The following is a 72,089-nucleotide window of genomic DNA, read 5'->3' as shown; positions in this document are numbered from 1 at the left end:
TTTGCGAGAGCAAAGATTGAGAAGTTGCGTTCCCAATACTTGAAGGAGAAGGATGTACAGTGGACCTCATCAGCTGATGGCAGAGATACTGGTCAGATTACTCTGTTCATTAGTAAGCTCTGTGATCACATGGGTGCTCGTTTTCCAGAGGATGAATTAAAGGAGTGGTCTGCATTTGACATTGAAGCATTGAGCTCAGGTATCAGTTTTGACTATGGATCAGCAGACATTGCCACACTGGCAAAGAAGTATGAGGCCATTCTCCAACACCCACAGTCTATGGAGGCCATTACAACTGAGTCACATGTGTAACAGTGTAACCAGTCAACAGCCACCACAATATCAACTCTAACAAAACACTGCACATCTGAACAAAAAGTCATTGATGCAAACACAACCTTTAACACATGATTCAAATTCCAAAACACACAAAGCCAAACACTCACTCAAACACTCTCAACGCAGCACTGAATCAACACACACACACTGGAGTACAACACGACAATCACTGATACATGAAAGTAAAACACCAGCTTCAAACTTTTTAACATTTTGTAAAAAGAAAACAGTTACAAAATGAACAATTTATTTATTTTGAAGAAAGACATTCTTATCAAAATTTTTTTATTTATTTATTTTCTTAACAGAATCTACGATTAAATAAAAATTAGCAGTTTGTGAAAATTAGCAGAGTAGTAGTATAGTTAAAAAAAATAGAACAAAAAAAAAAGTGGAAAAAAAAAAAGGTATCCTTCGTCTAACACTGAGGGTCTCAAATAATTCCTAGCATCATCCTCTAGCATCAGGCCAACATTTGTCATCAACATCACATCCCATGTTGAGCCACCTGGTCCTTCTGGAGGGAGTCCCCATCCCCGCCTGCAGTCCCTTCGACCTTGTCACATCATCCGGCACGCATGGCTTCCTCTCACGACATTTGGTTACATGGTCTATAAGTAACACCTTATTTCATCTAATTACATTCTCTATAAGTTAAGTGGAGCCCTTATTATCTTCCCTGCCCTCCCCTTCCCTCCGCATTCGCCCTCCCCCCTCACTGCCACCTTCTTTGTTCCATTTGAAAAATGAGTCTTTCACTTATACTTATATATATATATATATATATATATATATATATATATATGTGTGTTCACTCAATATATAAAAAAACAAGACCTGTTTAGCCTTCAGCTGAAATTGCAATCATCATAGCTGAAAGGCACCAGGCTGAACCTATTCCGCTTTTGAATGTACTTTATGTGTTTTTTGATTTTGTTAGCAGTGTGTTAGTATTTGAACAAAGTGCTGTAGATGTCAGTGTTGTGTAGGTTGTGCAGGTTAAGTTAAAGTCAAGTTTTGTTAGTTGTGGAAACTGAAAGCAAAACAAAAAAGAGTTCCAGATGGTCCACTGCTGTGTGGACTGCTGTTTAAGAGTTTGCACATGTGACTCCAGTTGTGCCCGCTGTCGTTTAGCAATCGAAAAAAACTGTAACAGTCAATATGCTGAATTCAAGTACATAATGAAGCAAAAACCTAAACAGGGGTCAATCACCACATTCTCAGATATGGTTTCTGCAGCACTTAGATGTGAGGAGCTAAAGGAGATCTCACAGCTTGTGGATATTTGTGCTACATTTCAAGCTTCCAGGGCCAAATCGCTTATATTAAAAGTACACTAATGAAAATTGCTGCTGTAATTTGATTCTTTTAATAAGCCATGTAACTTGCTATGATCCAAGGTTTTGAACAGGTGTGATACTGGTGTGTGGCCACAGCGTGCACATCTGATGTTGCTCACAGTGGTCCTCAGTGTGCTCAGACACATGAACAATTAGAGGGAACATTGGCGTGGCCTCTTTTAACCGCATTCGCCACCAAAAGATTCGGCGTGTTCACTCTCTGGAGCCCAGTTTTCTTTAGTCCACTTTTATGCTAAGGCACAAATCTCTGCATGGAAAATGAGCCTGAACATAATAATATAAATGATGAATGTAATAGCTTTAATGCTGCGCTACATTACTTCGAATTAAACTAATCTGTGCATGAACTCAAAATATGATGTTTGTGTGCAGCCAGTTGTGTTTTAACCACTTAAGCCCCATTGCACCACCTGTGGTGCAATTTTGATATTGTGTTCTAAACTGTCTATAATATTATAATAAACATGAGCAAATATATTGATGTTGTACATCAAATTAAAGAAGACAACTGGGGCTACAAGTATCAGTGAGCCATTTAAACACAACTCAAACACCAACTGAAATAAAAATACAAATATCATAATCATAATTTTGTCAGGTGTCGGCCCACTCAGAACGTTTCCGTAGCTAGCGACATGTAGCTTTGTGCAATCATAAAAGAAGAGATGTTCGAAAGCAAGAGGACTTCACACAGATTCTAAATATCTTTACAGAATCCTTCTGCACCAAAGTATCACGGAGATATAAGCCAAAGAACACAGAAATATTAATCGCTTCATAGCTTTACATTCATCAAATTCAACATACTTTTGTTCTTGAGAAGAAGAAAAAACGTTTCTCTCCCCTGCATTCAAGCTGGCATGGCTTTAGTGTGTGTGTATGTCCCTTTAAAAACCAGGCGGACTTTTGGGGGAGCGTCATAGTCAGCTGTCAGGAAGTTCAATTTCAGCTAATCGGATTTCACATTTCAAATATGGCGACGCCTTTCTGTCTCCTATTGGCTCACAGTGCTGTCAATCTTGTCTTTCTTGGTACCAATCGATTCTATTGGCTCTAAGTATTCCAATGACGTGTCGTTCTTTAAAATCCGCCCTTCCCCGGCGGAGATATCTGCGCGCGCAACAGCTGCGCTGTGACAGATCCAAAAACCGGCTTTACGCACAGCACGCACGCGCACAGCACCACTTTGTTTGATCGTTTTTTTATCTTTGATTTACTGTTTTAAAGCCACATAATGATGTATTTGCATGTATTGATCACCACAAGTAAAAGTGAAAGTGAAATAAATGGTTTGGTACATGAGAAAGTCAAATGGCACAGATGGTGCTTCAATGTGCCCAAATGCAAATTTTAGAGACCTCGCCTAAATTCTCTTTACTAAAAAGTCTCCAACTATTGTTCTGCTTTATTTTTTCTGAGTCAAACTTTGCAGAGAGTCTGTTCACGAGTTGTATTATTATCTGGGTGATTTTAGGCCTTTGCTGTGCATCCATCCAGGATATATTCATCCTGAAAGTGCTTTTTTTTCTAATCGAACCTGAAACTTCTATGAAAATAGAAGATTCATCTTTATTTACTCTTAACCAGTAACATATATGCTAATATTTACACATCTGAACAAAAGCTCACATGTGTTCCCTTTATTATAACACCAACATTATTCAAATAGCTTGTGTGGTTGCAGAGCTACACCCTTTTTAGTTTGGGTATGTCATTTCGAGCAGAAACCTAAAAAAACAGGTGGGGGTTGTGTTTTGATATGGATATTTATTTCTATCTGAGTTGGTACCAAAGACGTTGAAGTGGACATAGTTGTTGTGAGACGCTGTATTTGGCTCTGGTGGCGACCTGTCAATCACAGTCAGCCCCGCCCCAAAGCATACCTGCTTTATGGTCTATTTTTCTCTAAATACCATATTTTACTAAATTAACATCACGTTGTGTTGATGAAGACTTGAAACTAGAGATTGAGACATAAACTCATGTTTATAATGTTAACTGAGAGAATAAATCAAGTGGTAAAAAAGGGTAATTTCCCCATAGACTTCTATGCAACCAACAGAATCGCACCCTGATGGCCATTAGATAGAATGCAGGTTCAAAAAACTTCCGGAATGGCTTCACTTCCCTGGTTGATACTGATGTAAGTATCACACATTGGATTTAATTAGGTGTCGTAGCCGCCTAAATAAGTCAAATTTAATAACCTAAAGAGAGGAAAATCCTCATAAATATCCTGTTTCATAGGCGACTACAGATGACCCGCCAAAGATAGTTGACCGATCCATTAACGGCAGATTCCACAGGAGGAAGTAAGGTGTGACCGTTAATCTCACGCCCTGTCATCTCATTTACGTTGCAGATAAAATCCGTTTATCTTGTGCTTACGAGTTTATTTAATTTGTTTACTCTCTCCAGTTAATTATGTCGAAATGAATTGCCCGATTATCTCCCGTTTTCATACGCGCTGTCATATTACAGTAAGAGACTTCATCTGTACTCAGCAGAGGTCACGTGGGGACAGACTCGTTCATGGGTGAAGATGGGGCCCTGAGCTCCAGAGCTACTCAGAAGAAGATGATGGCTGTTTGTCCTTTATTACCTTCGCTTTGAAAATGCGGAAGGTTATGTTTTGATCGCCGTGTATTTATTTATATATTTGTATGCGTGTTCCTCGCATAACAAAAAAAGTTTTAAACCGAATCGCATGAAATTTGGTGGGATGATTGGTTATTATCCAGGGACCATTTGATTAGATGTTGGGATCAATCGGGTCAAAGGTCAAGGACAAGGTCATGAAAAGGTCAACATCTTCTTGAATCGCATGAAATTTAGTGGGATGATTGGTTATTATCCAGGGACCATTTGATTAGATGTTGGGATCAATCGGGTCAAAGGTCAAGGTCATGGAACGGTCAACATCTTCTTTTTACCATAACACGGTCAATTTTTATCCAATTGGCATGCAACTAATGCCAACATGTTCATCATTCAATGCCCAATCTTGTGATATGCGAAGGTATGCGCTCTACCGAGTGCCCATTCTAGTTTATTGATTTGTTTTTATGTACTTTCCTTACTGAGATTGCCAATTTGTCACGCATGGCTGGTTAAAAAGATATCGTCCGTCCGTCCCCCTGGGTGTCTGGGCCGCACCAGGTGAGGTTTACATCTGTGGGATGTTGAACTAATGAGGAGCAAATGAAACCTGAAGTCTGCTAGCTGTGAACATGTGGGCGCCGAGCAGCATGAGGACCGCCATGAGCTACTCATGGGAGAGCAGGAATAAAATAATAAAGCAAATGTTTGGTCACTGCAGGCTTTCAAGCATTTCCATGTCCAGTGTGCCCAAAGTGTGTTTCTGTGTGTGTGTTTATGTCTGTGTGTGTGTGTGTAGATGTATGTGTCTGTGTGTGTGTGTTTTTGTCTGTGTGTGTGTGTAGGTGTGTGTGTATGTGTGTATGTCTGTGTGTGTGTGTGGCTGTGTGTTTGTGTGTGTGTGTGTATGCGTCTGTGTGTGTGTGTGTTTGTATGTGTGTGTGTGTCTGTGTGGGTTTGTCTGTGTGTGTGTCTGTGCGTGTGTTTGTATGTGTGTGCGTGTATGTAGGTGTGTGTGTATGTGTTTGTATGTGTGTGTGTGTGTCTGTGTGTGTTTGTGTGTGTATGTGTGATGTGTGTGTATGTGTCTGTGTGTGTGGATGTGTGTGTGTCTGTGTGTGTATGTGTCTGTGTGTGTGTTTGTATGTGTGTGTACATGTGTGTGGATGTGTGTGTGTCTGTGTGTGTTTGTGTGTCTGTGTGTGTGTGTTTGTATGTGTGTGTGTATGTGTCTATGTGTGTGTATGTGTTTGTCTGTGTGTGTGTGTATGTGTGTGTCTGTGTGTGTCTGTGTGTATGTGTGATGTGTGTGTCTGTGTGTGTGTGTGTGTGTGTGTGTGTGTGTGTCTGTGTGTGTGTGTGCGTGTGTGTCTGTGTGTGTGTGTGTGTGTGTGTGTATGTATGTGTGTGTGACCTCCTAACCCCCACCACAGGGTGCAGAGTCAACATCCTCCGGGGTCAGCCGTTGGTACTTCCAGCTGGCTGACATTTCCTGACGGGCTCTATTGAGCCCACAGGTGTTTTGGGGAAGAGGTTGACATTTTCACGGAAGATGAGAGGTGTCTGCTTCGGGGTCCATTATCTCCTCAGGCGGCTCATCACAGCCATCAAACACATTGAGTCACTTCCCTCTAGTGGCAGAGGAGACGCAACATGGACATTAGTGCTGGTATTTTGTTTTACTTTTTTTAGAGAGAGAAACGGCAGCTGTGTTTCCTCTTACAGTTGTTATGCTAAGCTACGAAAAACGTACCCTTTCTAAGCCCCGCCCTCTTTTGTTTTCTGATCCAATATCAGTTGAGTGAGTTTGGAATCTCCACTTTCCAATTTTCCTGTTATACTTCGATGGAAACATTACTGTGTAATTTTTTTAATATATATATATATTATATATATAAGTCACATATATATATATATATTTATATAAATATATATATATATTTATATAAATATGTATATATATATATATATTATGGATTGGTAGCTGTGCCAATCCTCAAGGGTGGCGTGATATCACTGTCACGTCTTATCACTGTAAAGATGCCTCACTTACCTTTAAAAAAAATAAAAACCTTTATCTCTTTTGTTGCCTGGCAACAAGCTGCCACCCAGGGGCTCCCGTGAGCTGATCTGTTAAAAAATAACTGTCCTCGCTCCTCCTCCACCACCTCCACCTCCCTCCCAATGCCCAAATCTCTCCTTTTTTTAATAGATTGCAATCAATTCCCAGCCACCGATCCTCCCTTCCCGAGCATTGCCGTCTTTTAATGAGCTTAATGATTCGCTCATAATTCACTCCAGAATAACAATAACGTGTTATTGACTGGAAGAACAGACGGTGTGTGTGTGTGTGGGGGGGGGGGGGGGAATAAAGGTGTGATGGGGTTTCAAACACACACAAAACAAGTTTCCTCGATGATCCTCCGCTTCTTCTCAAGGCCTTTTCTTTTGGTTATTTCTCTTTTATCTCCTCGCCGCCCGTCATCGACTCGTCGGCCTTCTCTTTCTTCTCTTCCTCTTCCTTTACCCTTCACGTGTCGCCGTTCACCTTCTCACGTTGCATTCAGGCGCAAACTGGCACCGACGTGGAAGCGAGAGGGAGTAACTCCGGCTAACGGAATGAATCACGTCTGAACCAAGGTCCCCGAGCCGCCTCCCAGGTGCTCGGCAGCCGGCGGCCGCTCGAGAGAGAGAGACTTTTCTCTTCTTCTTTTTTTGCACATTTAGAAGCGGCACGAGTCGTTAACGATGCCGATAGAACCGCACTTTAATTAAGACTGCTGCATTTTTAGACTTTTTTTCGATGTCACATCTGAAGATTAATAAGCAATATCAGGGGCGTGGTGGTTATGCTAACGGAACAGACGGGCCTCCGAGCTAAACTGGTGCACTTCACGTATCACCGAAACTGAGTCAAATTAGCATGCTGGAACCCAGCCTGGATCTACTTGTGGGCTAAATATCACCAGCCAGCTGCTCGCCAGATAACAAATAAGAACTGGAGCTCTGGAGGGGTCGGAACATACGCACAGAGAGCTAGTTGGCCTGAAAAGGAAAGGTCACAAGGTATAGTGTAAGGTCACCGTGGCTCTGACCCTCACTCCTCTGTCGGTTGTTGAGTTTATGGTCAGGAAAGTGGGGGGCTGGTATCAGGGTTCATACGGTCATGGAAAAACTGGAAAAGTCATGGACATTTTTTTTAATGGTTATTTCCAGGCCTGGAAAAGTCCATGAGAAAAAAATCCCAAAAGTTTTGGAAAAGTCATGGAAATGTTGTTATGTTCCTTTACACAGTTTGATTAAAATAATTGTCTCTCAATCATTTGCGTCATTTAAGGTTAAATCATAAATACGCCGAGATTTTACAAAATGTTTCGGCATGGAATTCAAACATGTGTATGAGCCCTGTGGTGTATGAACCCTGTGGTGTATGAACCCTGTGGTGTAAGAGCCCTGTGGTGTATGAACCCTGTGGTGTATGAGCCCTGTGGTGTATGAACCCTGTGGTGTATGAGCCCTGTGGTGTATGAACCCTGTGGTGTATGAGCCCTGTGGTGTATGAACCCTGTGGTGTATGAACCCTGTGGTGTATGAACCCTGTGGTGTATTCACTGCGAGTCGCTCTGGGACAACTGGTTGAGCTCAATGTCTCCAAGGAACCCAACGAACGCTTTTCCGTGCTCACGGAACTCTTGCAAAATGTCTTAGGTCGTAAACCGGCGTCCTCCGTGACAGTTTCATCAGGATGATTGGACGGCGCTCACCTGTCACTAAACCTTCACGGGTTAAAAGAAATTCACAATACAGAAAGTAATAACTGACTTGTTTGCAGTCTGAGACGTCCAGTCAGAAGTTTCCCAGAGGCCTCTTTTTAAAGTGGTTTTCTTTGGGGGACTTGAGGTGTATAACGGGGCCGTGTTCCTCCTGCTGATGGTTTAGTGGTGCATGAAGAGAAGAAGAAGTTCAACCTTCCGACAATAAAATGACTCGGATCATTGGACTCGTAGAACAAGTTCCCTTCAACCCCAAGACGAGGATCAGGCCTTTTTCAGAGATTCAATTCAATTCAATTCAGTTTATTTGTATAGCCCAATTTCACAAATTACAAATTTGTCTCGGAGTGCTTTACAATCTGTACACATAGACATCCCTGCCCCAAAACCTCACATCGGACCAGGAAAAACTCCCAAATAACCCTTCAGGGGGAAAAAAAGGGAAGAAACCTGCAGGAGAGCAACAGAGGAGGATTCAATTCAGTTTATTTGTATAGCCCAATTTCACAAATTACAAATTTGTCTCGGAGTGCTTTACAATCTGTACACATAGACATCCCTGCCCCAAAACCTCACATCGGACCAGGAAAAACTCCCAAATAACCCTTCAGGGGAAAAAGGAAGAAACCTGGAGGAGAGCAACAGAGGAGGATCCCTCTCCTAGGATGGACAGATGCAATAGATGTAATGTGTACAGAAGGACAGATTTAGAGTTAAAATACATTCAATGAATATGACAGAGTGTATGAATAGTTCATAGTAGGCATATTCCACGATGGAGACCTCCACGATCCATCAGGCAGATGGCGGTGGGGAGGAGGAGGCGGAGTCTCAACAGGACAGTGGCGTAGTCATGAGCAGGAATTCCACGACCCAGACGATCCATCAGGCAGATAGGATCTATGCCGTCATAGGGTCCGATGACCCCATGAGACGTAAAGTCAAAAGGACTTCCGGGGAGAAAGCAGAGTTAGTAACGTGTGATTGAGAGATGAAAATTCATCCTTAAGGAGAGAAAAAAGAGGAGATAGGTACTCAGTGCATCCTAAAACGTCCCCCGGCAGCTATAGGCCTATAGCAGCAGGGCATCTCCAGGATGGACAGATGCAATAGATGTAATGTGTACAGAAGGACAGATTTAGAGTTAAAATACATTCAATGAATATGACAGAGTGTATGAATAGTTCATAGCAGACATATTCCACGATGGAGACCTCCACGATCCATCAGGCAGATGGCGGTGGGGAGGAGTGGGCGGAGTCTCAACAGTGGGCGGAGTCTCAACAGGACAGTGGCGTAGTCATGAGCAGGAATTCCACGACCCAGACGATCCATCAGGCAGATAGGATCTATGCCGTCTCATAGGGTCCGATGACCCCATGAGACGTGAAGTCAAAAGGACTCCGGGGAGAAAGCAGAGTTAGTAAGGTGTGATTGAGAGATGAAAATTCATCCTTAAGGAGAGAAAAAAGAGGAGATAGGTACTCAGTGCATCCTAAAACGTCCCCCGGCAGCTATAGGCCTATAGCAGCATATCAAGGGGCTGGACCAGGTGAACCTGATTCAGCCCTAACTATAAGCTCTGTCAAAGAGGAAGGTCTTAAGTCTACTCTTAAACGAGGTGACTGTGTCTGCCTCCCGGACTGAAATTGGAAGCTGGTTCCATAAAAGAGGAGCTTGATAACTAAAGGCTCTGGCTCCCATTCTACTTTTTAAGACTCTAGGAACTACAAGTAGTCCCGCATTTAGTGAGCGTAGCTCTCTAGTGGGCAATATGGTACTACAAGCTCCTTAAGATATGATGGAGCATCACCAATCAAGGCTTTGTAGGTCAAGAGAAGAATTTTAAAAGTGATTCTTGATTTTACTGGGAGCCAGTGCAGAGCAGCTAGTGCAGGAGTGATGTGATCTCTTTTCTTAGTTTTAGTGAGAACACGAGCTGCAGCATTCTGGATCAACTGGAGGGACCTAAGAGATTTATTAGAGCAGCCTGATAATAAGGAGTTGCAGTAATCCAGTCTCAAGTAACGAATGCGTGAACCAATTTTTCTGCATCTTTTTGAGACAAGATGTGCCTGATTTTTGAAATATTACGTAGATGAAAGAATGCAGTCCTTGAGATTTGCTTTACGTGGGAGTTAAAGGACAAGTCCCGATCAAAGATAACGCCAAGATTCTTTACAGTGGTGTTGGATGCCAGGGCAATGCCGTCTACAGAATCCACATCACCAGATAATTGATCTCTGAGGTGCTCAGGGCCGATTAAAATTACTTCGGTTTTGTCTGAGTTTAACATCAAGAAGTTGCAGGTCATCCATGTTTTTATGTTATCTTACCGGAACTCATTAACATTTCCCTGTGCTAATTGTATGGGTTAAAGTATTCTTGGCCCAATGGCATCACAGGATGGAAATTACAACTTTACTTTCAAATTAGCTAAATTAGCGATTTTAAAAAATGTCTCTACCTTTATGGAGGATAAATACGTTTATTGTCTCGGTACTGCCACCAACTGGCAATCAGTGGAAGAGCATGAACTTGAATGCATAATATATAATGTGTAGTGTAATGTCCTCATGCATGTGCTGGTATAGAACACGGACATGTTAGACGTGAACAAAAGAAGAATGATCAAGTTGTCGGGGGGGGGGGGGGGGGGGGCTAAGATGTCCAAAATGCATTATTAATTATGTTTATTACGCATTTGATATGCCTATCGCACTTTATAACATACTACCAAGCATTTTTTAATGACTTATAAGTTCAAGAATCATAAGTCTTAATACATTGCTGGTCACTCACTAACATGTTTTAATGATGTACACCTCAAGTCCCCCAACGAACATGGAAATAATAATAAAATAAAATGTGACCCATTCACACGGTAACTTTTAAAGGACTTCATTTTGATATATTTAGAATTTCAGTTGGCTTGAAATCATTTATTTGAACCAGCGGAATATTGTAAAAGAAAAACACTGACTTCATATCTTCTCCGTTCACTTCCAATGAAAGAACATCGACAATAATATTGAATTATCGCCCAATCCTCGTGGACTTTATGCTCGATTGCCTTTTATAACTGCTGATGTCACGTGGACTCATGCAGCAGCTCCGACCAGAGTTTCTCGTGTAAATAACACAAACTAAATTATTAGGAAACAACGGTAAAGTCACCTCGGCGGAGGCTTCGGATGTCTCGTAATGCTCCGTGGCCACGTTAATGCAAAGCTGATTGGGCGTGAAGAAAAACAAGCTAACGGTGTTTGAGTAAAGGTTCCCGTTGGGAGCCAACCCGCCGTAATGAAGTCGTTAATCTGGCTAGACGCGGCACGTTTCTCCCATAATGCACCAGTTAGGTGTCATTTGTGCCGCCGGCTGTTTCGGTGCTCCCTGATTCAGATGATTTATGTTTGTGTTTGTGAAGAGAGAGAGATTATCGTGAAGTCACTTTAAACTGTCGCTCGTCGGCTTCGGAGACGTGAGATTGATGCTCACGCTCGGCTTTTGTTTGTTTTTTCCTCTTTCTTGGCTTCTGCAGTCGAGCCGGAGCGACTTCCCCCGCCTGCAGGAAGAGGAGCAACTCTAATTTATTCATATTAAGAAATATCTACGACAACGATAAAAACTCAAATTGTGCTTTTCTGGTCAACATTTCGCCGCAGAGTTTCACGTGGCATTTAATTCAAAGTGTGTATACTGAGATTCTCACGGTGACCTACATATTTAGTTTTATTAGCAGACTTTGGAGATGAATGACGTAACATCTCATTTTAAGATTAAGATAATAAAAATTAGCACAGAATCTCTAATGCGGAATAAACGTACGTGTCTATGTATATATTGTTTTGTTAATTAATAAACTGTTTTTATTTCCTTAATTATTTACTATTTAATCTTTTTAAAGTATTTATTATTTTATTTATTTATTTTTCATTTTTTCATTTCAATAATTATTTTCATTTTATAATTTATTTTATTTGTATTTGTTTTATGTATTCATTCGTTAATTTATTTAGATTCGGGCCCGCCTGGACCCCGAGCTCAGTCAGTTGAAGCCGACTTGAAGCCGACGCACGAGTGAGAAGTTGGAGTGACTCCACTGCCCGGCGGGCTTGAGTAACACATTCGTCAGCGACCTCCGCGCGCCGACCGATGAGCGACTTCCTGTCGCCGTTTTTCCACGCGGTCCACCTGAAGAGACGCCGCGGCTGACAGGATGAAACGCAGAGGAACGTCGCTCCGCAGGGGTCCGAGATTACATGCCTCCAACCCCCACCCACACACATCCCTTCAAGGGTTCAGCTCTCGTGATATTGACCCACCGCGGGGTGTCTAGAGGAAACAGAGGAAGTGGTGTTAGAACCCACAGGATGGATGCTACTGAGCATCTCTCAGTCTTCTTTTCTTTTCAGGCTCTTTTCTTTCTTTCTTGCTCTCCTGATATAGATTCATGGCGATCTCTCCGGGGTGTCGGAGGAGGAGACCGGGCCTGTGAGGATAGATAAATTCATAAAGTGTAGTTACAATGGCTCCTCGTGGAGGCGCGATACTGCAGCTCCGCTGTGAGCCTTGAATAATTGATAGAAAAGGGAAAGAAGGGAAAGAGCGACAAAGAGATTGTTCTTTTTTCAAATCCAATTCCCCAGGAAGTCTCTATGGCCCAAACGATCCGGCCGAGGCATCGCCTCCTGTACGGGAAGACGAGGGAGAGATGAAGTGAGACATTACCGCGAGGTTGAGACACTGCCAGGCTTTTAACCGGACGACATCAATATGAAGCACGCAGGGCTTTTCTTTTTTTAAGATGAGTTATGATTTTGATAACGGCCGGAAGAGACTCTCGAGCTGCCTCAAAGGTGGGCTTTCCTTTTCCCCACTCGTGTTGAGTCGCAGACGTCAAATGAAATTCACAATACAGAAAGTAATAACTGACTTGTTTGCAGTCCGAGGCGTCCAGTCAGAAGTTTCCCAGAGGCCTCTTTTTAATGTGGTTTTCTTTGGGGGACTTGAGGTGTATAACGGGGCCGTGTTCCTCCTGCTGATGGTTTAGTGGTGCATGAAGAGAAGAAGAAGTTCAACCTTCCGACAATAAAATGACTCGGATCATTGGACTCGTAGAACAAGTTCCCTTCAACCCCAAGACGAGGATCAGGCCTTTTTCAGAGATCTTACCGGAACTCATTAACATTTCCCTGTGCTAATTGTATGGGTTAAAGTATTCTTGGCCCAATGGCATCACAGGATGGAAATTACAACTTTACTATCAAATTAGCTAAATTAGCGATTTAAAAAAAATTCTCTACCTTTATGGAGGATAAATACGCTTATTGTCTCGGTACTGCCACCTACTGGCAATCAGTGGAAGAGCATGAACTTGAATGCATAATATATAATGTGTAGTATAATGTCCTCATGCATGTGCTGGTATAGAACACGGACATGTTAGACGTGAACAAAAGAAGAATGATCAAGTTGTCGGGGGGGGGGGGGGCTAAGATGTCCAAAATGCATTATTAATTATGTTTATTACGCATTTGATATTCCTATCGCACTTTATAACATACTACCAAGCATTTTTTTATGACTTATAAGTTCAAGAATCATAAGTCTTAATACATTGCTGGTCACTCACTAACATGTTTAATGATGTACACCTCAAGTCCCCCAACGAACATGGAAATAATAATAAAATAAAATGTGACCCATTCACACGGTAACTTTTAAAGGACTTCATTTTGATATAATTAGAATTTCAGTTGGCTTGAAATCATTTATTTGAACCAGCGGAATATTGTAAAAGAAAAACACTGACTTCATATCTTCTCCGTTCACTTCCAATGAAAGAACATCGACAATAATATTGAATTATCGCCCAATCCTCGTGGACTTTATGCTCGATTGCCTTTTATAACTGCTGATGTCACGTGGACTCATGCAGCAGCTCTGACCAGAGTTTCTCGTGTAAATAACACAAACTAAATTATTAGGAAACAACGGTAAAGTCACCTCGGCGGAGGCTTCGGATGTCTCGTAATGCTCCGTGGCCGCGTTAATGCAAAGCTGATTGGGCGTGAAGAAAAACAAGCTAACGGTGTTTGAGTAAAGGTTCCCGTTGGGAGCCAACCCGCCGTAATGAAGTCGTTAATCTGGCTAGACGCGGCACGTTTCTCCCATAATGCACCAGTTAGGTGTCATTTGTGCCGCCGGCTGTTTCGGTGCTCCCTGATTCAGATGATTTATGTTTGTGTTTGTGAAGAGAGAGAGATTATCGTGAAGTCACTTTAAACTGTCGCTCGTCGGCTTCGGAGACGTGAGATTGATGCTCACGCTCGGCTTTTGTTTGTTTTTTCCTCTTTCTTGGCTTCTGCAGTCGAGCCGGAGCGACTTCCCCCGCCTGCAGGAAGAGGAGCAACTCTAATTTATTCATATTAAGAAATATCTACGACAACGATAAAAACTCAAATTGTGCTTTTCTCTGGTCAACATTTCGCTTTTCGCAGAGTTTCACGTGGCATTTAATTCAAAGTGTGTATACTGAGATTCTCACGGTGACCTACATATTTAGTTTTATTAGCAGACTTTGGAGATGAATGACGTAACATCTCATTTTAAGATTAAGATAATAAAAATTAGCACAGAATCTCTAATGCGGAATAAACGTACGTGTCTATGTATATATTGTTTTGTTAATTAATAAACTGTTTTTATTTCCTTAATTATTTACTATTTAATCTTTTTTTAAAGTATTTATTATTTTATTAATTTATTTTTTCATTTTTTTCATTTCAATAATTATTTTCATTTTATAATTTATTTTATTTGTATTTGTTTTATGTATTCATTCGTTAATTTATTTAGATTCGGGCCCCGCCGGGACCCCCGAGCTCAGTCAGTTGAAGCCGACTTGAAGCCGACGCACGAGTGAGAAGTTGGAGTGACTCCACTGCCCCGGCGGGGCTTGAGTAACACATTCGTCAGCGACCTCCGCGCGCCGACCGATAAGCGACTTCCTGTCGCCGTTTTTCCACGCGGTCCACCTGAAGAGACGCCGCGGCTGACAGGATGAAACGCAGAGGAACGTCGCTCCGCAGGGGTCCGAGATTACATGCCTCCATCCCCCCCCCCCCCCCCACCCACACACATCCCTTCAAGGGTTCAGCTCTCGTGATATTGACCCACCGCGGGGTGTCTAGAGGAAACAGAGGAAGTGGTGTTAGAACCCACAGGATGGATGCTACTGAGCATCTCTCAGTCTTCTTTTCTTTTCAGGCTCTTTTCTTTCTTTCTTGCTCTCCTTGATATAGATTCATGGCGATCTCTCCGGGGTGTCGGAGGAGGAGACCGGGCCTGTGAGGATAGATAAATTCATAAAGTGTAGTTACAATGGCTCCTCGTGGAGGCGCGATACTGCAGCTCCGCTGTGAGCCTTGAATAATTGATAGAAAAGGGAAAGAAGGGAAAGAGCGACAAAGAGATTGTTCTTTTTTCAAATCCAATTCCCCAGGAAGTCTCTATGGCCCAAACGATCCGGCCGAGGCATCGCTCCTGTACGGGAAGACGAGGGAGAGATGAAGTGAGACATTACCGCGAGGTTGAGACACTGCCAGGCTTTTAACCGGACGACATCAATATGAAGCACGCAGGGCTTTTCTTTTTTTAAGATGAGTTATGATTTTGATAACGGCCGGAAGAGACTCTCGAGCTGCCTCAAAGGTGGGCTTTCCCTTTTCCCCACTCGTGTTGAGTCGCAGACGGTCACCGTGTTAATCAATGTTTCACTAAAGTACTGATTATTATTACCATTTCAATAATTATTTTCATTATATCATTTATTGGATTTTTTACATTTCTGTATTAATTAATTAATTTGTTCTCTTTTTTCTTCATTTCAATAATTATTTTCATTATATCATTTATTGGATTTTTTACATTTCTGTATTAATTAATTAATTTGTTCTCTTTTTTCTTCATTTCAATAATTATTTTCATTTTATCATTAATGTCATTAATTCTTTTATTAGATTTTTTTTTCTTCTTCTTTTTTTTCCATTTCAATGATTATTTTCATTATATCATTTATTGAATTTTATTTCAATTTATGTATGTTTTAGTAATTTGGTTTTCTTTTCTTTTTTAACATTCTGAAGTCATCGATACCCACGACCATCCGTCTCTTCTCAGGATCACACGCCTCGCTTTCAAGAGAGGAAACTCCAAATCCGTCCACACACTCCCCTCGTTGTCATAGCAACAGCAGCTTTGAAACCAACTTGTGCAGCTAGAGGACAAGAAGAAGAAAAAACTACACCGGCAACCGAGTTCCCTGTTGAACACACACACACACAGACAGACACTCTCTCTCTCTCTCTACCTCTCTCTCTCTCCCTCTCTCTCTCGCTCTCTCTCTCCCTCTCTCTCTCGCCCACCACCTGCTGAGTCTGAAATGGAAACCCTCCCCAGATAGCAGTCAGTTCTGGGCCGACTCTGGCTGTCTTCCGCCAGTGTCGGCTGACTCACGTACAGATTATCAGTGTATATGCCAGACTCGGTCCAGAAGTGGACGTAGCATTGCAATATGTTGGTAGTAAAGCTATTACTGGGCCAAAGGTTGTTACATAGGTCATGGCCCAATACTATGCCGTTAGTTTTTGGCCCACAACACCGACTGCATGCAACCGTCTGTGAAGTATACATGCCGTTGCTGGGCCAGAACCGATAACACTAACGTCAACCAGCATTTCTTTATGCCAGGTGCAACAGGGAAGGTTACATTGTTTTTAACTACAGCCTGTCCCGAACTGACGCACTCGTGTCTACATTTCACAAAATGCAATTGTCTTGTCCAACCAACTGCCAGTTAAATACACATTATAAAATAGCACATCTACCTAGTTTGTATTCCATTAGTTTTTATTTAGTCAATCACAGTCGTAAAAGAAAGTAAAGCTGATCGTGTGAAATCCCGGGGGAACACCAGCGGGAGACCCTGATGAATATACCAAGCGCTCCTCAAAACCTCGACGTGGTTGGGAAACAACGGTCTGCCTCAGTGTTGCCAGGTCCGCGGTTTTCCCGCGGAATTGGGCTACTTTTGAAGTGTTGCCGCGGGTTGAATTTCTTGTCCGCTGGTTCGGGTAGACCTATTTTGCATGCAAATTACATGAATATCTTTAAATAAAAATCCATATTTTAAATGAAATAATTTATTTGTACCCAAATCCTACCAAACTGACTCCAGATCAGCACGTACACACATGGACATGGGACATGCCCACATACACACACGCACCTAAAGCTCTCGCCGCTCTCAGTCTCCCGCGACCCGCTCGATCCCAACTCTGGTCTGGTAGTTAGTGTAGCTAGCTACACTGGAGAAACATGCCACCCGGTAAGTGGGCTAAATACGGGAAGAAATATACGAAAGAATGGGAAAGTGAAAACGGAATTAAAGAATGGATAGAACGTGTGGCTGGGGATGATACCAAAGCTTTTTGTCGGTACTGCAAAACCGAGATTCGTGCGCACCAGTGATCTCCAAAACCACAGCAAAACGGGGAAACACATTCGAAATGCTGCTCCGTTCTCCAGTTGTCGAGTGCGTACATTGTTTGAACTATAAGTATCTGATAAAAATATAGTGAAGCAACATAAGGTGTTTCAGTTGAAATAAGGTATTGCATTAACTACAGTAAATGCATATGAAGTAAAAACAGTACATTCATGTTGTCCAGGCAGGGAGGAAGAGAGAAAAGGGAAGAGAAAGCCTCAAGACAAAGCAACAGGTTAGTTTGTCCGTCAGTGAATTGGTCTACACCTTCACAGAGCTATATTTTATTTATGATAATATACTGTATCTAATTACACAAGGCCATTTTAGGACCTAGGTGAAATAACTGTTTAGGGAAAACTGCTTTTAATGCTGGCATACTAACCATTTGTTGTTACTTTGTAGATATTACAATACATTTGGAAATGATAGCAATGTTGTTGGACTTTAAAAGCAGTGTATATGGTTTGGCACAGGCATATTTTGAGTTCTGATATTGGGCTTGTTTTTTGGGCTTGTTTTATTGGCCATTGGGCTGGTTTGGGCTGGTTTTGATTGGCCATTGGGCTGGTTTTGTCACATAGACCTGGCAACCCTGGTCTGCCTTCAAGTGCGCAGTGAATTTCATCGGCGTCAGTCCACTATCGGTAAGTACAAACATATTTGTTAAAAATATATATTTGAGTCCCCACAATCAAAAGGTTGTCTGTTAGTAGTGCGCACTGTGTTTAACAGTTTCGATACCTATTCTTTCTCAGCTGAATTTGTATTAGCGGCAGCTATACTCTTGCTAGCTAACGTTAGCTAGCAAGAGTTTCAGAGTTTTTCTCATTGAAATATAAATATAAAGGGGGGGCTGTACGTTTTTCAGAGAGGAAAGCTCTCATTTTAAAAGCTGATATTCATATCTTTTTAAAGTCAAACTCCCTCCCTCATTAAAACCTGCCGTGTCATGCCAAAATGTGATTGTCTAACAGGAACTGACTCGTTTGAGACACCGGATAGCTCACGATTATTTAGTTTTCCATCGATAAAATTCAATACTTTTGTATCAGAAATGGAGGTTAAGGTGTAAGTAAGCGGAGGGCTACTTGGATTTGGCATGACTTATATTTTCAAATGCAAACTTTACATGACAATCGCTTTATTTTCTTTGTTGAGGACATTGACAAAATCTGGCGGGAAACGTGTGTAATCCTGCAGTTAGGATGCGGCCCACATCGATATACCGACAACGGCCCAGTAGTCGGTAACACGGTGTGGGCCGACTGTTGAGAAAAGGTGGCGAGAGAGGGAAATACGTTTTGCCAGTGATTGTTTGTTATGTTGGGAATAAGATTAGTTAATTATATTTTAACAGTGACAGAAAATAAAATGCACGTAGTTTAAATATGAATGTAATATGATAATTTTCCAGATAGTCAGCATTTCATTGAAAGCTGTACATGTATAGTTAGTTAAATGTGTAAAAGTGTCTAGTCATGCAACTCAGCAAGCAGGCTACACAAATGATCACAGGACTTTCTCATATAAGTGCACATATGCAATTTTGGTCATACAATTTTAACTAATTTGCATATGTATTGTCTTTACAGATTCCTTTGTCCTTTACACCGACCCGCACCACAGTCTTCAAGGTACTATCACGTTAAGCAATTTAGTGAGTGTTAAGTATTTAGTGAGAGAAAAATGGATAGAAGACAAGTGAGAAAGCGAGCAGTAAAAAGAATCCGAGCCATGATGGCATCTTTTCAGAGTGAAGGAGATGTTGAGGCTGCAGAGGTTATGACTCAGGTTTATCAATCTGAAGCAGAATCAGACTCGGATGGCCAGACAGGTGACGTGAATATCAATGCTTGTGAGGGTTTACAGGTCTATCAGTCTGATGATGGAGAATCAGATGCAGATGGCCAATCATATGTCTTGGATGAGAATACTTCTGATAATTCCTTAAATAGTTCTTTGTGTGACTGGGCTGTGAACTTTAATGTCTCTTTGGTTGCTCTGACTGCACTCCTGACTATCTTGAGGATGTATCATCCTTTTCTCCCCAAGGATGCTAGAACGCTTCTCACAACCAAAACTGTCTATAAGGTTCAAAGTTTAGGTGGTGGCAAATACTTTTACTTTGGAATACTAGAATCACTTAGTAAAACCTTTGAAAGAGTTTGGTCTAAGGTTCCAGATGGACACGTGTTTAGACTGCAGTTAAACATAGATGGATTACCACTTTTCAAAAGTTCGAAAATCCAGTTCTGGCCTATTTTGGGTTTACTTCAGGGTCATACAAAAGAACCAGTTATTATTGCCCTCTTTTGTGGGACCTCAAAGCCATCCTCACGAAGTGACTACTTCAGAGATCTGGTTAATGAAATTAAAATACTTGGCCAGGGCTTTATCATAAAGGGTAAGCATTTTCTTCTTAGGGTGAGCTCTGTTATTTGTGATGCTCCGGCTCGGGCTTTTGTTAAGGGAATTAAGTCACACACTGGATATCTAGGATGCGATAAATGCATTCAAACAGGGGTTTGGATCAATCATAGGATGACCTTTCCAGAGGTCAATAGTCCTTGCAGAACTGATACATCCTTTATCAGTATGTCTGACGAGGGACACCACACTGCAGTTTCCCCCTTGACAGGTTTAAATATTGGGATGGTAACATGCTTTCCACACGATTATATGCATCTAGTTTGTCTTGGTGTTATGAGAAAACTGTTAGATCTGTGGCACATGTCAGGACCTGTTCGTTGTCGAATCTCTGCTCGTCAGAGTGAACTGATTTCAAATGCACTAATGTGCTTGAAAGATTCAATTCCAGTTGACTTTGCTCGAAAGCCAAGACATTTATCAGAGCGACAAAGGTGGAAGGCAACAGAGCTAAGGCAGTTTTTATTGTACACTGGTCCTGTGGTCCTCCGTGATGTGCTTGCAGTTCCATTATATCAAAATTGTATGCTGCTATCTGTGTCCATTTTTATCTTGTCAAGTTCAACATTGTGTCTGGCCTTAAATGATTTTGCCCATAGTCTTCTTGTGTCATTTGTGCAACATTATAGTCAGTTGTATGGTCCAGAGCATGTTGTTTATAATATTCACGGACTAACGCATCTTTGTGAGGGTGTACGGTTACATGGAAACCTGAACTTAATATCTGGTTTTCCATTTGAGAACTACTTAGGGCAGATCAAGAAAATGATAAGAACTCCACACCATCCATTGTCTCAGGTCATTCGAAGACTCTCAGAAATTAACAGTTCCGTCAGAATTGACAAAATGCAGGGAAAGGGGACTTTACGTAAAGAGCACAAAGATGGCCCTGTACCAACCGGTTTCAAAAATGTGTCACAATTTCAAGAGGTAGTCATAGGGCCTTCAACAATCAACATCTGTCGTGGGGCAGAAAACTGTGTTAAAATAGGCAACAGCGTTGCTTTAGTGATGAATATTGTTTTGTCGGATGACAGCACGTATATAGTTTACAAAGAATATGAGCAACAGGATCCTTTTTTTGATTACCCCATAATCTCTACTGATCTTGGGATCTTTGTTGTCAGTAATTTGTCAAATGATGTTCAAACAAAAAAACTTGATGACAATATAGTAAAGTATGCCAAGTTACCATACAAGGGGAAATTCATAGCTATTCCTCTCTTGCACACAAGTAGATAAACGGTTGATAATTGGGTCAATAGTGGAGTTGGCGTGGAATATTATATATAGGATCTACTACAAAACAAGGCATCTACAGCCTTTTTAAATGACCACATACAGTAGTTCAATTTGTAAATGCTTAAACTTTATTGCTATTTGAGATTTTTCAATCCCCTTTTGTGATTTGCTTTACAAAACTTGATACACTGAATATTTATTTTATCTCTGGCAGAAAATTATGTTTAAGATAGTCGAGTTTTTGGAGACCAGGGAGGTAGAGTTCGTGCCAGGTGCTTGGGTAAAGGACAATGAATGCCTGTGGCCAGCGCTCAAAGGAAAGGCCTTGGAGACGGCAATAAAACTAAAGGTCAATCCTGAACCAAGCTGCATGCCATGGACTGTTCGACAGATGTTTACAACTGGTATGTATACTGTGTATATTTTTGTTGTCCAAAATGATGGGGAGTAGTATACAATAAGTAGGCTATTGGTGCCGATAAGTGTTATCGGGGATTACACTTTTTTTTTTAACAGATAATTATCAGGAAGGCAGACGGAAGTTGCGGGAAGCTGAAGAGCGATCAGACCTTCAGTCGGATGCTGAAGACTGCAGTGGAAGGGGGGCAAGGCGAAAAATGTAGGTGAAGTACTGTGAACAGTTTATATCTGAACTTAATACTTTCATTGTTGCTGTATTGGTGCTTACAGTTGAAATGACTAACAGCTGGTTCTGTAGGGAAGTCTATCAAACAAATACTGTGTATTTAAGTATAAATATGTAAAAACTCTTTAATACACACCTTTAAGTGGTTTTATTCAGTCATATTTCATCACCATATTGATTTAAGTCTAGAAAACATTCACTTGGAGTTAATATTCAGTCAATCTGTAAAATAAAATAGGACCCAAATTCCAAAACAGTTGGGATGCTGTTTTAAAATGTGAATTAAAACAGAATGCAAATTGTTTTCAAATCACTTAAATTAATATTTAATTGCAGATAGACTGACTGTTGAAACTGAGAAATTGTATTGTTTTATCATTACCATTTTTAATTTGATGCCAGCAACAAGTCTTTAAAAAAAAGTTGGGACAGGGTTATGTTTACCTCTGTTTTGCATCACCTCTTCTATTTACAACACTTTAGCTGCACTTTATGCAGCTAAACATAATTTCAATATAATATCTTTATAGACCAAGTAGGCGGCTTCAACAAACTGCCGACAGCTATCTGGCGGATAGTGAGGATGAGTCAGGACTACAGCAGCGAAATAATGGTTTACCTGATGCTCCACCAATGAGCCCACCAAAAACACTGACAACGCTCCACTGTAAGACCTCTCATCAAACCCATGCTGGCCTAAACCAAAACGAACTGGAAGATGAGATGTGCCAGTCTGCCTGCTCTCCTTACTGGCATGCAGAAGACCAGAGAAACAGCTTGCAGGCTTCACATCATAATCAGTGGCTTCAACAGTTTGAATGTAAGTGTTTATACAAACTGTGTCAATGTTGTAATTGACAAAAATATGGTTATTCTTAATTTTCCTAATGACATTATTTGATGTTTGATAAAATCCTCAATATGTTTGTCATGTGAACTAAAGCTTTTCAGGAGCCTCAAAAGCTTGAAACTCAAAGGACCCTGCAAAGGCCACAAGACAGTGCAGCAGTTGTGAGTCACAAGGATTCACTTGCAGGTGCCTGCAAATTGACTAATATATTTAAACACAATTCAAATTCTGCCTGTAATTTTACAAAATGATGTGCTCCAAACATGTAGGATTTGTTGTGAATGATAATTCTTGTTAAAACAGCTTAAGCTTTTGGAGTTAAGTTGTAGCCTACTCATAGCAGATAGAGGACTCACTCAAGTTGCAGTGGTCATGAAAATAAAACAATAGTTTAAAGTTACATCTTTCCATTTAAGCTGTCCAGGTTCCTCAGAAAACATCCAGTTCATGGACCCTGCGAAGGCCACAAAACAATGGGAGCTGCCACGAGACACCCACATCAAGAGTTGGTGAGAGTAAGAGAATTAGTTCATATCTCAAATTGTTACTGAAATGTTAACGAAAACACATATAAGAGACGTGGATAATTATCCCAATACTGCACTTGAATTTTAGTTTTTGTTACATCTTGTGAGAAATGAGTGTTAATGTAATTGTCATGAATATAATGATCAATACACTGCAAATATGCAAACTGGAAAGTTACCGACAGTATATTTGGACATGCAGAAAGCCTTCTGCATGTCCAAATATACTGTCGGTAATGGAGACCCTCTGTTGTAGTCGGTCTCAGTCCAGTTAAGTTTGCACCTGAGTTTGATTGATTGCACACAGATCAGCCCTAACACACTTTACTAAATGGGGTGTACACAAAATGGTAGACACGTGTAATTTAATGTCTAAAACCAAATGTATTATTCTATGGTGGGGATGATGAGCTGTGGCTGGCGTTGTGGCCTGCTAGGTGATGTGTTGGCAGGCAGATGGACAGGGAGGCTGCTGCATTTTAAATTCAAGTTCTATTCAATTCAGTGGGAGTTACATTTTCTCTGTTTCAATGTGATTTTAATGGATTTTTTCTTCTAATGAACACTTTTTGGTCATTAAGTGGTGATATTGAAGTAGAAGTGGTAAACATAAGTTAACTATCATTACTATGATCTCAAAGTAAAAAGCCAAAATCTAATGCTTATTTACTTTCTTGCTGAGAGTCAGATGTTTTGATTGACTCCACTCATGTCTGCACTGTAAATATGGAGATGAGAGCCAGCAGATGCTCAAATTTGCTGAGCTCAATACATTCTTCATACACACAAACCGCCATGAAACCACAACTTTTTTTGGCCAAAAGGCAATTATGGGAATTTGCCAACATTTCCTATATATTCCCACCAAAATATATTTTGCAAACGCAACACAATCATTCATTAAACGATGGTGTCTAAATGTTTGAAGTATTTATGTTTGGCTTAAAGTTTTCTTCTTCTTTTTCTACCCAAATCTAAGATTCTGATCATCCAGGGCCTCAGCCAGTGCCTGTGCCATCCTGGAGTCCTCAGGCCCCATTTGAAACTACAACCTGTAAGTGGTAGATCATTTATGTATTATTTTAGTGTTTCTCCTAAATGTATTTAGTAGTGGTGGTACGTCGCTGTTTAAAAAAACAACAACATTTGTTTGGCAGGAGAAAAGATGGCTCTGTCTCATCTTTGTGCAAAATAATATGTTAGTTTTTTTTAAAGGATGCTTCCTATTCAGGTCAATTCACACACATATACAAACATTGTCAAATATATATACTTTTGAATGGACATAAACAGATTAGGTGTGAATAGAACTTAAATCCCTAAAACCCAGGCTTCATCAAACGTTGCAATCACCTTCATGTCAAAGGGCTTCATTGTTTTATTAATGGTAGCAAAATCCTGTAATTAAGCACCTAAAAACCCCAAAGTCATGTTTATGTCATATTTTACATATTTCTTTTTCAGCATTAATGCGGGAAATGCTTACGAAGCAGGAGATGATTCTCGAGCAACAAACACGCATCCTACAGATTCTACATGCAAGAAAACAAGATGCGTCTCAATTTGAAATAGATGAGGGTCTCCTGCCAGTAAGGGACCAGCAAGGCCTCCAACGTCTTGAAAGCCAACTTCAGGAATCTGACTTTCGATCAAAACTGGTGAGTAAGTGAGTGAAAGTGTATTCTTTCTGGCAAGAGGCACACGTATACATAATTTTTTCATACTTTAGATAAACCATCTCAGCCTGATTGGCGGAAGTGATGTCAAGGATACGGTTTGGCGTCTCATGAAGCACACAATCTCAAACACCCTGGCAAAGGAAACCAATTGGAGAGGAGTAAATGGGAAAACATCCATGGCTTCCCTGCAACTGAAGACAGCTGTAATCGGTAAATGCTCCTCATAGTTCAGATAGAACTTCAACTCATTTTGTTTCTGTACCAACAGAAACTTTAATGTCTTTGAAAACTTTTTCCCACATCAGCTGCCGTACGGAAGAACCCACTGACATCGAGGGCTTCTGAACGTGAGGTGGAGATGTTCATGAAGAGGTGGAGATGTTCATGAAGAGGTGGCTACAGCTGGCAGCGGACAGAGAAGGGGGCAGAAGAAGGCGAGCCCAAATCCCTTCAGCTCCCTGAACTTGTTGATTATTGTTATATTGATTGTTAAGCTCTTCAATACATTGTTTTATAAATAATTTTAGCTCCATGAACTTGTTGGTTATTGTTATATATTATATTGATTGTTAAGCTCTTCAATACATCGTTTTATAAATAATTTTAGCTCCATGAACTTGTTGGTTATTGTTATATGTTCTATTGATTGTTAAGCTCTTCAATACATTGTTTTATAAATAATTTTAGCTCCATGAACTTGTTGGTTATTGTTATATATTATATTGATTGTTAAGCTCTTCAATACATTGTTTTATAAATAATTTTAGCTCCATGAACTTGTTGGTTATTGTTATATGTTATATTGATTGTTAAGCTCTTCAATACATCGTTTTATAAATAATTTTAGCTCCATGAACTTGTTTGTTATTGTTATATTGAAACTTGTTATTTTGATTGTTGCTCTATTCAATACATTGATTTGATTGAGTTAAACTTATATTTGTTTTTGACTTCTAACAGAAATACACATACATGTATATCAACATATTTGTCCACTATCAGGGTAATTTGTGTTCCTCAATGTGTTTTTTCTTTTTCTTTGGTCTGTCTTTGTGAAAAGCTGAAATATGATACTGGGTATTTTTATATTTTCTTTATATTTTAAACACATGGCAACATTTTAGCATTTAAAAACTGCAGCTCTGTAAAATTATATTAATATTATTAATTTACAGAAAAAACAAGTATCACTTTCAGCTTTTAAGAAGCATGATGAAAGAAATGCAAAAATAATCTGTGGAACAGAGGTGGGTTGGGATTTTAGGTCTCCATGGCAACAAGACAACCCATCATGCAGCACATAGGCCAGGTCTGGGCCAGCAGCACAATCGTAATCTGATATCAGTATTTGCGCCAGAGCTGGGCCAACGCTGGAGTTAATTATAAAAAGTTTGAATGTTGTAGTGTGTGGGCCAGAACTGGGCCACAGCATTTTACAATATGTTTAAACGCATCGGTCCAGGTCCGGCCCACTTATGTTTCATCTGACAGTCATGCTGTATATTGGCCAGTTTCGGGCCGAGGACCCGGGCGTATACTGGGCCAGAAGAAACTCAATCATGTGGCCCAACAATGGGCCGGATGGATTTTGCTATCTGGGTCTTAAGAGCCGGTCCGTTCAACACACTCCCCGTCTGTGAGCCTTTCGGCCCTCCTGTCCCCAGCATGCGCTGACTCCCAGAATGCAATGCTCCCCCCCCCCCCTCTCTCTCTCTCACTCCCTCCTGCACTTTACAGTAATCATAAAAGAGTCCTAAAATCAGGATTATTTCAGAGCCATTTGGTTTGAAGCAATTAACTCGTGTTCAGGATAATCCAGAGTTCTGTTTCTAATGCACCCATGGGCCCCAAGAGGCAGAAGAAGAAGAAGAAGTAGAAGAAGAAGAAGAAGGAAGAGGAAGAGGAAGAGGAGAAGGAAGATAAGAATAATGAGAAGGAGAAGAGAAGAGGAAGAAGAAGGAAAGGAGGAAGACGGAAGAAGAAGCTGGAAAAGAAGGAAAGGAAGAAGAATATGAAGAAGGAAGAGAAGTATGAAAGGAAGAAGAATAAAAAGCAAGAGAGGAAGAGAAGAAGAACAAAGAAGAAGGGAAGGAAAAATAAGAAGGAAAGGAAGAAGGAAGAGAATAAGAAGACGACTTAAACTCTTTGATGAAGAAGGGAATCATACATCTTTAGAGTAATGAGGTTTATTCTCCTTCAGTTAATCCTCTGCATTCATTTGGGACCATTAACATATGAACTTGACTTATTTCATGTAAATTCAGAAAATTTGCTCAAATTTATTAACTGTTAGTTTCTTTTCTTTTGTTGCAGCTCTTCCTCGAGAGGGAGTCGCGTTACGTTTTAATAAACCCGATCCGCCACGCCGTGATTCATTTAGCCTCCGTTCAGAGAGGAAGTTCCTTTAGTTTGGTGTTCAACACTTTAATGGATGCTTTAAGCTCTCGAGAAGCTTCGGAACATTTATTGTGTCATCGCCGTGAGAGACATCGAGAAACTAGCATCTGAATTACACGTGTCAATGTCACGGTGTAGTGGCGGCACGCAGCCACCAGGGGGAGCTGTGGGACTGGAGATGAACACAGGACCAGCAGCCAGATGTCCGGTGTTCATCGGAGTGTTTCTGGGTGTAAATTCAACGTTGCAGTATTAACACTTAGCAGTTAGCAACATTCCACCAGAGAAATGTATCTGTTTGAAGGATTTTTGGAGAAAATATTCAATTCACAAGAAAATGCAGAAAGCTTCTTTTATCTTCTCCTTGGTCCACTGTGGACCCGTCTGGTCTCCTGAAGCTCAGACAGGAACCAATCACAAGGCACGCTGTGTCCATGCAGCACATTTAACTCATAATGTGCTTATAGATCACATGAAGATATATAGATATATAGATGTATAGATCACATGAAGATATATAGATAATATGAAGAAAATCATCCATAGAGATTAAAAAGGAATGTTCACACTGCTCAGCTCCAAACGACATAATCAATACTGTGTGTGTGTGTGTGTGTGTGTGTGTGTCTATCTGTATATGTATGTATGTGTGTATGCATGTGTTTCTCTATGCATTTGTGTGTGTGTGTGTGTGTGTGTGTGTAAGTGTGTATATATGTGTATATGTGTGTGTGTGTGTGTGTGTGTGTGTGTATATATGTATATCTGTGTGTGCGTGCGGGTGCTGCAGCTGTTTATGAGTTGACCTTTGGGTACAGCAGGTATATATATATATATTCATATATATATATATGTATATATTCATATACATATATATATATATATATACATATATATATTCATATACCCTCAGTTACACATTAATAATGTATGATGATGATGATGATGAATCATTACCATCAGAGGAAGAGAGAGAACAACGTGTAACACAACGCAGGGATGAGAGGACAGTTGGAGCACGACATGTTTTAAATACAGGTTGTTGTTGTTGTTGTTGTTATTTTCATCTCACAAACCAGCTACTTTTTTAAACCAGGGGCTCCGTGTCATCATGACTTTTATTCCAGCGAGCCGTGAAGACAAACATGCTATAAAAGATAATGGCTGCCCGAGGCCTTATGGCCATGAAGAAGAAGAAGAAGAAGAAGAAGAAGAAGAAGAAGAAGAAGCCCTCCTCCCTTCTCTCTCGCTCTGCGGCGACGAGCCTCAATTTGTGTTTAATCTATTTTTAGACTCTTTCGTCTTCATTCCTGCAGCTCAGAGTCTCTAAAAGGAGTCAGGAACCCACAGTGTGTGCGCGTGTCTGTGAGTGTGTGTATATCTGTGTGTGTGTGTATGTCTGTGTGTGTGTATGTCCGTGTGTGTGTATGTGTGTGTCTATGTGTGTGTGTGGGTATGTCTGTGTTAGTGCATGTGTGTGTGTGTGTGTGTGTGTGTGTGTGTGTGTGTGTGTGTGTGTGTGTGTGTGTGTGTGTGTGTGTGTGCGAGAGGACAAAAGGGCATGTCGTAAATAAATAAAGTTGTCCAGCTCTCTGATTGGCTGCTGGTGTTGACCCTGATTACAGGTTCCAGGTGACGGTTCTCTCAGCCTCTGCAGTCATGATGGTTCGTACCAGCGAGGCTCGTTTTTGTGAACACTGAAAAACACAGGCTTCATACGGTCATGGAAAACCTGTAAAAGTCCTGGGATTTGTAAATGGCTATTTCCAGGCCTGGGGAAAAAACTTCATAAGTGCATTTACACTGAGTTTTAAAAATAAAGACGCTATAATTATAATGTTCATTGTACACCATGTGGATGAACCCTGTTCATTGGTCATGTGGATGAACCCTGTTCATTGGTCATGTGGATGAACCCTGTTCATTGGTCATATGGATAAACCCTGAAGACACACTTGACCTTGGCAGTGTGTGCTGATAGTTTTATTAGCTGTGAGGCAAACAAACTAAAAGTGAGCAAACTGTTTACCCCCCCCCCCCCCCATGGCAGGCTGAGAGTGTGCTATGACAGCACTCGTGAGCGGCAGATATCGTAAAGTGAAAGTGTGTTGTTTTCAGTGTTTAATTGCGTCGTAAAGTGTCACTTTCAGGTATTTCTGCCCCGACGGCCCATCCCTGTTCAACAGGTTCTTCTGCCAACGGGTTGTCTTCGTTAAACGTTCCGGTGTTCCGGTTTGATCCGAGAGACGTACGACCAAACCGGAGCCAAGACCACGAAGAGCTTCGGCGCCCAAAAGGTGCGACTGCAACCGCACCCGTGATTCATGGGCGTCGGCAAAGGAAACAAAATGTGTTTCCTTAATTACTTCCATTAAAGGTGAATTTAATTTTGTTTGTAAAATCGAGAAAATGACCCCAGACTCCAGAGGGTTAACCTCTGGTATGTGACCTGGTTGTATCTGGCCAAGTCACATGATCTCTTGTTCAACTGAAAACAGGAGTGTCCGTCTCCAAATATAATGTGTCTCCAAATATTCTATATAATCACTTTATTTCACTTTATTTTGATTGTCCCCGGTGACATTTATGAAATTCACTGTTCAAAATTCATTGAATTGTAAATTGAAGCTGAGAATACGCACGTTAGTTCACACTTATAATATTTATAAATCCTTAGAAAACCAGAGACGGCTATTTAGCTCAATCTAGAGTTTAAATCATCGAACAGCATAATGTTTGCCTTTGTGTTTTGTACCGTCATTATACGCCGTTAGTCGCTGTTAGTCGCTGTTAGTCAGTGTGAGCTGTCGTTAGCTGCCGTTAGTCGCTGTTAGCTGCCGTTAGCCTCCGTTAGTCGCTGTTAGTCAGTGTGAGCTGTCGTTAGCTGCCGTTAGTCGCTGTAAGCCACCGTTAGTCGCCTTTAGCTGCCGTTAGTTGGCGTTAGTCATCGTTAGTCTTGTAAGTCGCCTATAGTCGGCGTAATTTGCTGTCATTCGGCGTTAGCCAATGTTAGTCGCCGTTAATCGCCGTTAAAAGGCATTAGTCACCGTTAGCTTCTGTTGGTCGCTGTTAGCCATTAGCTGCCGTTAGTCGCAGTCAGTCAACTTTAGTCACTGTAAGCTGCATTTAGTCGCCGTTAATCGTCGTCAATATTCTGATGTTCTATTTTTACAGAAGGGTCTGTTCATAGTCATATCCTGATTTATACGACTGTGCGAGGCCATCCAGATACACAGAAATAAAGGGACAGGAAACTAACTTTTTTACGAATGATAATTTCTCTCCCACAGCTTGAAATAATAAACGAGCGGATCATGTCATAATCTGTTGAAACGACCCCCTCCTCCGTTCCTTTCCTCCTCTGTCAGATAGCCCGGTGGGCCGAGTACGCCTCCTGGTTTGTGTTCAAGGGTCACTCCGCCCCCGCGGTGCCACCGCGCCCCCGCAAACAGCGTCTGCACCACCCTCAGTGAGAGCTGCAGGACAAACAGGTGGAGCAACACGGGGCTCAAGGCTGAGACGACCTGGAACATAGTCACCAAGCTAACGGGCCACACGTGGATGAGTAAAGGGAACACGGTGCCATCATTGACACCGTTTAGCTCGACTTGGAAGACAAATTACAGCGTCAACAATGAAGTCATTGTTATTATTTCAGTTATATTAAATTTCCCAAAGTTAGTCGCCGTTAGCCGCTGTCAGTTGGAGTTAGTCGCCGTTAGCCAGCGTCAGTTGCCGTAAGCTGCCGTTAGCTGTCGCCGTTAGCCAGCGTCAGTTGCCGTAAGCTAGCGTCAGTTGGCCTTAGCCAACGGCAGTCGGCGTTAGCCGCCGTTAGTCCCCGTTAGCCAGTGTCAGTTGACGAAGAACATTGTGCCTGACACCGTGTCGCTAGATATTCAAACTTAGTGGCAGTAAAAGTATTTTTAGCTGCTGTTGTCTCTGTACTACAGGTCCTTTGTCTGAGGGGGTTAGTCCTCCTGCGGAGCCTCGAGGCTCCTTGAGTTATGTCCTCTAAAGGTCTTAAACACCTTGAACATGTGCAGATAGCTTCTTACACTAACACGAGGTGTGTACAGACACAAAGGAGATGATGAGGAGGGGAAGCAGGAAGTAGAATCTCTGCATACCGTTCAGGCTCCAGACAGAGAGCCACCACCGCCTCCCTGGAGGCCGGCGCTGGTGGTTTGTGATAACTCACCAGGCTCCACGTCATGACTTAATGACCACTTCTTCTTTTGTATCATCTGAGAGAGAAAAACACCGTCGGTGTTGCCAAATGTGAAATTCGCTCGTAAAAAGACCTTAAAAAACTCCACTTCCTGTTTGCAAGAGCAATTTTTCCTGCAAACGATCTTCTTGACTCGAGTCAGGAGAGAGAAGCAGAACAGACGTTAAGATAAATATTACAAGCCACTAGCCACTTGCAGCGAAGCCACACACGGCACAGGGGGCTGACATATATATATATATATATATATATATATATATAAATATATAAACACTCAGTTGTGCAGTGGAGGCCAAAACATTTGCAGTGACCTCTGACCCCGACTTCCTGTGAAAGGAAGAGGCTGACCTCCACCTCTGCTATAGAGCAATAATGGACTCTCTCTCTCTTAAAGTGTAATTCAAAGTGAGCAACTTCGAGTAACTTCTCCATTTGCGATGACGTGTCCGGTATTTTAGTCTTCAGTCTGTAGCGGGGGGGGGGGGGATCCGGGTACGGGGGGCAACGACAACCGAGCACTTGTTTTAAGAATGCTGTGAACACCCCCCCACCCCCCTCTCTGAGCCCTGGTTGGTGCAGGACAACATGAAGGGGAACAAGCTTCTTTCATTTGAACTTCTCACTTCTCACAGTCTAGACGTGATAGCCGCTACACCGCGTGCCGCTACACCGCTCGCCGCTACACCGCCCGCCGCTACACCGCGCACCGCTACACCGCCCGCTGCTACACCGCCCGCCGCTACACCGCGCACCGCTACACCGCCCGCCGCTACACCGCGTGCCGCTACACCGCCCGCCGCTACAACGCCCGCCGCTACAACGCCCTCTAACTCCTCGGTTGGGTTGCATGAATTACAAATAATTCCAGGTTGACTTCTGGTTTCAGTTTTCATTTCCACATTTTGGATTATGAATACAAAATATTAAGTTTAAAAAAACGCAGCAGCTGTTGTCGTGAAATCAACTTTAAACTACAAACTGCTGGTAAAATACTTCTCATGACTTCCTGAACACGAGCAGCTTGTGTTTGTTATCAGTTCCTTTATCGTGTTCCCTCTGAGCCCTTTGACCCGCTGATGAACAGCTGGCACCTTGACATGCTCTCTCTCTCTCTCTCTCTCTCTCTCTTATCTCGGCACAAACGAGGGTCAATGAGGCTCGTGCTGTTCTCAAAGTCACTTTCCAACCAAAATATTGTGTCCGGGATTCTCTCTCTATTGCATATCGCTATCTCTCTCTCTCTCTCTCTTTCTCTCTCTTTTTCTCTATTGCTATCTCTCTCTCTGTCTCTCTCTATCTCTCTCTCTTTCTCTCTCTCTGTCCCTCTCTCTTTCTCTCTCTCTGTCTCTCTATCTCTTTCTGTCTCTCTGTCTCTCTTCCGATGTCACGTTGTTGGATGTCAGGGCGCTCCTGAGTTCAGGGTGACTTCTCCCTCGGCGTTGGCCTCACAGTTCACACGTGTGAAGCTGCAGCGGCGGCCATCTTCACAGGCATGTGACTGACTTTCAGTTTTCAGAAGTAAAATAATTTATTACGGTAAATAGTTATTGTTTTCCAGTGAAGATCATCAGCTATTGGCTGAGAACATTATGACATCATCCCAACATCTACTGGATGGTCGGGTCCACGTTGAAGAGAATAAAACACGTGTGGACTCAACACCTGAGTCACTATCACGACACCTGAGGACACACTGACAGCCAGAGGAGTGTGTCCTGATAGCGCTGGTCTGTGTGTGTGTGCATGTGTGTGTATGTCTGTGTGCGTGTATGTGTGTATGTCTGTGTGTGTGTGTGCGTGTATGTCTGTGTGTGTGTGTCTATGTGTGTGTGTGCGTGTGTGTGTGTGTATGTGTGCGTGTGTATGTCTGTGTGTGTGTGTGTGTGTCTGTGTGTGTGTGTGTGTGTGTGTGTGTGTGTGTGTGTATGTGTGTGTGTGTGTGTGTCTATGTCTGTGTGTGTGTGCGTGTATGTCTGTGTGTGTGTGTGTGTGTGTGTGTGTGTGTGTGTGTGTGTGTGTATGTCTGTGTGTGTGTGTGTGTCTATGTCTGTGTGTGTGTGTGCGTGTGTGTGTGTGTGTGTGAGCGCCCTGTGATCACGTCGGAGTTCACTCTGTCATTACTGCCAGACGGCGGTTGAGGCTTTTTAACCTCCCGGGGGTTTAAAACCTTTTTTAGATTTTAAAGGTTTTAAGTCTTGTTCGCTCTGAATTCTTTGTTCTCAGGAGGAATCTGAGTGATTCATCGTGTCTCTTCTCTTCAGACCTGCCACATCAACAGGATGTTGTAACCATGGCAATGGAGCCTTGTGCAACACCCCCCCCCCTCCCCGCCCCCCTTCCTCCGCCTCCTAGAGCCTATTTAACAGCCCGCTGACGTCGGTTGCACAAACGTGTCATTGTGTTCCACTGGGTATACTGATGCTGCTGTTGTTGTTGTTGTTGTTGTTGTTGTTGTTGTTTTTAAAAGCAAAAGAAGCTTTTTAATACGTGACTTTGTATTTCTTTAGACGTCATCGGGCGCAGCAGGTTTTGTTGCGTCAACAGATATTGTTTTTGTTTACTTTCTCTCCCTCCAGTGAATTATTGATAAAAAGCCCCCCCCCCCTTTTTAATAAAGAAGGCTTCCGAATGGGGGGCTGAGTTACATTCCTCATCTGGGTCAGGTGATGTCGCCTCACACCTTACCAATCTTCGGGACCTGTTTTCCAGGTCCTCCACACGGTCGTAGAGAAGTTTATTCTGGGACTGCATGGATTTAATGGTCGCTTCGGCCGAAGTGCGCCGCTCAAAGTGAAATGAAATCACATCCCCTCGTAGCGCGTCCATCGAGACCCGGAGTGACTGAGATGAAGTCTGGATCAGCGCCGCCATGTCTTCCTTCATACCGGTACGGTGGGTTTCCAGGAGGGAGGACAGCTGCCGCATCGTGACGGGCTCCCCCACGTCTCGGGGGCTGAGTGGGTTTCCTCACCTGGGGATTCGCTCGTAGCCATTTTAGCTAGCGCTAGCTTTCTAGCTAGCAAAGGAGTAGCACCAGTTGCTTGGTTTTGTGAGCTTTGTTGTTCTTTGTGTTTCGGTGACATTTATTCGTCCAGTTATCTTCCTAGCAGGTTGCAGCAACTTGCCGTATGGCAAAGCGTGTGACACAAAGATGATCTTAAAGGTCAAATATAAAAAGTAGTTGGGAGCTCCTTCGCACGCATCTGCTCGCTACAGACTCAAACCGGAAGTCCCACGCCATCAACCTGGGGAAGCCGTCACATGGCAACAACACCCGCCCTGACCTCTTGTTTGCTTTACAGCAGAATCTGGTGCTCTCTTTTTCTTTCATCTGCTTCCCTATTTCTCTGAATCTTTGTTTCTCAAAGTGTTTGTTTGTTCCCCCCCCCAATCCTCTCCTATAATCCTGCTGAGTGAAGTAACTGGAGCCCCGCGGTCGAGGTTTATCTAAATCCTGCATCGCTGACGACACGCGAGTCATATAAGAGGATCTGGTTCTAATTTAAGCTTTCACACCAGCTTGGTTTAGAGGAGCTGGACGTGTGTGTGTGTGTGTGGGTCACACCTTGTCCCTCGGGCCCTTGTTCTAAATCACAATGAGGTTCGATCCTTTTGAAGTTTCCCGAGGCTGTGATTGGTCGCCTTGTTGACTAGATCTTCACATGCAACGCTGATGTAATCGATCTAGGCTCCGCCCACAAAGATTTGTGTTTATTCTATATTCATAAGATATTGAGAGCTCAATAAACATTCAATCGCATGATTTAAAACTGCCAATCAGTGAACTGATTTTTAAGTGTGAAAACCATTCTATATATAAATCATTTTATATAGAATCTCTCTGGAAGCAGAAAGACGATTATATCTGTATTTTATAACCTTTTTGAAATCACTCCCGTGGTCGTTTGACTTTATGGCTCAATGAGTTGAGTTCTGAGTGAAGTCCAGTGTCTCCTGAGCGTCTGCAGTAATTCGACACACACAGACCAGCTGCAATGCAAAAAAAAAGTTTTTTAATGCAGTAATTAAGACTTCAGACTACATGGAGAGCGACAACGAATCAGGAGAGAAGAAAAAAGCGTCTTTACACGTACAGCGACTCCGAAAGCAGGGTACAAATAAATAAAAAGGTTATATTTAAATGGTCGGCCCCCTCCCCCTTTATATTCATTTACAGAAAATACTGGACTCCGCAAAAAAAAATTGTTATTAATCTTTTTCAGAAATCCTCTGCGATAATTAATTGGTGCCAAAAGAAATAAACTCCATCTCCCACAAGTCACTGCAGCGTCGCCAATGATACAGACCTGCTGTAATAAGAAAAAGGAGATTATGTGCTTAACTTCAGTTTATAGATAAATACACGAGACCATCGAGCCGTGACCTCTTTCAGACGTGTATATATATCTTTTATATATTATAACTTATCGGGGTTGTCGATTTATCTTCAGATAAGTTGGGGGAAGAGTTCGTTGGCGAACATGTCGTCCCAGGTGCTCTCGGAGCACAGCGGCGAGGAGGACATGTCGCTGAATGGGGACGGGGACCCCTCGTACCCAGAGTCGCTGTAAGTGTCGGCGAGACACGCCTCCTTGTCCAGGCCGCCGCCGCCGAGGGCCGCCGCCGAGACGCCGGAGAAAAAGTCATCCAGCGGGTTGCCGGGGATGACCACCTCCTCCGGCTCGTCCTTCACGCAGACCGTCTCCTCCTCCACGATCACGTCGTCATCGGCAACAACGACGATGTAGGCGGCCTCGTCGCTTTTCTTTTCGTCTTCTTCTTCATCCTCATCCTCCGTGTCGCTCTCCCAGCCGTCACACTGACCGCCCGCGCCCACCTCCTCCACGGGCTTCGTGTAGATGTGGTCAAAGTGGATCAGTTCATTAAGGGCCTCCAGCTTAACTGGTGGGGCCCCCAGAGGCGCAGGTGCGGCGGCAGGTACTGCGTCCCCCCCTCCGACCAGCAGCACCGGCGGCTCCGGGCACTCCTGTTCGCAGGACTTGAGGAACAGCTCTGGGTCAAGGATGTCCAGAATGCCCATGAGCAAATCAGACTGGAGGGGAGAGAGAGGGACGAGATTAGCCCAGTGACCTCTGACCCCTGGTGGTCATTACAGAGATCTGAATCAGGATCGTGGACCTGGACTCACCTCATTGTCTGAAGAGTCAGAATCATCTGAATCCATTGAGAAGTCTTCAGATTTGGGGGCTGCTGGGCCTGCACCTGCTGCGGAGGCACACGTAGCCTGAGTGCTGCGGACTCAGAAGACCCGATCCCCAAACCTGCGTCGTTCCCGCTGGACAACAAACTCTGAACCTGTGACGGGGGGGGAGAACGTGAATCAAGATGGCGGCACTCAAGAGATCCGATAGTTGCGCAATCCGACGAGCGTACCTCCTCTTTAGTGTCCAGGGGCTCCAGCCCAAGTCTCTGTCTCAGCTCCTCGTTCTCTGTCAGGAGGCCACTGGATTTTTCCCGAAGGAGCCGGTTCTCAATGTGAAGCTTCTGGTTCTGAAGGACAAAAAAAAAAAAAAATGAACAGATGTTTATACCTCAAACTCAACAGCTCATTGGGGAAGTGATGCATGAAGAGAAACCGCACCAGATCCAGGAGGGAGGGGGGGGAATGCATTTATTGTGTCTTAATGATAAATGTTATATATCTAGTCCTCAGTGTAGTGGGGGTGTATTTGTACATCAGATGACATCGAGGTGGGAGGGTCTTGAATTTCAACCCCCTGTCTTTTAAGATCCTTAAAGAACCATTATCTATAATAATCACCTCCAGTTCCAACTCCAGGACTTGCTGCTCCAGCTCGCCCATTTTGGCCTTTTTCCTGTCTCTGGCTGTCTGAGCAGCGACTCTGTTCTTCAGTTTCCTTGAGGAGACGAGGGAAGGAAAGAGGGGAGGAGGGAGGGGAAAAAGAAAAAAAAACTGTAATTTAGCACACATTCTTTCCGTGTTGCCGTGATCCGCCCCCCCCCCCCCATCCCCCTCCCCCCTTTGACATCGACTGGAGTTCACAGTACTGCGCAATCACCAGCCATGTTGCTGCCACGCAGGCAGACCCGGATCCGGGTCTCCTGGTCTGTGGCGGATCACTCAGATAAGCGGTTTAGACAAGCCGGACCAAAGTCCAGGGACAAATTAAGAACATAGTCACATTTATGACCGATTATATGCCCTAATTACGATATTACAAGATGCAACAGTGACACCATTTCACTTTTTGTTTTTGCTGCGATTTAAATTGAAAATCAAATAGTGTATATGGGGGAATTATCTTTGGGCGTGTCCCCTCTTGGTAATTCTTTAAACAATAGCTGGTTCTCCCCCCAGTGAATAATATTCACTAACGGATTAATTAGTGAAACTAACCTGCGAAGCGCTTTCTCCTCCGTGCTCAGGTGTGTGAGCCTCTGCCGCTTCCGTACCGGCGGCCCCGCGGACGAGTTGTTGGAGTCCGAGTCCGACGACGCGGGGCTGGCCGGCGGCAGGAGGACGGAGATGGGCCGGCTGTAGCCCACCGGGGAGAGGCCGCTCTGCTTCCCGGATATCAGGAGCACTTTTTGGGGGCCCGCGGACCCGGCTGTTACCACAACCATGTTTCGGTGTGAGGGGGAGGTGTCCGAAGTCGGTAAAAAAGAATAATGGAGGTATCCTCGTTGAATTCAGAGGACACCTTGCGGGTTTCCTGGTTGCCCGAGCGCCGGCAATTCACAACTGTTGAACAAGAAGGGCTGCGCCTGCGTCCTTTTTCTACTGTCGTGGTGACAGCCCATTGGCTGGCACGCGGCTGTGACGCATCTTGTTTACCGACCTGTGATTGGCCGAGACGTTTGCGTTCCAAGGTTTCGCTCAAAAATGACCCGATGTTCCTGTAAAGTGTAAATATGAAAGTTTTCCATCGAGACTCGGTGTCAACTTCTGTTTCTATGTGTTATCGCACACATTTTATTATATTATATTTTATTTTATTATATTATATTTTATTATATTAAATAATTTTATTATATTATATTTTATGATATTATATTATGTTTTATCATATTTTATTATATTTTATTATATTATGTTGTATTATATTATATTTCATTATATCATATTATATTTTATTATATTATATTGTATTTTATTATATTATATTTTATTATATTATATTTTATTATATTATATTTTATTATATTATATTACATCGGCGCGAGCCAGACGCGTAAACTGTAATTTGAAGTGTGTGTTACATCAGTTTTTACATTCACAATGAGGTTGCGTGTGGAGTTGGAGTTTCCTGGAACCACCAATGTCATTTTTATTTTATCCACTTATTTTCTGTACAACCTCTCCCCTGTAATGACAGCCCTCTATGTTTGTTTTTAGAATGACATTTAAAACAAATATCCCATGGTTTTATATTTTAACATCAGTTGAAGCTGAGCACATCAATGCTACCGCATTATTTTTGTTATTTCAGTAAAGGAGATGTTCTTTTATCTGGCAGTTGGGACATCTCATGCTGCCTTCTCCTTTCGTCTGACGCGTTATCATTTCCTCATTCCTTTCTTTAAAAGAGTTTAAAGAAACACATAGAACAAGCTTCGCGACTCTGACGGCGTTCCCCGAAGGCCTCGTTTCATATTTCCTGATTTTCCAGAGTTGTGTGTTTGTCAGTTTCTCGTCTGCGAAACAATTTCCTGAATTATTTCTTTTCCTCGTCTAAAGAAAATATCTCAACGGCATTATCATGTTGTTATTAGCATATTGCGGAATTAAAAAATCTATTAAACTTTTGATGAAAACCCTAGACTATTGTTCAGTGTGCACTCTTTTTTCATTCATTTAGGCACATATAATAAATAATACATATATATTGTATTGTATTTGCTACAGTGTAACCTAATAGAAAATCATATCTGCACTTCACATAAAGTAGGTCTCAAGAGTGAAGTGAGACTGTGGTCAGTGTGGTCAGCTCAACCCAAAGAGTCAAACATAACACACAACAACAAGTGATGAGGTCACAGCAACAACCAACCGTGTTGCTCAACTACACAACGAGGGGGAAACAGAACCGTTGACCTTTAATATTGAATGTAGAGCGGTGAGTTATATGATGAGATAGAGCAGTTTACAACTGTGATAACAAGACTTTGAACAACCACTAACACTACGACTGCTGATACTGATACTACTACTACTACTACAACTACAAGGCTACTGCTACTACTGCTACTAACGCTACTACTACTACTAATGCTATGACTGCTGCTACTACCACTACTACCACTACTACCACTACTGCTACTACTGCTATTACTGCTGATACTGATACTAATGCTACTACTACTAATGCTACTACTGCTACTACTACTACCACAATCTCTACCTCTACCACTACCTTTACCTCTTCTACTACTTCTACCACTATCACTACCTCTATCACTATCACTACCACTACCACTACCTCTATCACTACCTCTACCACTACCTCTACTACTACCTCTACCACTACCTATACGACTACCACTACCTCTACTACTACCACTACCTCTACTACTACCCCACCACCATCTCACCCCACCCCATCACTACCTCTACTTCTTCTACTACTTCTACCACTACCTCTAACTCTACAACTACCACTATCACTACCTCTACCACTACCTCTATCACTACCTCTACCACTGCCCCTATCACTATCTCACACCTCACCACCACCTGTACCACTACCCCATCACCACCTCACCACTATCACCACCCATCACTACCTCTACCACTACCTCTACTACTACCACTACCTCTACTACTACCTCTACCACTACCTCTACCTCTATCACCACCACCTCTACCTACTTCACCACCCTACCTCTACCACTACCTCTATCACTATCTCTACCTCTACCACTACCTCTACTACCTCTACCACTACCTCTACTACTACCACTACCTCTACTACTACCTCTACCTCTACCTCTACCACTACCTCTAACACTACCTCTACCACTACCTCTACTACTACCACTACCTCTACCACTACCTCTAACTCTACCTCTACCTCTACCACTACCTCTACCACTACCTCTACCACTACCTCTACCACTACCTCTAACTCTACCTCTAGCTCTTCCACTACCAATTCCTCTACCCCTATCACTACCTCTATCATTACCTCTACCGCTACCACTACCATTACTTCTACCTCTACTCTACCTCTACCACTACCATTACTTCTACCTCTACCTCTACCACTACCTCTACCTCTACCACTACCATTACTTCTACCACTACCACTACCACTACCTATACTACTACCACTACCTCTCCCACTACCATTACCACTACCTCTACCTCTACTACTACGAGTGTGGAATCGTAATTAAACTCCTCTGGTGTCTTTGCATTTTGACTTCTAGCACCTAGCTTTTCAGATAGAGATGTCACCCACCCGACCCGGACCCCTATTTCCCCTCCTCCCTTCCCCCTCCACCCAGTCTGAAGGGGAAAAAAGCACATTAAGCGAGTTCACAAGTGCTCTCTCTTTCCAGTACTCCTCTTTGTACTCGACCAGGAATTCACTTTTTTTTTGTCCCAGCGGTAACTGCGTCGGTGCTTCCGGGCCCTCCGGCCCCGTCGTCTCTCACCTCCAACAGGAGCAACGACAGGAGCGATGAGCAAACACCGGCTTTGTTTGCCGAGCTTTTACCACCACCGCAGAGTCAACATCTGAGTGTTCGGATCGGAGAGCAGCCGTTTACAACTGTGTGTGTGTCCTGTGGTATGAAAGAAAAGACAGCATTTTAATTCTTTCATTTGCATTTGTTTGACACCAAATGGGTCAAAAGTTTTCTTTTTACGCCACCCCGAGCGAGTGAACTTTGCGAAGCTGGTAGATGTTATACACTTTCCCTTCTGGCCACAGGATCAAGAGCTAGTTAGTTATTTTTGACCTGGAAAGTCGGTCGGGGGGGATCCCCCGTGTCACATTCACCATCAGTTTGCAGCTCTCACGTTATGTTGAGGCCCTGAGTCGCATATGTGTGACAGCGGTGGAGATATTTGAGATATTTCTGCGAAAATAGCCAGAGGGCTTTTTCCTTCAATGGAAGGAATGGAAACTGGAAAAAAAAATGAAAGAAAAAAGGTTTTAAACTGTAAATCATGTGTGTTGAGTCCACATTGTGATGGGATGAGCATTCAGATCCTTTACTTAAATGAGAGTAGTGACGTCACACTCTACAAATACTCTGTTCCGAGTAGAAGCCATGCATTCAAAATTGTATTAAAAGGAATAGCGTCTAGCAATTAGGGAGATCTTTTGGCAGAATTTAGTTTTCTTTAGTGTATAATCACATGAAAAAACAAATTGTGTTTTAGTAACCTTAAAATTGAATGTTTATGTCTGCATTATATTCCTAGACTGTTATTATCAAAGAATTAACATGTAAACAATACTTTAAAGTTATTGTGGGTTTTTTTAACCAGTTATGAAACCGTATCAAGTTAACTCTCCTAGTAAAATGTGGCGCTCGGAGACATTACCACTTTTGTCCACAGGGACCACCAAAGTCAACAACATGAAAGTTTCTCGCAGTAACTCTAACGTTACAGCTGATTGAGGTGGAGCTCATTGTTCATGCTTTGTTTACTTTGGGAGTTAAATCTCTAATTAATGAAAAAACAACAACAACAACACAGCATATGTCATAAACATGTAACAATACAGAATGTCTGAAGTTCCTCTAAAACATTTTCAAAGGCCCTTAAGTACATACTCCAGATCTACCGACACTAGAGATTTAATTAAATCGCTAACTGAGGTATTTTACATAATGATTTAAAACGTAAAACTTTTTTTAACTTAGTTATAAAATGCTGAAAAAGTCAAATTGACAGTATTTTACAATATTATGAATTCCCAAATAACACTGCACAATGATAAAAGATGAGGGAAAGAAGTCTAACAAACAACAAATAGTAATAAAAACATACATTTATTTTCAAATAGGTCTTCGAATGTTAGAATTAGGACAATATATACTTTGACCTACATAAGCAGGTCTGAAAAGCTGTAAAATGTCTAAGAAATTCTATATTTGCTTTTGTAATATATATATATATATATATATTTATATATATATATATATATATATATATGTATGTATGAAATAGACTCAAATAAAACAAGTACACTCAAAAAAATGATTCAAGCCCTTCTTAGAGGTGACTCATTTAAATATTGTTTGATAGATTGAAATAAATCAATTACAATACGAAGATATTTATATTGAATGGGTGTAACACAAAATGTAGGAATACTTTCATTTATTAGATTTATTTAGGTTACACTCACAAAAACAATTCAAGCCCTTCTTCGAGGTGACACATTTAAATAAATCAATTACAAAAATAGATATTTATATTGAATGGGTGTAACACAAAATGTATGAATACTTTCATTTATTAGATTTATTTAGGTTAGATGGTGTGCATATCAACTCAAAATAAATGTGTTTCATTGAGGACTACCTTTTGCGCATGCGCCAGCTGAAAATGAGTTGTTTACATGAGGTGAACACACTTTCAGGGCTGTACGGTGGTGTAGTGGCTAGCACTGTCGCCTCACAGCCAGAGGCCCGTGGGTTCAATTCCCAGTCGGGGTGTTCCTTCTGTGTGGAGTTTGCATATTTTGTTAGTTAGTTAGTTTATATTTTGAGTTGGACAAACACAAATTAATTAAATTTAATGAAGATAGTTATTTTATTTTAGATGTATTTGATACAAATGAGTTGGACTAACTTAATTACATTTTATTGCACTGATGTGCTAAATTTTAGTTGGAGTTGCATATAATTATTGGATGGAAAACCTGCCAACAATTTAATTGAGTTCATCCAATGAGTCATTTCTTTGAGTGTAACATACAAATACTTTTAAATGGTACTTAAGTGACTCATACTGACTCATAACTTGCAGACGAGAGCGTTGTAGCCACTCAGACTCTGTAAGTACGTAATGATAATACACGATGTGCTTGAATGGGTGTGACGCCACAACGTTAGCTAAAATCAATTACCACTCGCTAAATTCAGGGGTGAGACACGCGAGATTCAAGGCGCTCTTAAACCGTTAAAGGTCTGCCTGACTGGTTCAAAGGGAATGTGGAGGACATTTGGAGAACACTCTGGCGACGAGGTGTTGCCTGGAGGAGCGCCCTCAAGGAGCGCCCTCGAGGAGCGACCTCGAGGAGCATCTCCAAACCTTTTGTTCATTCCTGGAGAAAAAACACAACGGCTACCGATCAGAAAACATCTTCACCAGACGACGGCTCGCACAGAAACCCAGTCGAATAACTACGTTTTGTTTATTTATTATGTCCCTTAAGGAAGCCGCGGCTGGCAGACAGTAGCGTAGCTTAGCACAAAGACTGAAAACAGCCATTGGTAGCTAGCTATCGGTCACAAAACCTGCTGACCAGAACCCGTAAAGATCAGTAACAGGTTGTTTGATTAATCCAGCTCAAAGACAAGAAATAGTCCCGTAAAATGGCAACAACATTTTTTATTAATTTGGTTATTGGTAGAGCCGAGCTAGCTGTTTCCCCCTGTTTCCAGTCTTTATGCTAAGCTAACTAGCTGGAACTTCAATATGTAAATGAGTAGATTTTTTATTTTATTTTAATTGTATTATTATTATTATGTTTGCAGTCCATGTATAATAATGATAATAATAATAATAATAATATTTATTTTTATTTTTATTTTTTTATTATTATTATTTCCCCCCCAAAATATTTTTTTTTTCTTTCTGCACGAGGTGTTAGTGTGTACAGCAACTGGCGATTTGGTGTATGTGAGAATGATTTCTTAAGTACGGAGAATATCTGCCGCGTCATGACAGTAATTATCTCGGGTCGGCGAGACGCGAGCGGACCGACGTTATTTGCTGTGTCGGCATTAAATCATCGGTTACACATCCTGGATTCAGATCGTCTCCCTCGGAGGGATTGTGTGCACAGCTAAAGAAAAGAAGTGTCCGCCCTCGGCTCCTCGACTCAACCAGTAAAGACCAACTGTCTCTGCTAAGACACACACACACACACACACACACACACAAGCAGGGGATCCTCCCTTCAGGAGCCTATGATTAAAGCCGGGTGGATCCTCAAAAACCACAATTCAAATGGGACCAAACCCAAAGGCGTATAAAAAAAGAAAACCTCTCTGGGCGTTTAAATCACACGTACTGTATGTGTAACAGCTGTGAGGTCACAGGTCACGTGTAACCTTCAGACTAACAACTCTAACCTCACCCTGTTCAGACGTGTGTGTCGGCTAATCTTCTGAACACTCGTTGTGTGCTTCGTCCATGTGCTGCACCGAAGAGCTAAAAACACATGTGTTGCTTGTTTGTGTATTATTATTGGGTTTGTTAATGTCCCCCGAGGAGCCCAGAGCCCGGAGCCCAGAGCCCGGAGCTCGGAGGCCGGAGCCCAGAGCCCAGGGCCCAGACCACAAAGCCCGGAGCCCGGAGCCCGGTTCCTCCAGGGGGCAACGGTCACACCTGGTGGGCTCTGATGTGAACGCTGGTGGTTCGGTCTATATAGAGAGGAGCGGGGGTCACAGCCTGGGACAGCGTCCAGCTGCAGGGGGGGGGGAGGTTGTTCGGCCTTGAGCCCCCCCCCCCACATACACACACACCCTTCCACCTCCACAGAATCACTGGTTACTCTCAGGTTTTTCTTTTTTGCATTTCTTAGCGCAAAAAACAAGCATTTTCTTTTTTCCCTCTCTCGTTTCTCAACTCGTAACTTGTTGCGTTGTTTGAAACGTCCGCGCTGCTTTACGGCCTCGACACCGCTTTACGGCCTCGGCGCCGCTTTGCGGCCTCGACTGCTTTCCCATTTATTGCACAATGCATAGATACACCTCAATGCTCCTGTTGTCCATCCCTCTCCATTATTTGTCTTGTAGGGGTCTCTGATATGCCACGCTTTGTTGGCAGAAAAACCACAACAACAACAACAACAACACTTTTCGGACACTGGAAGGCGAGATTGTGCAGCGATCCCTGACCCTACAGTTACTGTGCTGCCCTCCCTGTAACTGCAGGGTCTCACAAGTATGGAGTGAAAGTGTGTTGTTTTTTATTTTACCTTGAATGGTGTGAGTCTATTCTACATGCACACACACACACACACACACACACACACACACACACACACACACACACACACACACACACACACACACACACACACTGCTTGTCTATCGGCAGTGTATCAGAGGAGTGTCGGACTCAGTGTCGGACTCAGAGAAGTGTTCATAACACTTGATGTTAAGACTTTGACCTTTCCCACTCTGGCTTGTTTTTTTACTGTTGATTGAAAGTCTGCCATATGCCGCAGTAGTCATCTGTCCTGTACTGCCCTTTGGTGTTTGAAACTGCACATTACAACAACAAAAAGGCCCTTTTGAGTTTATCTTGGTGTACAGGAAAGGCCTGTAAGCACATGGAGCCCATCAGCCGGAACATCACTCAGCAATCTTCGTTGCATATCTATATATATGACAAATAAATAAACTTACAAAAGTAGAATAAATCTCCTCTGGCCAAATCCTCCTCAAACTGATCCTCAATAAGCCTTTGTACCGCTGTCACTTTATACTTTAGAGACACTATACACTTTCATCTTATACACTTTCATTTTTATTTAATTTTTTTAATTTTTCTTTCTTTCATTATTTAGTTCTTAAATGTAATATGTCCTGCAATTTTATTTTATTTTATCCTTTTGTATATTTGTAAAAAATGTCTCCTGCTGCATGAAGAAGTTTCCTCCTGGTGATGAATAATGTAAAATCTAATTTAATCTAATTAATTGAATTGATTTTAAAAAAAATAGTTAATTAGTTTTTATAGTTTATGTTTTCAACGGATCATGTAGCAAATGGCTTATTGGGGGACTCTCTCTCTCTCTCTCTCTCTCTCGTTCCCTCTCTCTCTCTCCTGCCTGCACTGTCCATATTAACAGATTCTCCTCCTGTGGTCACATTAGTGACCCAGTTCGGGACATAAGGCCTTGTATGACAAACTGCTCACTACTGCCTCCCTGTGGTGAACGGAAGAACAGCTTCTCCACATGTCCAACACTATATATTAAATATATGACGTGCTGCCTGTAGACTTTCCTCTTGAAGCGCCCCCAGTGGTTCAGACCAGATGGCGATGCTGAACTCAGTGATGTCTGGACTCAACGTGAATATTAATGAAACCAGAACCACCTGAGTGAGCAATCGACTGAGACTCCGGGCGGAGTGATGTAGGAGTGATGGAGAGAGTGAAGAGTGAAGAAGAGTGAGAGGGTAGGGAGAGAGCGTCTGGTTTTTATTCACTTCTGTATCAAAGACTTCAGAAGAATCGGACTTCCATTTTGCAACCAGAGGAGTCGCCCTCTAGTGGCCAGTAGAGAGAATGCAAGTCATTCTCCAGAGAAACCAATGTTAAGGTGCGTTCACACCAAAAGCGATGCCATTTTTCGCGTCGCCCAAAACGCGTGAGTTTACTCGCTCAACCATTCACCGTGTTCAGGCCATAAGCGTCGAGACGCTCCGCGAGGGGCGGGGCTTATCTCTGTGTCTCGTCCCCATAAAGACCGTTATCATTTCCTTCATCCACCACGAAATAACTAACCACTAGTTCTGCTTTCTACTTGTTGTGGACATCCCACACACTAACGCCCTCGTGTTTGGGTTCATGACATCACCCGTAGGCTCACTCAGCTCGGTCACCGATGAAGTTACTGTTACGTCTGAAAGACTTCTGCTTCCAGCGCTACGAGAGCGGAACATCTCAACGCTGTTATCATACCTGCAAACTTGTCACCTTTCGGTGAAATTCACCGTTTTGAACTCAAAATAGGTCATCCACGTGAATCGTGGAGATCCGAAGAGTTTTTTTTTTTTTGGGGGGGGGGTCACCTGGCCCGCTGCGGTTGAGATTGCAGTGAGACGCGGAGAAAAATGTGATGTAGTGCTCTTCGCAATAAAACATCTTTGATGGGACGTGTCGAGTCTTGGCCAATCAGCGTTCAGATGTCGACATCGTTTGGGGTGTATCGATGCTAACAAAGTACCCGTACGTTAAACACGATGTGATTTAGCATATTTTTAGTATCGATACTTCATTAAGAGAGCGATCAGAGCTCACGCGCTGCTCCGTGTCGAGCTGTCTGCGCACACTGCGCTGCGCAGCGCTCACAGCGAGAGAAGTGGCGCAGCTATAGAGACCGACTTCGGCTTAAAAAATAAAAAGATGCCAGAAGTGAAATGTTTCAGTCTGTAAAGTTCTGTAACTCTCCAGCTGCTCATCCTGATAAACTGCGTATCATCTGGTCAGAGACTAACGGCCTCATAGTGTATAATCAATGCTATGATGGAACCATGTAGTTTCATTCATATCTGGCTGTATGAATACTCATATTACTGTCATTTGTTATTAAGTGTTGAAAAAGTTGGTAAAAAGTGAACCATACAGATGTTTTATTTATTACTATTATAGATAAATATACCAGTCTCGTATTTATGGTACCATATTGTTTTTATGGTATTGTATTGAATTCTGGTATCGGGTATCATGATATTTATGGCAGGTATGTAATATGTATAGAAGTTATAATATGAGTATCGTGACAAACAGGTAGAGACAGAACAGATTCAGGGAGAAGTCCATGAGGACTGTTCAGGCAAAAAAGTTGGTTCATGAATGACTAACCATATTATATATAATGACAATGTAGATTTGTTATTACTATCATTATAGGGCTGAGTCAGAGCAGAGGACCTTTTGTTCTTAAACTGTTTATTATCATTATTTAGATTTGTGGTCAGAACAATAAAATGACTGTAGTTGTGATTCTAAAAGCTTTGAGGCTTCAAACAACGTGGATGTGGTGTGGTGACAAAAAAAAGAAAGTCACCTCTTTTATGTTAACTTCAGATCATTTTGCCTGATAATGTGTTTTTTTTTATAATAGAGATTAAATCCTAATTAAACATTTTCTAAATAATGTTTATAGTTTTTTATAGTTTTCTGCAAAAAATATTATCAACAATCTTTTTATCTTTTTATTAAATATATATTTTTTATCTCTCAATGTCCACTTAGCTTTTTCCAGAGTGTCTCATGGTCTTCATCCAGCTGTTATTGTATGTTTCATCTTCACCCTGTAGGGGACTAAGGAAGAATTTGCGAGGGCCCTTTAAGAGAAGGGGCGTAACCCTGGTGACGGAGTGGGGAGGGGGGGGTTAAAAAGCACCAGGAAGTAAATGTCAAGACAGGGGGGGAGCAGACACCGGCTGGTTTTTTGAAAAGTTCCCACGAAGCTTGGTCGCTGCTGGTTGCAACGCAGCAGATACGAATTGGATGGTGAAAACTACTAAACAAACCAGTGAGGGGAACCAGGCAGATGATTCTGTCGTCAAGGCACATCTATCAGTTGGAGGTTGGAAAAAAGAAGTTTCCAAAATGAGGAAACATAAGGACATGAAGAAAATTGTGATGGGGCGGAACAGCTGTGATGTGACTGGACCAGAGTGGGGAGATTCTGACTTGGGAGAAAGTGACAATAGTATGGATACTAGCCAAAGTAGGCCTACTAAGGGAAGGAATGTGACAGGAGGGGGTAATGTTGGTGCGACTAACACGAAGAGAGACAGTCACAAGAGTAGTAGAGATGGAGGCGGAGGATCAGACGATCCAGACAGTTCGGAGTTTAAAATTATTTTGAGATTTGGAGAAGAGGGAGGGGTTTCTGCCATGAGCCCGGTGAAACTAACCATCGTGTTAAAAAATCAGATTGGAGATATTCTCATGGCGAAAGTTTTGAAAGACGGAAACTTATTGATTGTTTGTAGAAATGAAGAGCAAAGAGAGCGAGCGGACAGGATTAAGGAAATATGACGGTGCAAAGTAGTGAGCTCAAACCATATCCAAAAAGAAAGTACGTGGAGTAAGGGAGTGATTTGGGGGGTCTCGGTTGGAGTCACGATGGAGGAAATTAAAGCGAACCTTAAAGGAGGAACTTTGAAAGGAGCCCGAAGGCTGCAGGTGACTCGAGACGGGGTAAGGAAAGACAGTGATTACGTTGTGCTGGATTTTGAGGAGGAAGAACTTCCACAGAAAGTATCATTAGGCTACATAAGGTACACAGTGAAGGAGTTTATACCAAAGCCTATGAGGTGTTACAACTGTCAAAGGTTTGGACATACAGCTAAAGCATGTAAAGGCAGAAGGAGGTGTGCGAGGTGTGGAGAAGATCACGAGTACGGGCAATGTAGACATGAGCAACCAAAGTGTTGTAACTGCGGGGGAGAGCACAGCGTGGCTTACTATGGGTGTGAGGTGATGAAAAGGGAGAGGGAAGTACAGCAGGTGAGGGTGCAGAATAAAATCACCTATGCAGAGGCAGTGAAGAGAATGGGCCAGAGTGGAGGGACGGAGGGGAACACTAAGGCAGTAAAACAACCCACAGCAGTCCTAGAGCAGCCAAATGAGGGGAAAATAATGATAGATTTAAAAAAGCTAGTCACTTTCATAGCAGGGGTAGTGAATGGTACAATGGAGGTCAAATCCAAGACGGAGAGAATCCAGATAATTGTTAAAGCAGCAGTTAACCATTTAGATATCAGAGGATTAACGTGGGAGGAAGTAAGAAATGATCTCAGTATGCAAGCAAGCCAAGAGCAAGTAGGGGACGGATAGGTTTAAAACACAATGCTTTACATACTACAATGGAATGCTAGGAGTTTGTTGGCTAATGGACAAGAATTCAAGAAATATGTTGAAAATGTATCTATTAAACCAGATGTCATATGCATACAGGAAACATGGTTAAGGCCAAATTTGGATTTCAGAATATTTGGATACACGTGTGTTAGGGGTGATAGGGAGGGTGGTGTAGGAGGAGGATGTGCCACATTCATTAGTGAAGACATTACATTTAGAGAAGTAAAGATAGGAACTGAGCTAGAGTATGTAACAGTGGAGATCTGGGCCAGCGAAGAAAAGATAACAGTAATAAATTTTTATAATCCTTGTAAAAAATTAGAGGCGAATAGATTGGCACAAATTGAAGGGATGGGTGGCAACAAGGTGGTGCTGTGTGGAGATTTTAATGCACATAGTACATTGTGGGGTGGAGTAAGAACAGATGCAAACGGAGAAGCAATAGAAGAGTTACTAGAAGAAAATAATCTAGTGTGTTTAAATGATGGCAGAGGGACTAGATTAGATGTCCACACGGGGAACACATCTGCACTAGATTTAACTATTGTATCAAGAAATTTAGCAGCGATATGTGAGTGGGATATAGAGGATGAAACATCAGTGGGGAGTGATCACTTCCCAATAAATTGTAAAGTGTCAATACAAAGGAGTAAAGAACAGAGAGACACAATAGTTAAGTGGGTATTTAGTAGGGCAAAGTGGGAACTTTTTGAATATATATGTGAGCGTGAAATGGATACAATTGAAATTAATGAAGATATTGAGGAGATTGATACAAAAATGACATCTACAATACTGGAAGCAGCGAAGCAAACAATTTCTAAAAGTAAAGGAAGGATGTAAAGAAAGGCAGTCCCCTGGTGGACTGAGGAGTGTGGGAGAGCAGTAAAAGAAAGGAACAAAGCTCTGAAGGTATTAAGAAGATCGCATAATTTCCAAACTTTAATAGAATACAAGCAAGCACAAGCAAAGGTTCGTAGAATCATTCGTAAAGCAAAAAGAGAAAGCTGGCAGAAGTATTGTAGCAGAATTGGAAGAGCAACACCTGTGGGAGAGGTTTGGGGGATGATTAGAAGCATGAGAGGAATGAGGAAAGTGTGGCAGTATCCAGTGTTGAAGAGGGGGGAGGAAACAGCAGCGTCAGATGGGGAGAGGGCAGAGATGATTGCAAAAGCACTAACAGAAATCCACAGCTCTGACAACCTGACGGTAGAAGGTAAGAGAGGACGGGAAAGGACACAATCAGCTCACCCCGATATTCTTGGAAAGAGAGATGATACTAATAGTCCTAGTGATGCCCCATTTACCTTAGAGGAACTGAAAAGAGCAATAGAAAGAGGAGGACTTACATCACCAGGAAAGGATGACATTTGTTATATAATGCTTAAGCATTTAGGTAGTATAGCAATGATGAAATTGTTATTTTTTTATAATAAGGTCTGGCAAGTGGGGACACTACCTAGGTCTTGGAAAGAAGCTGTGATTATCCCAATCAGGAAACCAGATAAAGACTCATCAAACCCAATGAATTACAGACCCATAGCATTAACATCCCATATAGGTAAAATAATGGAAAGAATGATTACAGATAGATTAGGATTTTATATGGAGTCCAGGGGAATGATATCACCACATCAAAGTGGATTTCGGAAAGGTAGAGGTACTATGGACCCAATTATTTGTTTAGAAACAGAAATCAGGAAGGCCCAGGTGAATAAGGAGTCAGTGATGGCTGTGTTCTTTGATGTGGAAAAGGCTTATGATATGGTTTGGAGGGAAGGGTTATTGATAAAATTAAATATGATAGGAATAGGGGGGAGAACATATAATTGGATTAAAGATTTTTTAAGGAACAGGTTTATTCAAGTCAGAATTGGGGCAGCACTATCTAGACGATACCTGGTGGAGAATGGTACACCACAGGGTAGTGTCATTAGTCCGATACTGTTCTCAATCATGATAAATGATGTTTTCCTTCAAGTCCAGGGTGATATTGGCCGATCTCTATTTGCCGATGATGGAGCACTGTGGAAGAGGGGGAAGAACATAAATCACATTAAAGGTAAAGTACAAGAGACTGTGAAAGTGGTAGAAAGATGGTCTTATTCATGGGGATTCAAATTTTCTGTGGGGAAAACTAAAACAATCATGTTTACTAGGAAAAGAGGAGTTGATGCTCAGATAAAGATGTACGGACAAAAAATTGAACAAGTGAGAGTTTTTAGGTTCCTTGGTGTGTGGCTCGATGATAAATTAACATGGAATGAGCATATTCAGAGGATAGTAAAGAAATGTAAAACGATTCTAAATGTAATGAGGTGTCTAACAGGGTCAGAATGGGGATCCAGCAGGGCTGCGATTAAAAACATTTATATCGCTCTGATGAGGTCAGTCCTTGACTATGGCTGTGTCGTATTTGGATCAGCGGCAAAAACTTCACTAAAGAAGCTGGAAGTGTTGCAATCCCAAGCTCTGAGACTGTGTTGTGGTGCCTTTAAGACAAGCCCTGTGGCTGCTCTGCAGGTGGAGATGGGTGAAATGCCGCTGCATTTGAGACGCAAGCTCCTAACTATAAATTACTGGGCCAACCTGCAAGGGCATTCTGGAGATAATCATCCAACAAAAAAAGTGCTTCTGCCATGTTGGGAAAGAGACGGGGCCAAACAGGAGTGTTTCGCATGGAGCAGTGGAAAATTAGCTAAAGATATGTCATTGGATCAGATAACATTCACCCCTGCAATACCGCTATCAATTACACCACCATGGCTATTTCCCTCAGTGTCAGTTGATCTTTATTTTTTAGACAAAGCCCAAGCATTTAAAGACTATAATAACGTGGCAGGAATGGTGGAGGATAGACTGGAGACGACATACTTATCATTTATTCCAGCATTTACAGATGGATCAAAAGACCCTGATACAGGGAGGACTGGGTTTGCAGTCACCATACCGTCCCTAAGATATGAAGTTAAAAAGAGAACCTCAGAGCATCTGTCTGTGTATACAGTGGAGACGTTGGCCATCTTAACAGCACTGCAGTGGGTAGAGGAGGTTCGGGTCGAAAAAGTCATTGTCTGTTCAGACTCTAGTTCAGCACTATCCTCATTACAATCATTTACATCACATAGCAGGCAGGATTTAATTAATGAAATATATGAAACACTGTTCCGTCTAAAGAATATGGGTATTGTCGTAGCATTTATGTGGGTACCAGCACACAGGGGGGTACAAGGAAACGAAAGAGCAGATACACTAGCAAAACAAGCATTAGAAAGGCAGCACAAGATGGACATTTTACACAGCAAAGCAGAAGTTAAAACAATTATCAAAAGAAACATTATTAAGGAATGGCAGCATAGTTGGGATGTAGGGGAAACAGGAAGACATCTGTATGCTGTGCAGAGGGAAGTTGGCAAAGGGAGGCCAGCTAGAAGAAGCACCGCAGAAGAACACATAGTAACCAGGCTGAGGATCGGGCACACAAGGCTGAACAAAACAATGCATCTCGTAAATAAACACCCAACAGGACTATGTGAGCACTGTCAAGTACCAGAATCTGTAGAGCATATAATTTGTCATTGTCAGAAATACACGCTTGAGAAACACAGGTTGAAGAGGAAGCTGGGAGTGGAGGAACTAAATCTAACAGATGCGTTAAATTTGGGGGCAGGACAGGTATTACAATATTTGAAAGAAACAGGATTAAGTAATAGAATTTAAAGCACTGACATTTTTGAATCTCCCTTTTGTTTTGTTTGTTTTATTGTTTTTGTTTTGTGGGTATTATTTTTGGGTTTGGTTTTGTTCGTTTGGTTTTGTAAGGGGATAGGGTACTCTGGTCCACACTCCACTACAGCAGGAGTGTGGACTGGATGCCATCCGCCTAAAAACTTAAAAAGAAGAAGAAGATGTCAAGACAGGTGTTGGGAAAAGAAATAAACTGCCACAGGTGACGGCCAAAAGGAAACACCAGACGCCTCGTTCTTCAACAACCCTCTGGTTGGTTTCTAAGTTTTTTTCTCATTTCAAACAAAAGCTAGAAACTTTTGACCTCGTAGCGACAACGAATGGGATAAAGTTTCATCATCACAGCAGCAAGGAGAGTTATATATGCGGTCAGCTAAAAACACGATAGTTTAATCAAGATAGCGGCTCGAGAATGACTTCAGCGTTTTACTCGCATTATTTCTATTTTTTTCTTCAAAAGTTACATAATTTGCTTTCTATGCATATTTAGCCACCATGTGCCTGCACTAGTCTGTTTGGCCACGGGGGGGCAGCAGAGAGGAGTTGTAAACGAATACTCAGTTACGACAGACATCGATGCTAGCCTCTTCACACCGCATGGAAAGCTCATTGGTTTAGGAAGGAATCCATGGATTACCTTTGTTTACATTCTTATTATCATTGAAGCACTCTTTACCCCACACACACACCAGTGACTGTGTCACCCGTTTATACAGTGTCATCTGATGTTACACCATCCCACTGTGTGTTATGCTCACTTATACCCCGGGGGTGTCCCCCTCAGGGGCTGTGGGCCTGCCCTTCCCCATTTCCCCAGTGGCATCTCAGCATATCGGAACTGTGGCATGGGCCCATATTCCCAAGGGACACAGCACTGAGTGCTCTCCTTTTCATGCTTGGAACATTCACAGGCCCCCAGCTCCCTACACACACACAACCCCGTCCACACATTGTGCCAGCTGGTGAGCAGCAGTTTATTCATGTGGGCTGCGGGTCAACAGATCATTATTTATTTATTATCCATTGTGGGTCTAATGGTGTACAAGTGTGTATTCAAACATGTCAGTTGTTGTGTCAAGCCTAGTGTGTGTTTGTGTGTGCACAGACATCTGTAGGTAAATTGTCAAGGGAATGTGGGTCAGCAAGAGAAAGGTGCAAGGGAGCAAGAAGTAGCAAATAATAAACACAACACAATATTTACAGTGTGGTGTGTGTTGTGTGTGTGTGGTGTGTGTGTGTGTGTGTGTGTGTGTGTGTGTGTGTGTGTGTGTGTGTGTGTGTGTGTGTGTGTGTGTGTGTGTGTGTGTGTGTGTGTGTGTGTGTGTGTGTGTGTGTATGTTGTGCTGTGTGGCCAGTTGTGGGGGTCCAGTGGGGTCCAGGTGGGGTCGGAGGCCAACAATCCTGACAATCCTGATGGCCTGACTTCTCGATGTCTTGCTGTTCTACGCGGGACAGGCTGTGACTCGCTGACGCCAGCCTAATACTGTACAGTGTTGGGGTAGTGTCCTGCACATCCTGTGATCCGGTGGTTCTGCATCTCCTGGTGCAGGAGCCTTACCAGGGTGGGGAGTTGCCCAAGACAGGCTGGGGTGCGGGGTGTGTGTGTTCAAGATCCTACTCCCTGTCCTGAGAGGTTGCAGTTGCCAACCAGGGAGTGTGTACCCTGCCTCCTCACGACGCCTCACAGCTCCAGAGGAGAAGGACTGAAGGATCCTCTGGGAATTTCCCTCAGCTGCAGCTGGTGGTAGAGGCAGACCTCTCTGTCTTTCACCAGTGTCTGAGTTGTGTGACCATGTCAGTGTGTGTGTGTGTGTGTGTGTGTGGTGTACTCCGCCACACCCTCACCCATCCACAGTAGTCATCCTCATCCCCAGGTGAGCCCCCCTCCACTTGTGCCCCTTCTTCTGTCCACTCAATCAGCCCCCCAGCCTCTCAAAGCATTTCATGACCACCGAGTTGAGGCCCAGTCATACATCATACATACGGGGTCTCCTCTTGGCCTTCTTCACCGCCTCCTCAGTCCATAGACCGCTGCCTTTTCTTCCATGTTGCCGGATACAGCGTCAGACCGGCCAACAAAGGACAATTAGAGGCTGGGAGCAGTACGGGCTCAGCTTCACGGATGGATCTATCAACCCACCAACTTTTTAGGTTAGCCCGGAAGTCGCTGTTGCCCACCACAGCCGCTGGTTGCTACTTTTGTTCTGATATTGGCCACATAACTGAACTGGATTGATCGCCAGCAAATACGAAACCGCTCGTGGTAGCTGGCTGCGGCTGTGGCTCAACTTTGTTGTCGAACCACCACGCCTAGAATGGACTTTTGATGATCGTTCGAAGTTCCAGGTTCGGGGCAACGGAGGTCTTGAAAATGGCGTGGAGAGAGAAAACGACTAATAGCCCAGGGAAACCTAGCCATGAATGATTTACCAGACTCTTAGGCTTCAGTTCTCTTCGAAAACATGGAAACGAAAACAGCAGACTTTTGGTTGGGCACCAGCGCAGGTCCCCAGCCACACACCACATTCGTTTTCCCCATGTAGTGAGCGGCTCCAGTGTTTATTCGGTACAATTTATCCAGGCAGGTCGATTAAGGACAGATTGTTATCGTAAAAGTTTATGTCTGTGTGCTTCGCTGTTAGTGCCGATGTGATGTGTGCAAAGCAAAAAAAAAATTAAAAAACAAAACAAAAAAAAAAGAGCGCGCACAATCTCATGAGCTACTCGACGACTCTGGGGACACAGCCGCGCCATCTTAACAGCAGCTTCAGTGTGTGTCTGTGTGTGTGTATCTCTGTGTGTGTGTCTGTGTGTGTCTGTGTGTATGTGTGTGTGTGTGTCTGTGTGTATGTTCATGTGTGTGTGTATATGTTCATGTGTGTGTCTGTGTGTCTGTGTCTGTGTGTGTGTGTCTGTGTGTGTGTGACTGTGTGTATGTTCATTTGTGTGTGTGTGTGTGTGTGTCTGTGTGTGTGTGTGTCCCTGTAACTCAGTGTTCTTTGCACATGATGAACAGAGACATCTCTCTCCCTCTCTCTTTCTCTCTCTCTGCTGATGGAGTGATGAAGTCTTCTTGTGCAGCAGCAGCAACAAGTCGGTGAGGATGAGTGAGACTCAGAGTCTCTCGCCCTCCACTCGTCTGACTGCAGAGGGAAATGATGTCATGATGACATCATCAGGAAGATGACATCATCAGGACGGTTTGATGACAACGGCTTATGAAAATGATGAAACGTTAACTTGACATCCATCGCTCTAAAATATACACAATACAACTAAAGAACTTACTAAAAAACAGTTAAAATAGAATGTATATATATAACATTTAAATATATAAAATACATGTGTGTATATACATGTATATATCATATATATATATATTGATATATATATGTGAATATACATATATTATATTATACACATATATTTATATATATGTGTATAATATAATATAGAATTATATATAACTTTCATTTAGAATATATATGTGTATATAATTATATATTTTACTTTAATTTATAACAGATATGTGTATATATATATATATGAGGGAAAAAATATCCATTATCAGGCCAAACAATCTGAATTGTACAAGAAAACAAGAAAACACAAAAATGTGTCTTTTTTTATATGTATGTATATTATATATATATATATATCACTGGCACGCTGTCAGGGCCTTCTAAGCCTGAATTACAAAGTTAAAGCTATTTTATAATTTTTTTAAATAAATAAAACTTTTGATTTCTTAATTTTTCTTTTCTTATTGCACTATTGTCTTATGGAGCAGGGGTCCCCAACCCCCGGGCCGCGGAAAAAAAAGTGAATAAATAAAGTTTTTTTAATTTTATTTTTAAATCAGTCGGAAAAATATATTATCTTGAAAAAGGAGCGGATACACCTGTGTGTACATCTGAGCCGCGTTCAGGAGTCTTAAAGTTCGGGTTTATCGCTGCAGGCGAGTCTCACGCGCCGAACCCTCTGCTGGCGGCACATTTCAGTGACAAAGAATCTTAAAACATATTCAACCTGCTCAATGAACTCTGTCACTTCAGGGAAATGACAACTGTTTTCAAGTTGGCCGATAAAGTCGCTGCTGTGTGGACGAGTGAACAGCGGAATATTCTACATGTTTCAGACGTTGACCGGGTGGAAGAGGCTTTTCAAAGAGTTTGAGCGGTACTCCAACCACAAAAGACCCGACTGCAAAAGAATAGACCTGCAACCCATTTGTAAACAAACCCACCCGGTGAATCGAGCCCGTCCGAGCGAGAAGAAAATGTGTTTGAGGTGCAAATGACGGTGGCCTTAAGGGACATTTCACACAACAACTCTGCCGGTGTTCTAATGACAGCGACCAGAACTCGGTTATTTTTATTTTATTTTTATTTATTTAACCAGGAAATGCCTCATTGAGATTAAAAATCTCCTTTACAAGAGTGTCCTGGCCAAGACAGCAGCAGCAGCACGTCACACAAAGTTTATACAATACAACATAAAACATAAAACAGTGACAGACAATATATAAAACGAAAAACTAAATCACAGCATGAATAAAACCAAAACTAAGTCTCAAGCCAACACAACCCAGCTCACACAGGAGCACATACCGCCGTCATATAAAACATCGACAGCTAGATGAATTTCCCTCCAATATTTTCAATCTATTTTTAAAAACACCTAAGGAGACCGGCTCCCGGAGACCCAGGTCTGTCTGCAGCAAATTCCAAGCCGCAGGAGCAGCAGACTTAAAACCTCTTTTCCCCATTTCCAAACGGACGTGAGGGACGGAGAGCAAGAGGAGGCCTTGAGCAGAGGTCACAGAGCGAAGATGGTAGGTTAGGAGCAGCAGACCAAACACACATCTGTGTCGCCGTCTCCATTAGCGGCTCGTTGCAGGTAAACAAGCGCACGGCTCACACTCATTCGGCGTCATGATGAGTTGTAGGTTTGGCTCTTTATGCCCTTCGTATAATTGCATGACGTCTTATTTATTAAGTCATTTATATTGCCGGTCCGTGAAAATAATTTCTGACACGGATCTGGTCCATGGCTCAAAAAAGGTTGAGGACCGCTGTTATGGAGGACTTAAAATGACAAGTATAAATGAATAAATAAATAAATGCATGAATAAATACAAGAATAAATAAATAAATGTATCAATAAATAAATAAATACAAGAATAAATGTATAAATACAGAAATAGATACAGGAATGAATAAATATAAGTTGTAACTCAACAGGACATCATTAAATAAATATATTTCTACATTTCTGTATTTCTTCATTTATTTATATCTCTATTTATGTGTCCACACGTATTTCTTCATTTATTTATGTGTGACATTTATGTGTCCATATATTCAAATGAGCTGGGGCGGTCCGAACCTCATTGTTGAACAGGATTGGTTAAGTCGGGGAGCAAGACAGAAGCAATCGATCCCTAGCACTTGGACCTGTAGCTGTGTGGCCGCCGAGAGAAGCCTGATCTCGGCAGGACTTTTTGAAATGCTCCGCTGGCTCTGACGTCTCCGTAGCGGCTAAACATGAGATATAATTAGGTTTTGGAGGATCTAAAGAGCACAAAGAGTTTATTATTTATTAAAAGATAACGTTACGTCAATTTGACTGAGGGTTAAGATTCATAACTTCATATTGTAGCGACCCTGGGTCAGGAAAGCTACGAGACGTTGTATATTTATTACCGTTTATTCGTAGCCTACGCCAAACAACAGTGAACACCGCAACACATTCTACTCCACTGTAAAGTATTTTACAGTGAATAATTGGAGTAAATTCATGAGCAAGAACAGTTGATGTGGTGACGTCACAAGACCAGAAAGACCGTCCTGCGTCCTCGAGAGTCTGGACTCCCAAAACCAGACTCACAAGACCAGACTCCAAATACCAGACTCCAAAAGAACACGAGTCTGTACTCAGTGTTCTTGGAATTGATAAACGGCTGAAGTCAAAAAGCTGTCTAGGCTAACTTCTGCTAACGGTGAGCTGAGCGAGCCAACTTCAGCTTCATGTGCCAGGCAGAAGTAGTAGAGCACAACACACCAGGTGCATCACACTCCTGTGACCAATCATGCTTTAGATAGAGGTTCGGACCGCCCCAGCTCATTTGAATATACGGACACGTAAATGTCACACATAAATAAATGAAGAAATACGTGTGGACACATAAATAGAGAAATAAATAAATGAAGAAATACAGAAATGTAGAGATATATTTATTTAATGATGTCCTGTTGATTTACACTACCGTTCAAAAGTTTGGGATCACTTAGAAATGTCCTTATTTTTCAAAGAAAAGCATTGTTTTTTTCAATGAAGATCACATTAAATCAATCAGAAATACACTCTATACATTGTTAATGTGGTAAATAACTATTCGAGGTGGAAACGTCTGGTTTCTAATGAAATATCTCCATAGGTGTATAGAGGCCCATCTCCATCAACGATCACTCCAGTGTTCTAATGGTACATTGTGTTTGCTAATCGCCTTAGAAGACTAATGGATGATTAGAAAACCCTTGAAAACCCTTGTGCAATTATGTTAGCACAGCTGAAAACTGTTTTGCTGATGAGAGAAGCTATAAAACTGGCCTTCCTTTGAGCTAGTTGATTATCTGGAGCATCACATTTGTGGGTTCGATAAGACTCTCAAAATGGCCAGAAAAAGAAGTTTCATGTGAAACTCGCCAGTCTATTCTTGTTCTTTGAAATGAAGGCTATTCCATGCAGAAATTGCAAAGAAACTGAAAATTTCCTACAGCGGTGTGTACTACTCCCTTCAGAGAACAGCACAAACGGGCTCTAACCAGAGCAGAAAGAGAAGTGGGAGGCCCGGTGCACAACTCAGCAAGAAGACAAGTACATTAGAGTCTCTAGTTTGAGAAATAGACGCCTCACAGGTCCTCAACTGGCAGCTTCTTTAAATGGTACCCAAAACGCCAGTGTCAACGTCGACAGTGAAGAGGCGACTCCGGGATGCTGGCCTTCTAGGCAGAGTGGCAAAGAAAAGCCATATCTGAGACTGGCCAATAAAAAGAAAAGATTGGTATGGGCAAAAGAACACATGCATTGGACAGAGGAAGATTGGAAAAAGGTGTTATGGACAGATGAATCCAAGTTTGAGGTGTTTGGATCACACAGAAGAACATTTGTGAGGCAGAACAGGTGAAAAGATGCTGGAAGAGTGCCTGACACCATCTGTCAAGCATGGTGGAGGTAATGTGATGGTCTGGGGCTGCTTTGGTGCTGGTAAAGTGGGAGATTTGTACCAGGTAAAAGGGATTTTAAATAAGGAAGGCTATCACTCCATTTTGCAACGCCATGCCATACCCTGTGGGCAGCCCTTGATTGGAGCCAATTTCCTCCTCCAACAGGACAATGACCCAAAGCACACCTCCACATTGTGCAAGAACTATTTAGGGAAGAAGCAGGCAGCTGGTATGCTGTCTGTAATGGAGTGGCCAGCACAGTCACCAGATCTCAACCCCATTGAGCTGTTGTGGGAGCAGCTTGACCGTATGGTCCGCAAGAAGTGCCCATCAAGCCAATCCAACTTGTGGAGGGTGCTTCAGGAAGCGTGGGGTGAAATTTCAACAGATTACCTCAACAAATTAACAGCTAGAATGCCAAAGGTCTGCAATGCTGTAATTGCTGCAAAAGGAGCATTCTTTGACGAAAGCAGAGTTTGAAGAAAAAATTGTATACTTCAAATACAACTCATTATTTCTAACCTTGTCAATTTCTTGACTATATTTTCTATACATTTTGCAACTCATTTGATAAATAAAAGTGTGAGTTTTCATGGAAAACACGAAATTGTCTGGGTGATCCCAAACTTTTGAACGGTAGTGTATATATTTATTAATTCCTATATTTATTTATTTATACATATATTTAAGCATTTATTCATTCATACATTTATTTATGCATTTATTTATTCCTATATTTATTCATGAATTTATTTATTTATACTTAAGTCATTTTGAGTCCTCCATATTGTCTTCCTCTGTTGCTGTGCTTCCATCCGGCAGCGCTGCTTCCAGTCCAATTTATTTTAACCGGAGCTTTTATCCAATCAAATGTCAGCTCCACAGTCTCTATGGAAGAAGAGCAACTCATCTCAGGCCTTTCACACAGGCCGAGTACAGCCTGCTGAAGTACATCGGGACCTTATCGGTGACATCATCCTCACCCAATCATATTGTTAGTTTGCTATACTGGATGTATTTTTTAGGTCCTTTGGCCTTCTGGCTAAGGAGGACTAAAATGACTTAAGTATAAATAAATATACAAATAAATGCATGAATAAATACAAGAATAAATAAATAAATGCTTAAATAAATGTATAAATAAATAAATACATGCTTAAATAAATGTATAAATAAATGCTTAAATAAATATATAAATAAATAAATAAATACAGGAATGAATAAATATAAGTTATAACTCAACAGGACATCATTAAATAAATATATTTCTACACTTCTGTATTTATTCATTTATTTATGTCTCTATTTATGTGTCCACACGTATTTCTTCATTTATTTATGTGTGACATTTACGTGTCTTTATATTCAAATGAGCTGGGGCGGTCCGAACCTCTGTCTAAAGCATGATTGGTCACAGGAGTGCAATGCACCTGGTGTGCAGTGTTGCCAGGTCCGCGGTTTTCCCGCGGAATTGGGCTACTTTTGAAGTGTTGCCGCGGGTTGAATTTTTTGTCCACTGGTTCGGGTAGACCTATTTTGCATGCAAATTACATGAATATCTTTAAATAAAAATCCATATTTTAAATGAAATAATTTATTCATACCCAAATCCTACCAAACTGACTCCAGATCAGCACGTACACACATGGACATGGGACACGCCCACATACACACACGCACCTAGGTGAAATAACTGTTTAGGGAAAACTGCTTTTAATGCTGGCATACTAAACATTTGGTGTTATAGATATTACAATACATTTGGCAATGATAGCAATGCTGTTGGACTTTAAAAGCAGTGTATATGGTTTGGCACGGGCATATTTTGAGTTCTGATATTGGGCTGGTTTTATTGGCCATTGGGCTGGTTTTGTCACACAGACCTGGCAACCCTGCTGGTGTGTTATGCTCTACTACTTCTGCCTGGCACATGAAGCTGAAGTTGGCTCGCTCAGTTCACCGTTAGCAGACAGCTTTTTGACTTCAGCCGTTTATCAATTCCAAGTACACTGAGTACAGACTCGTGTTTTCTTGGAGTCTGGTCTTGGGAGTCCTGACTCTCGAAGACGCAGGACGGTCTTTCTGGTCTTGTGACGTCACCACATCAACTGTTCTTGCTCATGAATTTACTCCAATTATTCACTATAAAATACTTTACAGTGGAGTAGAATGTGTTGCGGTGTTCACTGTTGTTTGGCGTAGGCTACGAATAAACGGTAATAACTATACAACGTCTCGTAGCTTTCCTGACCCAGGGTCGCTACAATATGAAGTTATTAATCTTAACCCTCAGTCAAATTGATTTTAATAATTAATAAACTCTTTGTGCTTTGATGCCAAGGCGACGGCAAAAAAAGAGAGAAAAGTTGACAGTGAGGGCCGCCGCATTCAGGAGCGGTGGGAATGACTAGTGTTTCCCCTACCATGAGAACAGGGTGGGGGTCCACCCCGCTGAAATGTTCTCTATAGCGCCAGATTACAACAGAAGTAATGCGGATTATTTTATTTCAAGACCGTTATTGAGAACTTCACACATTACAAACTACACAGACATAACACTAAGTCATTAATAGATAATGAGCGAAATGCCTGTCTCCTACTTTCGTGTAAATGTGTACGTTACGGCGTTAACAGGTTACGATGCGCATGCGTGACAGGCGAGATTCTTGGCGACTTGCCAGGTGTTACCTCAGTGAGTTTAGCGTTCCAGCTGTTGCCCTTCAAAACAAGAGCTCAACAATGAGCTTTATTGAGAGTGGTATCAAGCCTGTATCCCCGTTTTAAAAAGAGGTGTAGTGGAAAGCCCATTTTATCACACATAGAATAACACGTGATGACTCAAACATATCTACACGTTTTGTTTTGTTATTGTTATTTTGCAGTGTATATGATATGCAGTGTAACTAACACTCAGTACAACACTTTATCCAGAGGTATTGGCTAACTACACAGGTTGTACTTTATTGATATTATCTTGAAAAGTTATTCAGTGCAAAATAGGTTAATTGCAGCCACAATAAGCTAAATAGTTTATTGAATGGTAAATTTCAATCAGTGAAAACACCTGTAGATGTGACAAACTACTGGTGAAAATTACAAATGACCTCTTAATGGCAGCAGATAAAGGACTCCTCTGTCCTGGTCTTGTTAGACCTTAGTGCTGCATTCGACACCATTGACCATGACATCCTGTTACAGAGACTGGAGCAGTCGATTGGCATTTCAGGCACGGCACTAATTTGGTTTAAATCCTATTTATCAGATCGATCTCAGTTTGTATTTGTAAGCGATGGCCCTCGATAACCACCAACGTTAATCACGGAGTTCCACAAGGTTCTGTGCTTGGACCAATTTTATTTACCTTATACATGCTTCCTTTGGGCAATATTATCAGGAAACACTCCATAAACTTTCATTGTTATGCAGATGACACTCAACTATATTTATCGATAAAACCAGAGGAGAGCAACCAACTCTGTAAAATTCAAGCATGTCTTAAAGACATAAAAACATGGATGACCTGCAACTTCTTGATGTTAAACTCAGACAAAACCAGTAATTTTAATCGGCCCTGAGCACCTCAGAGATCAATTATCTGGTGATGTGGATTCTGTGACGGCATTGCCCTGGCATCCAACACCACTGTAAAGAATCTTGGCGTTATCTTTGATCGGGACTTGTCCTTTAACTCCACGTAAAGCAAATCTCAAGGACTACATTCTTTCATCTACGTAATATTTCAAAAATCAGGCACATCTTGTCTCAAAAGATGCAGAAAAATTGGTTCACGTTCGTTACTTGAGACTGGATTACTGCAACTCCTTATTATCAGGCTGCTCTAATAAATCTCTTAGGTCCCTCAGTTGATCCAGAATGCTGCAGCTCGTGTTCTCACTAAAACTAAGAAAAGATCACATCACTCCTGCACTGGCTCTGCACTGGCTCCCAGTAAAATCAAGAATCACTTTTAAAATTCTTCTCTTAACCTACAAAGCCTTGATTGGTGATGCTCCATCATATCTTAAGGAGCTTGTCGTACCATATTGCCCACTAGAGAGCTCGCTCACTAAATGCGGGACTACTTGTAGTTCCTAGAGTCTTAAAAAGTAGAATGGGAGCCAGAGCCTTTAGTTATCAAGCTCCTCTTTTATGGAACCAGCTTCCAATTTCAGTCCGGGAGGCAGACACAGTCACCTCGTTTAGAGTAGACTTAAGACCTTCCTCTTTGACAGAGCTTATAGTTAGGGCTGAATCAGGTTTGCCCTGGTCCAGCCCCTTGATATGCTGCTATAGGCTTATAGCTGCCGGGGACGTTTTAGGATGCACTGAGTACCTATCTCCTCTTTTTCTCTCCTTAAGGATGAATTTTCATCTCTCAATCACACGTTACTAACTCTGCTTTCTCCCGGAAGTCCTTTTGACTTTACGTCTCATGGGGTCATCGGACCCTATGAGACAGCATAGATCTATCTGCCTGATGGATCGTCTGGGTCGTGGAATTCCTGCTCATGACTACGCCACTGTCCTGTTGAGACTCCGCCCTCCTCCTCCCCACCGCCATCTGCCTGATGGATCGTGGAGGTCTCCATCGTGGAATATGCCTACTATGAACTATTCATACACTCTGTCATATTCATTGAATGTATTTTAACTCTAAATCTGTCCTTCTGTACACATTACATCTATTGCATCTGTCCATCCTAGGAGAGGATCCTCCTCTGTGCTCTCCTCCAGGTTTCTTCCTTTTTCCCCTGAAGGGTTATTTGGCAGTGCAAAATAGGTTAATTGCAGCCACAATAAGCTAAATGTGAAGTGTGTTGAATGGTAACATATGTCATTAACAGTGAAAAACCTGTAGATGTGACAAACTATTGCTTTTTTGAAAAGATCTAGGAAAAGACAAGGGCACAATTAATTAGTTTTAAAGTGTAATGATAACAGACCACTTTGCATTACTTATAACACCTGTTTAAAATGTTCAGTAAGCAACGTTATTTAACTCATAGAAATGGAAGGTATTCTATCTACAGTTTGTTCATTGTTATCTGACTGAATGAAAGGCATACTTGGTTATATTATATTATGTGTGGTTACATTGTCATTTAAAAAATAAAAGTAATTGTGACAGTAAAAATAAAAATGTTATAACAGTGTATATTCATGTAACTTTTGTGGTTAAAAAAATGTCTAAAGGAACTATTGGCCCCCAGGCATCTTTACTTTATCACATTTGGCCCTCGTTGCAAAAAGTTTGGACACCCCTGCCGTAACTCATAACGTCCTGAAGAGGGTGGTGTTTATTTTAAGGTGGCGCGTCTCTCGCTCTGGGGAATAAAACGCCTCCGACAGAAAGAGGAGGGGGGGGGGGGAGGGTGGAGGAGGGTGAGAAGGGGGGAGGGGTACTGCGCCTTTAAATGTGCTTCATAATCATACCAGCAAAAACTGAATCAACTCAAAGTTTAACGCGTAACTTCAAACAATAACTCTCCTCCACTTCACCCCCCCCCCTTCTCCTCCACCTCCTCCTCCTCTGTGCAGAGCGGTGCCTCCTTAACTGAATGCTGGCACTTCAGAGCGGGGGAGTGCAGAGGGAGAGGAGGGTCAGAGAGAGAGACTGGTGGGTGGGGGGAGAGAGAGAGCGAAATCACGTGTTTAGAGATCAAAGGAGATCCGCTTTTGTAGAGGAGGAGGGGGTGAGAAAGAAAGAGGGAGCGAGCGCGTTTTGCAGCAACGTAACCTACACACGGCTCCGGTGTGAAACGCGTTCAGGCCGGGCTTGGATTTTTCTTTACTAAAATTATTATGCAAAATAGGAATTCAGAATATAAGCTAATGAGTAGTATTGATGCGAACATACTGTCTCTTCTTAAAGTAACCTGCTATTTTACCTTCTTTTGAGAACCAGATCACCGGCAGGGCACACTCACCTCTAGTTTAAAGGTATGAACAGCCCTTTGACTACACTCCTGTTAAAAGTTATGAGCTTATTAACTCATAGAAATGGAGCGCTATTCCTATCTCGCTTTGTTCATTTTTCTCGACGACTGTATCCTGCTGCTCTTGGTTGTCACTTCGTCTCGGTTCATTGCTCATGCAAGATAGAATAATCGTGTGACAGTAATCTATGTCCTCTAACGTGTTATCACTGTAACTCTTGTGGTTCAGCCATTCTCAAGCAGGAGCCACTATCGGCGGCAGAGATCTTCAGTACTGATTTCACTTATTATTGGCTGTTGAGTTGTGAGACACCCCTGCCGTAACTCATCGCCTGAAGACGCGGGGTGATAGTGGTCCGTCTGCTCGTCGGGGATTAAAACGTCTTCTCCGACAGGAAGTTAAGCGGGTGGTGTGGTGGAGGGGTGAGTTAGGACGGAGAGGTACTGCGCTTTATGTGTTGTATGCATACCACAAAACTGAATCTGTGAATCTCAAAGTTTGAACATGCTACTTCAAGATCTAATAACTCTCTTACTTCACGTTCTCCCCACCTGTCCTTTGTGCAGAGGGTCCTCCTTAACTAATGCTGCATCAGGCGGGGATGCAGGTGAGTGGTAGGTCGAAGAGATGAAAGCTGGATGTCGGAGGAAGGAGACAGAAATCAGTTTTAAGTAAAGTGAGACCGACTTTTTAGTGTAGAGTGTAAAAGATAAGCACGTTTATCAGAACTAACACACGTCACGTGTACTGTTAGCGAGATTGAGTTTTTTTAACATTATATTTATCAATAAAATGTATAGTTTACGTGAATATTATAGATGTCAGACATCCTCTTTTTTCTATTCATCTTTTTACTTTACGTTTTCACAATTATTGAGATCCGTTGAAATGTCCGTCTCGGACAGCTCTCCGGTCACACAAGATGATGCTTTCAGGGTAGGGCCGTTGTACCTCTGGGTTCGAACGCCACGCTGGTCTGCAGGCGCTCTGAGTGGCGCCGTCCATGAGATTCCTCTAAAGGTTGAGCACTATTGAAGTGTTGTGAGTCAGTCCAGAAGATTAACGACTTACAACCGTGCCTTGCATGGAGCCGCTTCTCCTATGGACAAGTCACATCACCGATGTGAGCATGTTAAGTAGTGAACGATTCATTTTTATTGAGGGTGACCAGGTAGAAGAAGACCGACTGAACTGTACCAGTGACCGATCTTAAAACTGTTTATCCAGGGTTACGCATGTGCATTGTGATGCGTGACAGGGACCACTTATGAACATCGTGACACAGGTGACCGTGTGTACGTGATCAGTGCAGGGCTGCAACAAATGATATCTTGATAAAATTATACAACAGGATGATTAAAATAGTTCGTCACGTATTTTCGTTGATCTGGCGATTAGGCTCACTTGTCGGGAGGTCCACCTAAATAAACAGTCTGAGCGTGAGATGTGGTCGAAGAAGAAGACAAGTAGCATGTAGCGGAGGAGAGGAAAGGAACGTCGTTGTGAGAGCCAATCGCTGAAACTTGCTTCCGCTTGTTGTGTGATCTACATTGGCACTCGTCATCGTCTTGTGAGCGCTGGTTATTCTGAAGTTATTCACGTGTCGTTGCAGGGTTGTTCGGTGCAGACCCTAGGAGCTCAATCCTGGCTAAGGCTTATATTTTATAGTTGCAGGAAATAACAAAGTGTATCAGTGCATGTTCAGCGTTGTTCTCAAGGTACGTAGTTTCAGTACACGGCATTCAGGTCGAACCGTTGCTGTCCTCTTGGATCATTACAGTAATCTTCGTTTACTAGGTTACAGCTCAGGGGGGGAAGTGCCGTCATAAGACTTTTGAGTGCTAAGCTAATATTAGAAGAATGAGGTGTGCGTACCTGATGTGCGCAGACATACAAGTGCATGAGCGGGCCGGCATCGTGCTTTGACTGGCGTGAGCACTGAAGGACGTGTGAATTTAACATGGGTGCTAGTGAATTGAACATTTACCCTGTTAACATGACAGTAAAGGGCGCAACACATGAGTATTGATAGCGTTTTAAATGTTGTCAATCGCAATCTGTGATGGTGTCGCGAATGGACGGCGCAAAGTCGCGGAGTATACAACAGACGTTGCCGACGTGCGCAGAGACAAGCATGTTTGCGAGGAGCAGACAGACGCGCTACTTTTGAGCCAATCAGCGAAGCTCTCGCTGGGTGACATTACACGGGCTGCTGTGCGTCTGTGGCTGCATGGTAGGGAAGTCATCACTGAGCGGGTGCAGGGTTCACGTATGTGGCATTTCCACAAGAAGTATAACGTAGAAAAAGTGGTTAATTATTCTGTGGCGGATGGCGGAAAATATCTTTCAATGGAGATAAGCAACGGAGATAAGCCCCGCCCCTCACCGACACGTATGACGCGCTTAAACCACAAACAGTCGGCTGAGTAAACTCAGGCGAGTAAAGCGCTGTTAGTTCTGTTTGTGACGGGTTCATCCACATGCTGACCAATGAACAGGGTTCATCCACATGACCAATGAACAGGGTTCATACACATGGTGACCAATGAACAGGGTTCATCCACATGGTGACAAATGAACAGGGTTCATCCACATGGTGACCAATGAACAGGGTTCATGCACATGACCAATGAACAGGGTTCATACACATGACCAACTAGAATGGGCACTCGGTAGAGCGCATACCTTCGCATATCACAAGATTGGGCATTGAATTATGAACATTTTGGCATTAGTTGCATGCCAATTGGACAAAAATGTATCGTGCTATGGTAAAAAAAGAGTTTGACCTTTCCATGACCTTGACCTTGACCTTTGACCCGATTGATCCCAAAATCTAATCAAATGGTCCCCGGATAATAACCAATAATCCCACCAAATTTCATGTGATTCAAGAACATTTTGACCTGTTCATGACCTTTGACCCGATCGATCCCAAAATCGAATCAACTGGTCCCCGGATAATAAACAATCATCCCACCAAATTTCATGCGATTCGGTTCAATACTTTTTGAGTTCTGCGAAAGATTTTGACCTGTTCATGACCTTTGACCTTTGACCCGATCGATCCCAAAATCTAATCAACTGGTCCCCGGATAATAAACAATCATCCCACCAAATTTCATGCGAGTTCAATACTTTTGAGTTCTGCGAAAGATTTTGACCTGTTCATGACCTTTGACCTTTGACCCGATCGATCCCAAAATCTCATCAACTGGTCCCCGGATAATAAACAATCATCCCACCAAATTTCATGCGATTCGGTTCAATACTTTTTGAGTTTTGCGAATAACACGCATACAAATAAATAAATAAATAAATAAATACACGGCGATCAAAACATAACCTTCTGGCATTTTCAATGCGAAGGTAATGAACAGGGTTCATCCACATGACCAATGAACAGGGTTTATCCACATGACCAATGAACAGGGTTCATCCACATGGTGACCAATGAACAGGGTTCATCCACATGACCAATGAACAGGGTTCATCTACATGGTGACCAATGAACAGGGTTCATACACATGACCAATGAACAGGGTTCATCCACATGGTGACCAATGAACAGGGTTCATCCACATGACCAATGAACAGGATTCATCCACATGACCAATGAACAGGGTTCATCCACATGGTGACCAATGAACAGGGTTCATCCACATGGTGACCAATGAACAGGGTTCATACACATGACCAATGAACAGGGTTCATACACATGACCAATGAACAGGGTTCATCCACATGGTGACCAATGAACAGGGTTCATACACATGGTGAACAATGAACAGGGTTCATCCACATGACCAATGAACAGGGTTCATCCACATGACCAATGAACAGGGTTCATACACATGACCAATGAACAGGGTTCATACACATGCTGACCAGTGGATCTCCAGGACCTTTCCATGACTTAAAACCAAATGTCCATGATTAAACATTTTGTGAAAACTCGGTGTATACATGAACAAGTCAGAAGATGTAGTATTCAAACTAACAATGATAATTCCAAAGCATACCGTGTATATATACCGTGTAAATTAACATTTGAATAAAACACATTTGCATTACTTTTCCAAAAAATTGTGGGATTTAATTTTTTTCAATTACTTTTCTAGGCCTGGAAAGAGCCATTTAAAAATTCCTGGACTTTTCCAGGTGTTCCATGACCGTACAAACCCTGTTTTGAATAAAGGGTTTTTTTTATCCGATTAATCGAAAAAATTATCAACAGATTAATCGATTATCGAAATAATCGTTAGTTGCAGCCCTACACTTGAACATGTGACCATTTGTCCATCTGACAAAAAATCTAAAAAACTGGTAGCTGCTGAAGTGTGTCTCTGATAGAGAGAGAGAGTTAAATGCCTCAAACACACCAGGGTGTTTATTGATTAAAGGCCGAAACACCCACTGATTCGAAGGCACACTACTGAGGATGGGTCCCGAAATTGACATCTTAACCCAGTCTAAGAAATAAACCTCCCCTGCCACTCTGACAACCTCACGGTAAATCTCCTGTGAGTGCATACCATCTATTGGCACAATGGACAGTTTTAACATCTCGTCCCGTGTTTTATGATTCTGAGGTTAATGGAGGTCATTGTGTATCGCCCCCAAAAGACATCAACTGCGGCACCGCGTTTTCTCCTGTTAACGTCAGACGTACATCTGCATTCCTGTTTGTCACACACACACACTCACACACACACACACACTCTCTCTCTCTCTCACACATACATACACCAACAAACCCCAAAAAACAGGCCTCT

At 42.2% G+C, this 72,089-nt stretch overlaps 2 protein-coding genes across 11 annotated transcripts; one reads left to right on the top strand and one right to left on the bottom strand.

Annotated features, from left to right (window-relative positions):
* Positions 1–17,380: 17,380 nt before the first annotated feature.
* On the top strand, positions 17,381–25,849 carry LOC130197360 (uncharacterized). Of its 10 annotated transcripts, none has more exons than XM_056420005.1 (13): positions 17,550–17,669; positions 17,806–17,856; positions 18,206–18,268; positions 19,217–19,258; positions 21,508–21,697; positions 21,810–21,912; positions 22,470–22,759; positions 22,883–22,975; positions 23,206–23,298; positions 24,296–24,370; positions 24,781–24,974; positions 25,046–25,205; positions 25,301–25,849. In XM_056420005.1, the coding sequence occupies exons 1-13, from the start codon at positions 17,550–17,552 to the stop codon at positions 25,381–25,383; spliced, it is 1,557 nt and encodes a 518-aa protein (XP_056275980.1). In that variant the 3' UTR covers positions 25,384–25,849. The 10 variants fall into 10 exon arrangements, 3 of the variants coding, with proteins under 3 accessions (XP_056275980.1, XP_056275979.1, XP_056275981.1); XM_056420004.1 differs by having other exon boundaries at positions 23,206–23,304; XR_008832437.1 differs by lacking the exon at positions 17,550–17,669 and adding an exon at positions 17,381–17,462 and having other exon boundaries at positions 19,217–21,697.
* A 9,762-nt stretch (positions 25,850–35,611) lies between these two features.
* Positions 35,612–38,349, bottom strand: xbp1 (X-box binding protein 1). Its single transcript, XM_056418672.1, is given in 6 exon segments — positions 35,612–36,673; positions 36,770–36,877; positions 36,880–36,936; positions 37,015–37,131; positions 37,403–37,499; positions 38,000–38,349. Coding segments are annotated over 6 exon segments (1,212 nt in total). The 5' UTR covers positions 38,227–38,349; the 3' UTR covers positions 35,612–36,067.
* Between the last annotated feature and the right edge of the window lie 33,740 nt (positions 38,350–72,089).

Source organism: Pseudoliparis swirei, chromosome 7 (genome assembly GCF_029220125.1).
Source record: "Pseudoliparis swirei isolate HS2019 ecotype Mariana Trench chromosome 7, NWPU_hadal_v1, whole genome shotgun sequence".
Classification (NCBI taxonomy): Eukaryota; Metazoa; Chordata; class Actinopteri; order Perciformes; family Liparidae; genus Pseudoliparis; species Pseudoliparis swirei.
The sequence above is the reverse complement of the archived record's forward strand: the minus strand, read 5'-3'. Positions and strand labels throughout refer to the sequence as shown.

Coding starts and splice junctions, on each gene's coding strand:
- LOC130197360 (XM_056420004.1), top strand. CDS start 17,550: ATGATACCAAAGCTTTTTGTCGGTACTGCAAAACCGAGATTCGTGCGC. Junction 17,857..18,205: donor GCCTCAAGACAAAGCAACAG/GTTAGTTTGTCC, acceptor TTTGTCACATAG/ACCTGGCAACCCTGGTCTGC. Junction 24,371..24,780: donor CCCATTTGAAACTACAACCT/GTAAGTGGTAGA, acceptor TTTCTTTTTCAG/CATTAATGCGGGAAATGCTT.